Raw genomic sequence first — 71,678 nt, forward strand, 5'->3', positions numbered from 1 at the left:
GGTATTGAATCTCCCTTATGTGGTCAGCACTCAGCAACTTCTTCGTTTCTTCCTTGATGATCTACCGCCTCTCTTCATTGAACTTCCTTCTTCTCTGGCGGACGGGCCTGACCTTGGGGTCCATGGTGAGGCGGTGACACAGGAAATCTGGGCCTATACCTGGCATGTCCGAGGCGGACCAGGCGAAAGCGTCTGAGTGTCGTGCTATCACCCCAACGACCTGGTCTTGCTCCGCCCGGTCCAACGACTTACCAAGCTTAAACGTTCTACCCTCGATCTTTCTCTCCACGATGTCCCCTACTAGCTCGGGTTGCCTCTCCCGAGCGCTTTCTACGCGGGAGATCCCTGCGCGGGCATCCTTGTCTCTGCTAGGTGGGCGCTCTGTAACCATGAACACCCCTCTCTTGGTCTTGAGGCTGTTCTCGTAGCATTTCTTAGCCTTTTGTTGGTCCGACTTGATGGTTATCACCTTCCCACTCAAGTCTGGCAACTTCATCTTCATGTGGCATGTTGATGCTACCGCCCTTAGCTTATTCAAAGCTGGTCTCCCCAACAGAATATTATAGGCTGAGGAAGCATTAACCACCATGTACCTTATATTCTCCGTGCGGGAGGCAACGCCATCTGTAAAGGTGGTCCTTAGCTCCAAATGCCCCCGTACCTCCACCTGGTCTCCCGCAAAGCCATACAAGCACCCAGTGTAAGGCCTCAGCTGATCAGGAGATAGGTGCAGCTTATTAAAGGTGGACCAAAACATCACATCTCCCAAGCTGCCTTGGTCCACTAGCACTCGGTGCACCTTCCTCCCTGTGGTTACAACAGAAATCACCACAGGGTCGTTGTTATGAGGAACGACGTCTCGAAGATCAGCCTTCATGAAAGTAAGGTCGACGTCGAGCACGTCATTCACCGCTTGCACCTCTACTGACATCATTGATCGTGCATACCACTTGCGCTGAGATGCAGTGCACCCTCCACCTGAGAAATCCACCGAGATGGTGTGGATCTCCCCATTAACGGGCATTTCATGCCCCTGATCCTCTCTGGCTCCGCCAAGTAGTCATTTAGGAACCCACTCTTCACCGGCTCATCCAACTGGTGTCCCAACGCCAAGTAGTTGCGTATGGGGTGAATACCAACATTTCAAGTGGGTTCTCTCCATGGACAGGTCCTCCAACCAATAGGGCAGTGGGGCTGGCGTCATTTTGGACGGGCCAAATGGGTTACTGATTAAGCAGGCCCTACAGTTCGCCTTCAAAGCTAATAACAACCAAGCTTAATATGAGGCCTTTGTCACCGGAATGTTGCTAGCCAAGGAGATGGTTGCTAAAAGCCTACTAGCGAAAAGTAATTCATTGTCAGTAACGGGGCAGGTTACGGGTGAATACCATGCCAAGGACCCTCAGATGGTCGCATGCCTGGAGTATGTCAGGATCCTGAAAGAGGCTTTTGTGGTGTTTGAGTTGGTACACGTTCCCAGAGAGCAGAATGCCCGAACTGACTTGCTACCAAAGCTCGCCAGCTCAGGGAAGGGGAGCAGGCAAAGGACAGTCATACAGGAAACCTTGAAGACACCCCGATCCACCACAGATTGCACAGTAGAAGTCCAGCAGGTAAGCGTCTCAGAGGGCGAAAAAAGAGGTCATCGGTCGTTGACTCAGGAAATGTTGAAGGCACACAGGATAAGCGCATACGATTCATTAAGGAGAGAGTCATTGCACGTCAGCCTAGTCGACAAGAGTGAAACCTGGATGACACCCTATAGACGCTACCTAGCTGATGGTTTGCTCCCGCTGGAGCTAGCAAAAGCCAAGGTCGTCAAGAAAAATGCAAATAGGTATACCCTGGTTGATGGAAAGTTGTTCAGACATGGCTACACTCACCCTATCCTATCATGTGCGAGTGGTGAACAGTGCACGCGTATCATGGTGGAGCTCCACGAAGGTACATGTGGGAGTCACATCGGCAGTCGAGTTCTCTTGTCCAAAGCCATTCGGGCAGGGTACTACTGGCCGACCATGAAGGAGGACTGCACGAAGTACGTGCAACGATGCAAGCAGTGCCAACGGCACGCTGATTGGCCAAGTTGTCTCCCAAGGGTGGAGTATAAGCACAAGTCCAAGTTGAGACCTCGGCACTTCCATGTCGCCGACTTGGTAATGCGGAAGGTTCACCCTTACCAGCTGGAGAACAAGTTGTCTCCCAAGTGGACTGGTCCATTCCATGTGGTAGAGGCGCTCGACAATGGAGCGTACAAGCTTGAGACCTTGGAAGGTGGGACAATTCCCCGAACATGGAGTGGGACCAACTTTAAATTTTATTTCAGTTAGTTATATCATTGTATGCAGTTAAGGAGCCATTGTTTTTCCCTTATCAGGGTTTTTCGACGAGGTCACCCAATAAAAAAGTCAGTTGAAAAATATGTTGCGATGAATTATATATAAAGTGAGTGAACCTCTCCCTTGCCTTTATACGCCAAGGTCGAGAACAGCAAGTGAACCTCTCCCTTTCCTTTATACACCAAGGTCGAGAATAGTAAGGTTCCAAGTAAGACATCTCCCTTGCCTTTATAGGCCAAGGTCGAGAACAGCAAGTGAACCTCTCCCTTGCCTTTATACGCCAAGGTCGAGAATAGAAAGTGAACCTCTCCCTTGCCTTTATACACCAAGGTCGAGAAAGGTAAGTGAACCTCTACCTTGCCTTTACACGCCAAGGTCGAGAATAGTATGGTTCCAAATAAGACATCTCCCTTGCCTTTATACGCCAAGGTCGAGACCAGTAAAGTTTCGAGTAAGCTTCTCCTCCGCCTCTATGTGTTAAGGTCGAGAAAGGTGAGGATCGTGCAAAAGCAGGTTTGTAAAGGATCGTGCTACCTAGGTAGGGGTGATCATTGGCACATAGTTAGTCAGCAGAATCACGTCAAAACATGAGTTAGCCGAAGTAGACAATGTTAAGTTTTGATCCTGCCTGTTGACCGGAGCGCTGGAGAATGCCTCGTCAAAGGATCGACGTGCGCGCCGCTTCTCACTTCCGTTCCTCCTCTGGATCTATCTCAAGAACCTGCAAAGAAACGATACGGCGCCGCTGCGGCCGATCGCACTCCGACGCTCAAGTCAGTGACGGTATCACCAAATACTAAGAACTGGAACCGTGCAAATCTCTCTCACAAACAGCTCTGTCACTCGCAAGCGTAAAAGTGTATGAACTGAACGTGCGTACCTTGGAAAATCTGTTAGGAACTCTTATATACCTGGTGGTTTTCTCTCTCCTGGCAGTTACAGGCTTGGACACGTGACCTGCATCCAACCGTACACGTGCCATCATCTGGAGGCTCACTGACTTGGCGCTGCTTCTACTCCCATTTTGGCTAAGTTACCTATGCATGGTACTGCCCAGTGCATAGCTAACTCAGGAGTGCGATCTCTACTGAAACTGGCGAGGTAGGGCCTTCATACACCTTCCCTGTGGTCTCGCCGGCCGCCTTCATAATCTGCTTCTCCTTTAACTTCGGCGATGTGCTTGTTCTGGCGATCTCCGACTGTCTGGTCGCCTGAGTCCGCATCTGGCGACTTCATCCCCAAACTGGCGATCGCCTATTCTGGTACGCTGGAGACCGGAACACGCCAACTTAACTATCGGCGACTACACGTGCCTCCCAACTTCCTTCCCAACTGTCAACCTGGCGCCTATACTGTAGCAGGATGCCACGTCATCGCATCCGACCACCAGGGCGGTACAAGTTTGAAAGGGAAAAATTCTCATACATAAAAGTAAGATGATGGCAGGAGAATTCACCACCACTACTCAACATCCACCAATTACCCATCGGCAATGGTATTGTTCAGGCCAGTTTGAGAAAGGTCCATCCCCGAATGCACGCAGGCAACCTAGGCCATGGCATTCTCGAAACCCGTTGCGTAAGAGTCGGCGACATCGCTGGTGAGCTCATCTTTAGTTTGTTGGAAGAGTTCATCCTTGCGGACCATCTCCTCCTTCAGCCTGGCAACCTCCTCCTTCAGCTAAGTCGTCTCCTCGTCTCTGCTGGCAACATCTTTCTTCAGCTCATCCACCTTAGTGCGGAGGTTTCCGTTCCTGGCATATAACCTCAGGGTCTCTTGAGATTTCTCAAACAAGAGACCCTTGGTCTCTCGATCAGCCTTGTGAAGCTCCTCCACCTCCAGGGTAAGCCCAGTCACTCGGCGTTTAAGCTCAGCGACTTTGAGGACTTCTTGGTTAGCCAATTCCTTTGCCCTCCGCATCCTGGAAAGAAGAAGGTTGGTCCCAACTAGGGTTTCCCCTAATTGCCTTTATACATGTTCCAGTAGAGGGTCCTCATCCAAGCCCTCCAACCTCTCTTTAGTTCGGGTGGAGTGCAGCACCTTTTGGAGGAAGAAGGACAAGTCGGCAGAGGAGTCCCACTGGTCTCCTTCCGAAGCACTTTTTCCTCTGCCTTCACGCACTGTGATATCGCGAGGGGAGGAGGCGCTGGGAGGGCATTCCCTATATGAGCGGGTGCGACCATCCGAGTCTAATAGCACAGGAATAGCGGTGTTTGCTTTGCATTTCCTCTTAAAGACGAGACCTGAGCAGGTCTCATCGTCCTCAGAGGGAGCAACCTCAGCTACCCCTCCAAGCCTTTTTTCCTTAACAGAAGGGCCTGTAGCAGAAGGGCTTTGAGCAGAATGGCTTGGAGTATAGGGGCCTGGAGCGGTTTTATTTTACATGGCCACGATGACCAGATGTTTCCTCTTCTCAGTGTCAAGCACCATGCCTGCATAAGGGGGTGAAAGTACATAAGAATTTAAACAAGCAACACACACAGGCAAGAAAACACTAGTAGGAGTAGGGGGAAAGGGGGTACCAATGTAAGCCTTAAGAGATGTAGGGTTGTACTCATGTTTAATCAACTCGAAAGAGCTAAACACTACGCGAAGATTGGAGAGGAAGTCGCACACCTCTCGCTCCCGTGGGGGTAAGTCTTCAAGGACTCTGGCTTTCTTGAGCTCAGGTTTCCGACTCCAGTACAGTGGAAACCCATCCAAAAGGGTTGGGTCATTTTGGTTGCAACGGACCTTGAAGAACTTACCCTTGAAGCCCTTGTACGATTGTTGGAAGAGGGTCAGCAATACTCTCCCAGCGACCCCATTAAAGCTCACCCACAGCTTTTTACCCGGGCTCTTGGCTTTGAAGAAGTAGAGGAATACGTCCATTGACGGCAGATGGCCGAAATGGTAACATAGATGGAAAACGCCCTAACAAACGCCCAGTTGTTGGGATGTAGTTGAGCAGGGACAACATTGATCTCGATAAGTAGGGCTCGTTCAAAGCTGGCGAAGGGAGAGTTTCTTGAAGATGGTGGAGTAGATAAAGAAAAATGGTCCCTCCGAGTCCGAGGACTCATCATAGCAGACAGGTTCGCCTACCCTACAAGGCACAACCCTCACAAATTTGTCGTGCTCTCTTCCAAAGATACGAGATTTGTGGCAAATCTCGCTCTTCCTATATAAAACTATGCTCTCGTGGGTGGTGAACTCGGAGGTTTCCTCTAAGAGGTTATTGGGAGCCTAGGGGTATAGGGTTTTGTAGTTAGGGGTGGGAGAGTTTGGGGTTGATTGATCCATCTTACAGAGGAAAGCTAAAACAAGAGAAGAAAAACAAATGCAAAACTCATAAAAAGAAATGCATGTGTTTTGGTAAACAAAGCAAACAAGCAAAAAAACGAAGAGGAACGATCATAAGTGTGAAAAACATAAACAGTCCCATCGCAGTTATGAGCATATTAAGAGCATCAGAATGATAAGCCGATGGCAGTTACAGGATAAAAAACGTACCTTGAAGTGATTATGCTTTGAGGGGAATAGATGTTTGGGGGAAGAAAATAGAGCGTTTGAAAGCAGAAGCGTTCGAGAAATATGCGAAGAAGGAATGGAACATTGAAAGGAGCGTAAAATTGAAAGGTTAACATATAAGGGGAAGCGCAAGGGGGAACGCGCGCCGACCGTTGATCTGGCCACGTGTACGATGGGGAGGGAGTATGGTGAAACGTCACTTCGAGGCACTGTGCATGTCCTGTCACTCATTCGCCACGTAGGTCACCAGGGGCGAGCAGTTAGGCTCTTCGCTGAAACAAGTTCCAGCTCAAGCCTGGGGGGCTTGTGTACTGGACTAGACTTCGAACATCGGCGTCAGACATCAGCATTAGACATTAACATCGGACATCGACACCTGTGGAACAGGTCAGCTCGGTGGCCTGTGGCGATAGTGGGCCACGTGAGTGGACCCCGAGAGATGCGTGTGTTGGATGCATATATGAAAGGCCTAGTCAACGAGTAAAGTCCTACATGAGGGGTAGTACCTTCGAGTCTAGCGCAAGTAAATATTTTCTGAAGGCGCCAAGGCCCAAGAGCGCTAGGGTTTTCAGGGAAAGTTGCATGCATGGCGCGTAAAGAATTAGGGCATCTACAGAACAGATGGACCCCGCATCGTTGGTACATGAGTTGGTACCCTGGTGGCCATACTGTTAGATTCTGCACTCCAAAAAAGGAATATTTTATGCGGCTGTTATGCTAAGCTTGTGTAACAACATAACGAAATGTCCTCCCAGTAAACCTAATTTCACTAGAAACAAGGCGGCTACAATGAGATAACCTAAAAAGCAGCCTATAAAAGGAAGTTGAGATCCCTGGTAAAGGTACACCGTTTCTAAGCTTGAAACTTTTTTACTTACTCATTGTTTCTTAGCCTAGTATTGACTTGACCGTCAGAGTGCAATCAACAGGTAGGGTCCCCTCTGTTTCAACGAAGCCGCTCTCCAACACCCAAGAGGGAGCATAGAAACCGCCAGAAATAGGAGCAGCCACCATCTGCCTTTGAAGTCAACGACAGCTAGGTCAACCAGCGAGAACAAACCTGTTATTTCCTTTTTCAACCTGTTGTTTTCTTAACTATTTTCAAAATTGTTTTGGATTTTGGTTCAGTTTTATAGTCTATAAAAGGAAGGCTTATTTTTTGTCTTAGACATCTCTTCAATACATACGTTCTTACTGATTTTAAAAGCTTGAGAGTACTTTGAGTGAATTTGGTTTTTGGGTAGTTCTTTGAGACTTTTGTGAGTTCTTTGTGTTGTCATTTTCATCACTAGCTTGAGATCAAAGAATTCATAAAGGTGTTGCAGTTTGGAAGTCCCTGGTTGTGTCTTCTAAGTTTGCAAGAAAGGTGTATCCATTTCATTTTTTCTTATACTTTGTAAGGTTGTATTGATTTGCTTCTAAGATAGTGTTTCTTGAAGCATAAGCATTGTTATAATAGTGTTTTTCAGTGTGTACTTGTAGCTCTTGTAGGGTTCAAGAGTTGTTTTTTACCCCCTTCTTAAACTTAGACTCCTATAAAGTCAACAAAAATTTTAACAAACTAAAAGGTCAACTAAAAAGTGAAATAAAAATTGGTTTCGATAATATATAGAAAATGATAGTCTTTAATGTAAAGTGTTAGAAGTTAAGTATGATTACATAAAAGATAAGAAAAGGGATGATGACAAATTTAAAATTGATTTGATTGGGAAGTATACAAGTACAAAAAGTCTTACAAGTCTTACATATTATTTATTTTATAAAGCTACATGAAGGAATAAATGACATGTAGAAAAGAGATACTTATAAAACAAACAAGATGAAATTTGCATACATTCTATACACTAGCAAAAGGAGGCTAGAGACCCCAAAAAGATTATAAATAGAGTCCTTTATAAGTTATTTTGGAGTATAAATGTCTGATCAAATATTGTTCTCTTAGCTTGGAGGACGGTAAGGAAGAGAACCCAAATGAAAGATAACATGTTAAGAGGAACTTACAATTATATCTGATCCTGCCTGTTGACCGGGACGCAAGAACCTTGCCTCGTCAAACCTGGATCGACTTCTGCGCCGTGTTAGCCTCCGTCCTTCACCGTGATTCACCTCAAGAACCTGCAAAAGACAGAACGGCACCAAATACTAAGAGAAAACTCAAGAACTCTAAAGAACCGACGCCCAAGTCAGCGACTGAACCACCAAATACTAAGAGAAAACTCAAGAACTCTAAAGAACCGTGCAAAATTCTCTCTCTCAGCGTACTCAAGACTCGCAAGCGTAAAGAAGTAATCTAAACGTGCGTACCTCAGAAGTTCGTTAGAATCTCTTATATACCTACGCACTTTCTCTCTCCAGACAGTTACACATCTGGTCACGTGGCTCGCATCCAACTGTACACGTGTCACCATCTGGAGCATCCTTGACTTGGGCGCCACTTCTTACTCTCCAGGCTTTTGGCTAAGTTACTTATGCATGACACAACTCAGTGCATAGCTGCCTTGGAGCGTGATCTCTTCTGAGTGGCGAGTTCGGGTGCCTTCGTACACACCTTCCCTGTGGTCTCGCCGGCCGCCTTCATGATCTACTTTACTTGCTTCACCGTGTATGTTCAGGTAAGCTGTCTCCCGACCTCATCCTCTGGCTAGCTAGGAAATGACTATCTGGCTTCATCTTCGGCGATGTCCTTGTTTCGGCGATCTCTAACCACCATGTGGTCGCGAGTTCGCATCTGGCGACTTCATCTCAAACCCGGTGACCGTCGGTTTAGGTATGCTAGAGACCGGGGCACGCCAACTTAATAACTGGCGACCACATGAGCCCCCCGAGTTCCTTCCCTTCTGCCAGCTATGGGCCCTGCTCAACACGCCTACGTAATAGCTTGCTGCCACGTCATCACTTCCGACTACCAGGACGGTACACAAGCCCCCCAGTCTTAAGCGAAGACTTGTCCAGCGAAAAGACTAAAGAAGTCACGTCACTACTGATCTACGTGGCGCTGGCGCTGAATTCCAAACGCTCGTACTTTCTGCTTTTCTGACGCTCCACCAAACACTTTTCCAATCGCTCGACACGTGGCTTCATCAACGGTCATCTTTAGCTGTCGTTTACGCTTCCAAAAATCGTTTGAAAAACCCTTAAACCCATTTCATTTCTATTGTTCCATCATCTCTTTGCCTTCTCAAACGCTCTGAGTTTCCTCTGCAAACCCACGACGCTCTTCAACTCTCTCAATCCCCAACTCCCTTCAGCGTTTGTCTGATCATCGAAAGGTACTTCTTTTACTTCCTCTGTTGATATTTGCTGCATTTTAACCGATTCGCATCATCCATTAACTGTCTGGTGCATACGCTGTGGGCTGTTTCTTCTTCTTCCCCCTTTTCGTAACTTAGGGCTTCGTCTTCCATCACTTTCATCACAACGAACTTTCGTTCGTTCGTTTTTCATCCTTCGCTCACAATAAAGTCGACCTCTACAACCTTCGCTCACCTTTCTTTTCCTTTTTCCTTTGCAGTTCCCGCGATGGCTCGAACAAAGACCACCGCAAATCCTCCTCCTTCGTCACGAAACCCTCCATCCCAAGCGCATAACCCATCGCGAGCACCTGGTGCTCCCTCTTCCCAGGATGAGAGGCCTGCAACCTCTCGCCCCAACCTTGCTCAGGCTACTCCACCAGTCGCCGGAGGAGCCTCCATCCGTACTCCAGACTACAAGAATTTATACCCAAGGGCCAGTTCAACTTTGCTGAAGGAGACTTCTTCAGTGAACTCTGCACCGGCGGTGCTACGGCTGAAGAAAGGGGACAAGCCCAACCTTTCGTTCCACAAGGAGCACGACGACAAACTGATGGTGTTGCCTTGTCCTCCTGACGTGTCAATCTGTGCAGATGACAAGGGGAACAACGGCGAGTTGTTCTGCTTCATCTACACTACTTTCTTCAAGAAGGTGAAGCTCCGACTTCCCTTTACTCGTTTCGAGCGAGAACTACTAACCGAGCTCGACATCGCCGCTGCCCAGCTCCATCCCAACAGCTGGGCATTCGTGCGGGCGTTTCAGATCATGTGCGTGCACTTGGGACTACCGGCCTCGGTAGATGTCTTTCTTTTCCTGTTCGAGGCCAAGAATCCTGGAGATTGCCCCTGGGTGAGCCCGAACGGAATTGCTGGGAGGTCAATCCTCTCTATCTTCCAGCAGTCTTATAAAGATTGGAAGGGAAAGTTCGTCCAAGTGCGCCCAAACAATCAAGACCCTTCGCTGCTCGATGGCTTTCCCTTGTACTGGGTAAACAAGGGAAGTAAAGACTCCAAAGAAAGCTTTAGAAGGCCAAGAAGTCCTGACAACATGGGCGAGTTGGACAGGGACCTCTGCCTTTTCTGGAGGAGCGTAGCAGCCGCCAACATAACCTTTCCCACCTCCTCCATAATTTCCTTCGAGTTCTTCGAGGACCAACTCGAAGCTCACATAGGTTAGCACTTACTTCAACATCTGGGTTTTTTGTTTTGTGTTGCATCTCTGTTATCTGTTATTTGGGCGTTCTGCTTGCCGCGCACCAGACTCGGTTTTTATTTCCTGCACCATCTGTTTAACTCGTTTGCACATGTACTCATAAATTTTACTTTTGTCTTTGAGCTTACTTGTATACTTGTGCTGTGCAGATCTCATGCTGGGTAAGGGCAAGCTAGCTGAACTGAGGGCGCTCGCCCGAACCCACAAACTGGCATCGGGTTCTCAAACCGTGCCAAACTCTGTGGTGGACATCGCCGCCGCTCAGGGCAGGTCGCCCCCTCAAGGCCCAACTCCTCCCGAGGTACTGCCCGCCCCTCAACGAAAAAAACTCATCTTGAGGAAACCAAAGAGGAAAACTCCTCAAGTGGTCCAAGAAGATGAAGAAGAGGACGATGAGGCAACAGAGGATGGCCTTATCACCAAAAGGAGAAGGGTGGCACCTTCTTCACCACCTGCTCCATCCGCCCTTCCAACACCAACACCACCTTCTCCCCCAGCACCAACACCAACACCACCTTCTCCCCCAGCTCCAACACCGCCAGTCCAAGCAGTGCCCTTGGCGGCTGCACTTCCTGCGGTTGAGGCCAACGAGCCCAACTGCATGGAGAACCCTCCGAGCGCCTCCACGCCATTCGTATCCGCTGGAGAGGGTCCTCCTTCAACAGCCTCAATCGCCGAAGTTGCGCCAGGTGGGGATGAAGGCGCTCATAACTCGTCGATAATCATCATCGAATCCCCTACATCACCACCACGCCAAGAAGCCCAAACTCAACCAATCCAAGAGGGCGGTGGTGAGAGCCAGCACCAGGCTCCTTCAGCGCCTCCACCAACAGCGGTTGCAAGCCTTCCCCTCGCGGTTAAAGGGATCTGGGGACCCTTCACAGCCAAACTCAGAATGATGGCAGAGGACCTCCCCTCCATCATAACAAAAGCTGTGGAGAGCTCCAGCAAAAAACTTCAGGATGGCATCTCCGTGCTCCTAGAGGAGAATCGCCTAATAAGGATCGAGGCGGAGAAGTTGTCTTGCAACCTTATGATGGCAGAAATCGAGCATTCGAGAGTGGAGGACGCCATGAGCACTGAGCTGAGGGTGGCGCGTAAGGAGGCCACTGATCTGCGCCAGAAGGTGCACCTCCTAGCTCAAGAGAAAATTGAGCTGGAGAGCAAACTGGTTCCCTACCGTCTCAAGGTGGCTGACCTGGAGGCCTCGATCAAAGCAGATGCAGCCAAGGTAGAGAGCCTCGAGAAGAGGTCAGTAGATCGGGAGGTCCTCTTAGGAAAAGTTGAGAAAGAGAGGGATGACACCGTGGCTGAGCTCGCCGAAGCCAGAAAGGAGAATGAAAAGATCGCTGCAGAGCTGGCTCGGGCGCAGGAGGAAAACAAGAAGGTTGCTGAAGACCTCATTCAAGCTCGTGAGAAAACTGAAGAACTAAAGAAACGAGCTGATGAGCTAGAACGGCAAACCGAGGGGCTCAAAAAGAAAAATGAAGAGCTCGAGCTGAGCTCCGCCCAAGTCCTCGCTGCTGGGTTTGACGCCGCCCTGGAGCAATTTGCCTGCCAGTACCCTGATCTGGACCTATCCATGGTGTCACTAAATAACGAAGTGGTGGATGGGAAGATCGTTCCTTCTGAAGATTAGCTGCTTCCCTCCATCACTTATTCATCTGTTTTTCTCTTGCACAAACTTACTTGTAATAACTTTCCTTTTTTGTATATGTATTTCGAACTGATACCACTTTGTTATGAAGTTTTCTGCTTCTTCATATAATCTCTCTGTTAGCTTTATTTCTTCTTGTACAAATCGCTTAAACGAAATTGACTTAGCAATTCTGCGAGCGCAACTGTTCACTAACTGCTTCAAACTATCAACTTTCAAACGATAGCATTCTAATAACTTGTGAACTTAAGGCAATCGAGCTTCAGCGTGAAACTATTTACCAAACATGCCATAGTTCACCTAATCTGCTCCATCAAATGGGCCCTTTCTCATGCCATCGCCTAGACTTCTTCTGATCGCCAGAGGGTCTTGGCAATGTATGCTTCCTCCTGTCTTCACAATTTTGGCTATTGTTCCCTCATCTGGGGGTAGAGGCACCTTTCGGATCCTTCTCTACCTCCCTGAGCTTCAGAACGAGGAACCGGGTGGCTGGGCGTTCTCTTCGAACCTACCTTAGCCACCCTCTGAACTTCTTCCACCCTTTACACCATACCTGAACTCGTTCCGGACGAGAAGGATTTTATCTTGCCTGAACTCGCTCGACGGCGAGAAGGTCTTTAACTCGCCTGAACTTGCTCGACGGCGAGAAGGTCTTTAGCTCGCCTGAACTCGCTCGACGGCGAGAAGGTCTTTAGCTCGCCTGAACTTGCTCGACGGCGAGAAGGTCTTTAACTCGTGCCTCTACATTGCCCCAGGGGCTACATCTTCTCTCCCCTGGAGGCATTGAGGACTTTTTACTGGTGCCTCTACATTGCCCGGGGCTACATCTTCTCTCCCCTGAAGGCACTGAGGACTTTTCACTCTTTCTCGCCTCAGAACGCGCAGGGGCGTTGAGGTTTTTTAACTGGTGCCTCCGATCGCCGAAAGACGATGAGGACTTTTAAAACTTTAACTGATGCCGCTAATCGCCGAAAAGCGATAGGGACTTAAAACTTTTTAGAAAGCATGCAACATAACTTCAACTCGCCTTAAATCACATATAAGTGACAAGGTCTTTCTTCAAAACTTTCGGAAAAACAACAAGCATGCAATATAAAACACTTTAAACTTTGAAAACTCTTCTTTATTGGGTGGCCTCATTAAAAACCCTCCTTAGGGAAAAGAGAGTGCCCCCTTCAAACTGTTTTAACAGAAACATTGCAAAGCTCTTTGTCTTTGTTTTTACTTAAAAAGTTTTTAACTGTAATACAACTTGAGGTGCGTGGCGTTCCAAGTGCGAGGAATCGCCCCTCCTTCTAATGTCTCTAAGCGGTAGGCGCCGTTCCCGAGTGCCTCAGTTATCCTGAACGGTCCCGTCCACTTAGGCGACAACTTGTTCTCCATCTCGTACCGGTGGGCCTTCCTCATCACCAGGTCGCCTTCTTTAAACTGTCTTGGCATCACCTTCGAGTTATACCTTCGCTCGATCCTTCTTTTCACTGCCTCAGCCTTTACTCTCGCCTCCTCCCTGACCTCATCCAACAAATCCAGATTCAGCCTTCTTTCCTCGTTCGAGTCTTCCGCTACAAAATTCTGGAATCTCGGCGAGCTCTCCTGGATTTCCACTGGAATCATTGCGTCGCATCCATAGACCAGGCTAAACGGGGTCTCATGGGTTCCTGACTGCTCGGTGGTGTGGTACGCCCAAACTATACGGGGTACCTCCTCAGCCCACGATCCCTTGGCTTTCTCTAGCCTTCTCTTCAAACCTCTCAGCAATACCCGATTGGCTGACTTTTCTTGGCCATTTGTCTGAGGGTGCTCGACGGATGCAAATACTTGTTGAATTCCCACCCCTTCGCACAACTTCTTCAACAGGTGACTTGCAAACTGAGTCTCGTTATCTGACACCAGGCGCTTAGGCACACCAAACCGGCACACGAGGTTCTTCCACACAAAGCTCTCGATTTTGTGTGCGGTGATCTGGGCCACTGGTTCCGCTTCAATCCACTTGGTGAAATATTCAATTGCCACCAGCAAGTACTTCATCTGCCTGACCGCCAATGGGAAAGGTCCCAGAATGTCGATCCCCCATGTATGGAACGGCCAAGGGCTGTAAATCGACTTCAACTCCTCGGGAGGTGCCTTGTGCCAATCGGCGTGTTGCTGACATTGCTTGCAACACTGTGCATACTTCTTGCAGTCCTCCCTCATTGTAGGCCAATAGTAACCTGCACGGAGGGTTCTTGCGGCCAGAGCTCGACCCCCGACGTGACTTCCGCATATCCCCTCGTGAAGCTCGACCATGATTCTTGCACATTTCTCTTCGTGCACACATTCCAGGAGTGGGTGTGTGAACCCAAACCTATACAACTCGCCATCAATCATTGTGAACTTGCTAGAATTCTTCTTTATCTTCCTAGCCTCCGTCGGATCTAGCGGGAGGAAGCCATCCGCCAGGCATCGTTGGTACTGTGTTATCCACATGTCTGGCTCATGCGTAGCGCAGACCTGCGTCATGTTCACCCTCTCTCCCCGACATGCTCTTATTCTCGGCGATCTCAAGGTCTCCTGAGTCAGAGACCTGTGACTCCTTGCCGCTTTCTCCGCCGACTTGCTTATTTGGAGAACCAGGTGATCTGCCACAAATGCTCTAGGCGTCTTCAGAGTTTCTTGGATCACCGTCCTCTGCCTACCCCTTTTGCCCGAACTGGCTAGCTTAGCTAGCAAGTCAGCTCGGGCATTCTGCTCTCTGGGCACATGCACCACTTCAAAGGAGACAAAGGAACTCTTCAACTCCTGCACATACTCCAGGTAAGCCGCCATCTGTGGATCTTTGGCCTGGAACTCGCCTGTTACTTGTCCCATGACCAGCAGTGAGTCACTTTTAGCCATCAGCACCCTAGCTCCCATCTCCTTAGCCAGCAAGATTCCGGCGATCAGCGCCTCATACTCTGCTTGATTGTTGCTGGCTTTGAAGGCGAACCTCAGGGATTGCTCAATCAGCACACCGTTGGGCCCTTCCAAGATGACTCCAGCACCGCTACCCTGCTGGTTTGATGACCCGTCCACCGAGAGCACCCAACGGAAATCATCCCCCTCAATTCGTGCCGCTTCTGAAGAGAGTTCGACCACGAAGTCAGCGAAGATCTGCCCCTTGATCGGACCTCGGGGCTCATACTTGATATCGAACTCCGACAGCTCCACCGCCCACTTCACCATCCTCCCAGCTACATCGGGCTTCTTCAGAACCTTCTGGATGGGCAAGTCGGTCATCACCAGTATTGTAAAACTGTGAAAATAGTGACGCAACCTCCTCGCCGAAAATACCACAGCCAGCGCGGCTTTCTCCAAGGCCCGATACCTCACCTCCGGGCCCTGCAGCACCTTGTTGACGAAATAAATAGGCTTCTGAGCCTGGTCCTGGTCTTGGGCGAGCACCGCACTTACCACCCTCTCAATTACAGCAAAATACAACCTGAGGGGGGTTCCTGCCAGCGGTTTGCACAAAACCGGCGGGCTCGCCAGGTACTCTTTAAGCTTGACGAAGGCCTCTTGACACTCCTTCGTCCAGGCAAACTTGTTGTTTCGCCTTAAACACTGAAAATACGGATGGCCCTTCTCTCCGCTGGCCGATACGAAACGAGACAGGGCGGCCATCCGACCTGTAAGTTGCTACACTTCCTTCACGGTAGCCGGGCTCCTCATCGCGAAGATGGCAGCACACTTATCAGGATTGGCTTCTATCCCTCTTTCAGTCAAGAGAAATCCCAAGAACTTCCCCGCCTCCACGCCAAAAATGCACTTCTCGGGTTTCAGCTTCAATCTGAACTTAGCGATTGTGGTGAACAACTCCTCCAAGTCCGCGACGTGCTTGCTCTTCTCCAACGAGGTCACGACCATGTCATCTACGTACGCTTGCACATTCTTCCCCAGCATAGGTGCAAGTACTCGATCCATCAACCTCTGGTACGTGGCCCCCGCGTTCTTCAGCCCAAAGGGCATCACCTTGTAGCAGTAGCACGATCTCTCGGTCATGAAGGTGGTCTTCTCTTCATCCATGGGATGCATCTTTATCTGGTTGTACCCCGAGAAGGCGTCCAGGAAACTCAGCAACTTACACCCTGCAGCACTGTCCACCAAGGCGTCTATGCTTGGCAGAGGATACGAATCCTTTGGGCAAGCCTTGTTCAGGTCAGTGAAATCGACGCACATGCGCCACTTCCCATTGCTTTTCTTCACCAGCACGTCATTGGCTAGCCACTCAGGGTACTGGACTTCCCTGATATGGCCTGCAGCGAGGAGCTTCTGGGTTTCGTCCCTGATCGCCTGCCTTCTCTCCTCGTTGAACTTCCGTCTTCTTTGTCGCACCGGCCTGACCTGATCGTCCATTGCTAGATGGTGGCACAAGAAGTCGGGGTCAATTCCCGGCATGTCTGAAGCAGACCATGCGAAAGCATCCAGATGTCGCTCTATCACCTTGGCAATCTGGTCTTGGAGCTCAACCTCCAAGGATCTTCCCATCTTGAAGACCTTTCCCCCGATCTCCCTTTCGAGCCATTCCTCGACGGGTTTGGGTCTAGCTTCCCTGGCGATCACCGCCCTGGCGATCACCGCCCTGGCGATTCCCAGCTCCCTCGCTTCCTCTGGGCAGTTCCTCGCCTCTTCTTCCCGCTCAGCGTTCTCCCCCTCAGCATCGGCGTCCATCATGGCGACGTCGCCCCCGGTGGCCACCTCCATCGCCGCACCAACAACTCGCCATTCTGTTGGCTTGGGCTTCACACCGGGAGGCGGCGTCGTTGTGATGTAACTTACTGACCTCTTGTTTTTCAGGCTATTCTCATAGCACTTCTTCGCTTCCTTCTGGTCAGATTTGATGGTGATCACCACCCCTTCCATTGATGGCAACTTCACCTTCATGTGCCTGGTCGAAGGCACAGCTCCTATTCTGTTGAGTGTTGGCCTTCCCAACAGAATGTTATATGCTGAGGGAGCGTTCACGACGAGGTACTTGATTTTCTCCGTTCTCGAGCCCGCCTCCTCCGTGAAGGTAGTTCTTAACTCTATATACCCCCTGACCTCCACCTGATCGCCAGCGAAACCATACAAACACCCTCCATAGGGCCTCAGCTGGTCAAGGGGAAACTACAACTGTGTGAAAGTCGACCAGAACATCACATCTGTCGATCTTCCTTGGTCCACCAGAACCCTGTGGACCTTCCTTCCCGCCGTAACAAGCGAGATGACTATGGGATCGTTGTCATGAGGCACAACGTCCCTGAGATCTTCCCTTGTGAACGTGATGTCCATGTCTGGTGAGTGGTCCTCGAACATGTCCACCGTCATCACAGACCTCGCATACTTCTTCCTCTGTGACGCGGTGCATCCACCACCCGAGAAACCTCCTGCAATGGTGTGGATCTCTCCGTGAGTAGGCATCTCGTGTTGCTGAGCCTCACCACCTGCTGGCTGGGAGCTCGACGCGCCCCCCGTCCTTCTATCCAGCAAGTAATCATTTAGGAACCCGCTCTTGACCAGGTCGTCGAGCTGGTATCCTAATGCCAAACATGAGTCCACAGTGTGGCCAAAGCCCTGGTGGAATTCGCACCAGGCGTCTGGCTTTGGTCCCAACACCTTGTCGCCGACCTTCTCGGGTGCCTTAAGCCTGGCTGCTATATTGGGAATGGCGATCAGGTCCGCCAACCCCATGACAAACTTATGCTTCGGCGGGCGATTGTATTCCCGACGTGCCAGTTGAGGGCGCCCTGGGCCCCTGCCCTTGTTCTTCCTTGGATCATAAGGATGGCGAGTCCTTTGATCCCTCTTGGCTGCCGCTGTCTCCAGCACCCTCTGTGGCTGGATCCTGGTCTGTGCACGTGGCCTAGCGGGGCCACGCTTCCCCTCTTCTCGGCGACCTCACTTTCATCGGCGATGTGGGCCACCGCAAGTCGCCTAACCTCAGCAAACGTGGCGGGGTGAGCCCTGATCAGCGCCTCGCAGAAAGGTCCCGGCAGCACGCCCTTCTTGAAGGCGTAGACCAACATCTCTTCGTCCTTGGCCGGCGAGCGGACCATCTGCGCCCCAAAACGATTCAAGTAGTCCCTGAGGGACTCTCCCTGGTACTGCCTTATGTCGAACAGATCATAAGACACCCTAGGGGGCGCCTTGTTCACTATGTACTGCTCGACGAAAAGCTTTGAAAACTGCTAGAAATTGGTTATGTGACCTGTAGGCAGGCTCACAAACCATTCCAGTGTTGTTCCCTGGAGTGTGCTCACAAACATCTTGCAATACACAGCATCCGATCCTCCTGACAGCATCATCTGCGTGTGGAACATGGTGAGATGTGCCTCAGGATCCTCCACGCCGGTAAAAACAGCCTTCACGGGTACCACACTCGCAGGGATAGGCGTGTCCGTAATCGCCTGAGCGAAAGGCATGGGAAAAACGCGAGGCGGCGTCGACGGCGCGACCTCTTCAGCGACTGGGCGCCCTCGCTGCTCCTGAAGAGCTTGGCGCAATTCCTCAGTCACTCTGCTAAGCTCTTCGTTCCTGGCCTGAGAGGCGACCAGGTCCTCATGTATCTTTGCCTACTCTATGCGCAAGGCTTCCACGTTCGCCTGCAACGCACGCATGATCTCCACCATCTGTGTCATAGTCATGGCGCCTTCAGCAGCAACTGGCGCAACTGGACTTGAGCGGTTGCTTCTCATCTTTCTCATGAAAACTTAACAGATCACAATGAGCGACGAACAACACCTCCTTCAGCAACGATCGATTCAGCGATCAATCGGTCAGAGCTTCGCAAACTCCAAAGAACTTCAAGAACACAACCTCAACAGCGAACCTTCACAGAAACTCACAACTCCACCACAAATCACCGCTTCTTCCACGAAAATCCGAACGAACGGCGAAACTTAGATCTTCACCGATTAAAACTTGCGTAAGCAGCGAAAAACCTCACCTCACCGAACAAGAACTCAAACGAACGGTGGAAAACACAAAACTACCGAAGAAAGCTTAGATGAACAGCGGAAAATGGTTGCACCAGCACACAACCACACAAAACTGCAGAAACTTCCAAGAACTCACGCTGTGGATGGGGACAGGTTTTACACGGCCCCACGGTGGGCGCCTGATGATCCTGCCTATTGACCGGGACGCAAGAACCTTGCCTCGTCAAACCTGGATCGACTTCTGCGCCGTGTTAGCCTCCGTCATTCACCGTGATTCACCTCAAGAACCTGCAAAAGACAGAACGGCGCCGCTGCGGCCGATCACGCTCCGACGCCCAAGTCAGCGACTGAACCACCAAATACTAAGAGAAAACTCAAGAACTCTAAAGAACCGTGCAAAATTCTCTCTCTCAGCGTACTCAAGACTCGCAAGCGTAAAGAAGTAATCTAAACGTGCGTACCTCAGAAGTTCGTTAGAATCTCTTATATACCTACGCACTTTCTCTCTCCAGACAGTTACACATCTGGTCACGTGGCTCGCATCCAACTGTACACGTGCCACCATCTGGAGCATCCTTGACTTGGGCGCCACTTCTTACTATCCAGGCTTTTGGCTAAGTTACTTATGCATGACACAACTCAGTGCATAGCTACCTTGGAGCGTAATCTCTTCTGAGTGGCGAGTTCGGGTGCCTTCGTACACACCTTCCCTGTGGTCTCGTCGGCCGCCTTCATGATCTACTTTACTTGCTTCACCGTGTATGTTCAGGTAAGCTGTCTCCCGACCTCATCCTCTGGCTAGCTAGGAAATGACTATCTGACTTCATCTTCGGCGATGTCCTTGTTTCGGCGATCTCTAACCACCATGTGGTCGCGGGTTCGCATCTGGCGACTTCATCTCAAACCCGGTGACCGCCGGTTTAGGTATGCTAGAGACCGGGGCACGCCAACTTAATAACTGGCGACCACACGAGCCCCCCGACTTCCTTCCCTTCTGCCAGCCATGGGCCCTGCTCAACATGCATACATAATAGCTCGCTGCCACGTCATCACTTCCGACTACCAGGACGGTACAATATCAATTGAGAAATGTTTATGCCACTTTTTCAATCATGAAGATGAAACTGATAGTCACTTTATTTTTCATTATGGCTCTCCTATTATGGCTTGTCAGGTCTCCTGGATGATTTGCACAAGATAGCTTTCTACTGTTGTGTTTGCATCCTGATGAATATTGTTCACATGGATGGACTTCAAGGAGTCTTTATTGTTTGTATTCGTTCATTAGCGAAAAAATGCGAGTGTAGCAAAATGAGAAAAGTGAGGAAAGAATACATCGTGAGTGAGTGCATAAATGGTACGAAAGGCAAATGAACATGAGTGATAACATGAAATTATCCTTCATTTTGCATGCGTATAAATATTCATCTTCAAGTAAACAATAACAGAAATAATCGGTTACTACTTGCTTAATTGATTGTGCTTCAAAATGAAATATATTATGTACTCATTTTGAAGCATAATTAATTATACAAGCTATTAATCAATTATGTCTTATTTTATGTTTTTTTATAAGTAGTTGATTATATAAATATCAGCCAATCAATTATGTAAATATTATGTAAATCCTAAATATTATTCTACTTTTTTTATCACCGATTTAGAAACAAAATTTAAAAATTATGAATGAAGTTGAAATGTAGTTGAATTTATTATTAAAAATATTTTATAATATTTTTTTAAATATAGAAATTTATTTTAAAAAATATATTTAAATATTGAATTGATTTTAAAATACATTAACTTGCTTATTATCATTATTATTATTATTATAGTTAATTATATTACATATACAATCGATTATATATCATAAACGTAATGTATATTCCATTATATATAACATATAATTAATTATATAATATAATATAATAAAAATATAAAAATAGAAATATTAAATATTAAATAAAATCGTGTAATAAAAGTATTTAATAATAATATTAATAAAAATAATTAATAATAAAAATGATAAATATAATTATAATATTATAAAATAAATATAGTTATTTATAATAGAAAATTTATATAATAATAATATCAATATTAATTAAAATATATATATATAAATATAATATTATTATTTAAATTTGATATAAAATAAATAAATTAAATTTTTATAATCATAAGTATTTAAAAAAAAATATTTTTATATAACAATTTTTCATCTATCTCTAATGTTAGATAATTTATATTATTTTTAACGATATTCAATTACAGAGGGAATCATATTTTAATCCAAACGGATTTAGAATTGATACCCAGTAATTTATATTTACTTTTTAATTAATTTTTATAATAAGATAAAATTAATCATACATTTTTATCAATTAAAAAAAATAATCAACTACACCTATCACATCATACACAAATTTTTATTAATTTGGTCATCATTTACCTTTACTTTTTCTATTTTTTCCTTAATTCAAATAATTTATAGACACTTACTCCTCAAATTCATCCTCTCTCAAATCCATATATTGATGCAAATAAAATATAGACTTTTTACAGCACTATCATGACATAAAAGTTAGCAAAACTAAGACAACCTAGTGATTTGTGTGACTTACAGCAATTTAACTACACAAAAAACATCACCTCACCTTTATGGAGATGAGTCGAATAGCACTCTGTAAATCTTACTAGATTAATGGATTTAACTATAAAAAAAATGAAGATTTTTTTCTTTTTCAATCCTTTGATGACCAATAAAAAAGATATTTTCTAATTAACTATATATATTTATAATGAACACTAACACCTTTAAAAAAAGTCAACAACATCTTCCAAATATTTTAGGATCGATAAGAGAAATATCATTCATATATATTTTAAAATTAATATAAGATTTCAAACTTTTTTAAAAACACATTCAGAAACTAAAACCCATATTTATTCGTTAAGAAATACAATAATCTTTTAACAAGGACAGAAAAATATAACTTCCTCATTTTAAAAAAACTAAAATATATTTAAACCATAATATAAAAATTATGTTACCATGCCATATACATTTCAATTCAAATTTTAAATTATATATATTATTATTATTATTATTATTATTATTACCTACATATACCAATGAATAATTTAACAGTGCACAGTTTGCAATAGGAACTAGCTCTAAGGTCTAATTCATTGATAAAATCCTTTTAAGATTCTTATAAAAAGAGCCGACATCCACTAAAAAAGGGACAAATAATGAAAGACAACAAGGGAGAGCAAATATCTCAGTGCTCATAGTTTACTGTCATAATCATAACATGTTCCAAACTTCAACTAGGTATCGATATCTTTCTTCCTCATATGGCTTCCAAGAAAGCAGCAAGACTCACTGTCCATGCAATCTATTCAGTTAAACATCCACTGAAATCTGAATCGAGAAACTACCCACCCTAATGTCTCCCTTTTAACTGTCAGAACAGCTACAAAGTGTCCAGCCTAATTTGTCTCCTCCGTAACAGCACTGGTTTCTTCCATGCTGCTCTCACGTGTGTTTACAGCATTAGCAACTACATCATGATTGCGGCTATTTATTTCCATTGAAGCACCCATTTCTGACACGTTCTCCCCATTGTCAGTATTACCATCAGTAGGACTAGTACCTTCCACTATTTCAACAACATTCTCAGCAGCTGGTGAAGCTTTTGCTAATTTAACATCAGTGTCATGTATTGTATGCATTTTATCAGGATCCACATTCATGTCTTGACTGGGGCTAGAAGTAGACCCGTCTTGCACAATCTCTTCTTGCTGGTCAGCAGTTGCATCATGTGATGACTCAACTGTTACAGCTAGAGCATTTCCATCCTCTACTGAGTGAGGTACAACTTTATAACTCTCTGTATCCAGCACATCAGTTTCATCCGCCTTGCTCTCATTGGCCTCAGCATGAGCATTGTTTGCTTCAATTTCTTTTTGCTGCTGTGCTTTTAATCTGCATTGGTTAATGGTATTTTGCATCTTCTCCAGCTCTTCAACTAGACTCCCGTACCTGTTTTGCAAAGTTTTTTCAAGTTCCTTTTGCTTCTGTACTTCACTCCACAAATTGTTTATCCTTTGCGATGCTGCTAATTGCTCCTGCTTGTGCAAAGCTTTAAAGCATTCTAACTCGGTTGCAGCTATATCCATCTGCTTGAAAGTGGCCTCAATTTGCGGCCAGATACTTTTCTTTGCTCTCATCTGAAAAATGCAATAGCCAAATTATAATATATTCAAGGTTGAGTATGCAAACACTCAGGCAACATGTATCTAGAATTACATAAAAAAACATTTATTTTGTCCAATGCAAAACCAAAGCACAGAATCCGGCTTTCTTCATGTTTTCTCCCATTTCCCACCATTTCAAATGTAGGAGTATTCCTAACGAGTTGATTTCCAACTATCTTTATGAAACAACACTTTTCAGTTTGGTGCACAAAACACAAATGTGCAATTAAAAAACTAACTTTTCAGAGGGCATTAAAACCATAAAGATTCTCAAAAATTGGTGATACAATTAATACAGACTTCGAAAGCAACACTCGAGACTACATGCTTAAATGTAGCAACTCAGCAAGAAACAGAAACGTAGCATCACATACCTCGTAGCCTTGTGTGATAACGGTCACCTTCTTCTCAAGACGTACCATCTTCTCCTTATCATCATCCAACTTGTTTCTCGCATTCTCAAATTCATTCTGCAAAGCTGCTAGCTTTTCCATGTTCCCAGCAACACTGGAGAGACCATATGCATTACGCGTAGGAAAGTACGTAAGATCATGGAGGCAGGTTCGATGTGCTTCAATAAATTCATCAAGGGGTTCATTTTCATGTCCCATTGCTGCACAAAGATACTGAACTTCTTCCTTTATCAACTTATCAGCCTACCATACATAAACAGAAAGAAAAATAAATATTATCTCCAATGATATCATAATCATAATAACGAGGAGCAGGAAAATAAACAGCTCATTAGATATAGCCAATGCTTTATCAAAATAAACACAAAATGTTTTAAATTATAAATTAATCTTAGTGCCAATTGTGGTAAAATGCAAGGGCAGAACTTGGACAATTACAAATGACTAAATGAATCTGACAATATCTGAAAACATGAACAAAAATTCAGACAAAAACACATTCAATACAACTTAATTAAAGTAAGGATTGTAACAATATGTGAGCATTTGAGATCCAATTCACAAGCTATTTTCATATAACAATGACATTGAAGAATCAAAAAAGAATAAATTTACACAATTTTGTGAGTATAATATATAAAGCAATCGTGTGGAAGTGTGAGTCTCAAAATATTCATTGAGATTTCATAGTATTCCGTTTTCAAATACTATACCTTCCTTTATTACCAACTCAGTAATAATTATCATAATAAGAACAATTAAGACATAATAATTTATCAAAATGAAAATTTAAAAAGTGATATCCAAATTATTTCTATTTCATTAGTCAGTGCAATACTTTGGGAGGTTTATCATGGAAGGGGAAACATAATTAAAAAAATTGAGTAGTAAAAATATAAGGTCATTATAGTCTCTGAATCAATCTTGATAAAAAAAGGAGGTATTTCCAACATAGAAGTCAAGTCTTGTATGTAATAAAGAATGAGTTGACCATGTTACTTCCTATCAACTAAAGAAAATGAGATATCAAAAAGAGAAAGAAAAAAAGAACAAGTAAAGACATACATCTTTCATTTCATCTTCCTCGAAATCTTCTATCACAGGGACAGCAGACACGTCTGCCGAACGCTTGACTCCTTTCTTTTTCTCCTTATTCACTTTATCATCAAGCGGATACTTAGCATTGTCATGCTCCAGTAAAGTTAGAAGCTCCTTTCTAATCATCTCATCAGCCTGCTCAATAGAAGTTGGTGGAACAAAGGAACTCTTGTCCCCATCAGTTCTCATCAAGGAATTTCTTATAAGCTCCAATGACGCAGCTGGGGGCCTAGGAAGTTCCCGTTGAAGGACCTTTGATCGTTTTCTAAGTAGTGCCTGCTGTCTTGCCTCTTCTTCCGCTTTTTCTCTAGCTATTCTGTCAGACATATCCTCTTCAATCTTCTCCTCAGGCTCTTCGGCATCTTCTGTAACTGGTTCCATCACTATTTGGTACTCATTCGTGGGCTGTGGAAGGCTTCCTAAACCAGAACGCAGACTTCTTCTTATATCAGCCTGTCTCTGCAGTTCATGTTTAGTACTGTCATGCATATTCATGTCCTCATTAATATGTAGCTCATCCCTCAGAGGAGTTCCCTTTGGTGTCATGCTAAAAGAAAAACCATCTCTTGTTGGCGTCATACCAATTCTTGGAGTGATGCCTCCAGGAGTTGCAGAAGGAGTCAGCATTGGATTTGGAGTCTGAATGTCCTTTTTCTTAGGAGTGACACCAGAAAAATCTGAAGGATGCAACTCCGGATTCTCCCCTCCCAACAATGGTGTTTGAGACTCCCTTAACCTGGCAAGATTTTCAGCTTCCATCATAATAGCATCTCCTTTACCAGCTGGTGTTCTCTGAGGGGTTCGCAAAGGAGTCACTCCTTGTCCAGGTGTCTGTGCATAATTAGCCAGAAGAGCACGTGTAGCACCACTACCTTCAGCAAGTTCCTGACTCCCTGCGAGGTCACTAGCATAACCCAACTTAGCAATTTCATCCAATTCCTGATCAGATATCTGGGGTGGTGGAAGCATCAATTTTGACCTCTTTCTTACTGTTTCTGGATCATTCAATTTGTTGGCATGCAATATGGCAGACGGAGCATCTTGCCTTTGTGCAATTTTATTTTTTGCAATGTCCTGCTTTCTTAATTGTGCCTCAACATCAACCCTCCTTTTCCCTTCAAGTTCTTCAATTGTAGTAGGGAACTTTGGCTGTTCCACTGGTCTATCTTCATCTGCAACATCAAAAAACCCTGGAGGAGGCCTTTTCTCGAATGGAATTTCTGCATTGTAGTCTATTCCTTTCCTTTTTCTCTTCCGCTGCCTGATATCAATTCCAGCTGCCTTCAATTCTCTCTTCTTTTGTAAGGAAGCAAGCCTCCTCGCTTCCTCAAGCTGTTTCTCCCTAGCCTTCCTTTTTGCTTTCTTTCCCTTTGTGTTGGCTAACCGGGCTCGTGCTTCAGAAAGCATCTCCTTTTCGTCTTCATCCATATCAACAGGATCAGGTCGTGCAGGTTTTGACTCAGGGTTTGGATCAATCTCCCCAGGACGCAATTTTCGAGGATCATCACCAGGCTCATAGTTCTCATCTTTTACACAGGCTGCATCAAGAAGCTTCTCATACCGCTCAAGACACTGGGAAGGTGTACGACCTACAATTGGAGCAATTGTTCTCCACTGAGTAGGCATGAGCTTAGCAAGATGAAGTAACTTCTCGTCCTCTTCTCTTGTCCACTCAGTCTACGCAAAAAAGCATCCAATTGAAAAAATCACTGCTTATTAGCAAAATGTTAGACAGTAAAAACTAAAATGTGGAAGACAAAAGCTGTAGATGGAAAAAATCAATTAAAAAGAGGTTGTTGTAATTAATAACACAAAGGACAATTAGTAGGATGTAGGTTTCACCACATATAAGAAAGCTTAAAAGTATAAGAATAATACAACTGAGCAAACTATTACGACGTAATACCCATTTTGTACAGAGTAACAAAAAAGCATAAACTTGAATTAAACTTCTCCCTCAACTTAGGGTATAATATAAAACAAAGAAGTAGGAAATTGAGAAGAGAGATACCTTTTTTATGGAGGGATCAAGCCACTCATACCAGCGAGCTTTGCATTGCTTGGCAGATTTGCGAACAAGGAGCGAAGAGATTCGAGCCCACTGGTTCTTTCCATATTTCATAACAGCAGCTTTCAGGATTTCATCTTCGGTGTTTTTCCAAACACCGCCCTTTATCATAATCCTCATCTTTGCTTCAACTACAGACAATATAATCTATGAGTATAATTTGTACACTACAGATTATGCAATCTAGAATCTGTAACATTCATAAAGGCAACACATAATCCTTTATTCTTACATACTTTTTTTGTTATTTACAATCACACACTATATATTATTTCATTAACTCTCCCTGTCTCTTCCAATATATGCTACTTGATGGATGATAGCCATGCACACCAAACAAATTTTTTATTTTATCATGTGGTGGAGAATAAGAACAGATAGATATGCTCAAACAAGCAGCATTAGTGGTAGCTCGTAGCAAAACTTATTAATAAGCACATATAATAACTCATACATGGATCAAATTCTTCCAAAGAAGAAAAGAAAAAAGTGTATGAAATTACAGGTGCTTTGCTTTTATCCTAATATATGTTTCATTATGTTTTGAAGCTTCCCTTTATTATATACCCAGCTAAGCTTCAAATACATCACTCGCAAAAGATAAAAATCGAGTTACAATATAACTTGCTAAGTTAGAGGCGAAAGACTTGATATTTATAACCCTATATACGTAGCTGGACCTACAAAATTTGATTAACATGCATGTCCTAAATATGTGACTCTCATTTATAATACTTTATGCAGAATTATGATAAGCAAAAATAGTGTAAACAACTATCACGTTAGTCAAGTTTGACCAAATTTCTTTCCACAAAATGAGATATTACTATATTAGTCAACGATAAAGATAAGTCTAATCTTATCCCCAATTAATAAATAATCCCAGTAGAAGTGGTCCCAAATCCAAAGGTAAGTAAGTGAACAAGATAAGGACTCTTAGTCTAGTCCCCCCCCTTCTTAGAATCTCTCCACCGCTGGATAGAAGTTTTCTTCACCAAGGTTCTCCAATGACAGAAATTTTTTAATTTGATAAAGAGAAATAACAAATGTTTGGTTTTCCAGAATATAACCATGTGGAAAAAATGACGGAATAATATCATGATGTGATTTGAGTGACAGAATAGGTTTGGTTTGCATGTCTTTTGGAAAAATTTCATATTCATAAGACATGAATGAAGTATTCCGAACCACAAGTTCTAAACCGTGGTTTTCTGTGAAATTCAATCATGCATATTCAGAATTCTCCTAGTGGCACATGTTTTCTATTTAAAAAGCCTTTTCACGGCTAGGCTAATACTGAAGCAATATGATATGCATAATGCAATCCCTCAGTAGGTACAGAATATTAAATACTTCACAAAGAATTAATAAATGGTATTCAGTTTTCATGGCTCCAAACATACATCATGCTGTTTAGGTCCATGACTTCTCTAACTAACATGTTAAAAGAATCAGCTTATACATTTATTCCGTTACAAGCAGAATGGCATGATGGCTGGGGAAGCAACAGGATTTCGTGAAAACACCTATTTTGCTATCTCAAATCACTTTTTTTTTCACCAGAATGGAGTACCATACAAAGAAAAGGTTTCCAAGTCAAAATAGAAAATGATGCACTATTGCATCCCATGGCAGCACAATGTTAATAAAAAATAAAGCGAAATTCCAACTTGAAACAAAAATGAAACCCTAGATCCATGAAATCAATGAAATCGGATAACGAAATAAATAACGCGAGACAAAATAAGGAATCAAAAACTAAACCTAAACCGCAGAAATGAGAAACGAACCTGGTATAAACCACTTGGTTCAGACAGCGTTCTCCGCGAGAGAGAGAGAGCGAGAGAGAAGAGTGAGGAGCTAGTGTCAGAGCGAGAACGAGGGTTGTTACCTGAGAGAAAATAGAATTTCAAATTCACTATTTTTTAAATGAATTTCAAATTCTAACATTTTAATTATTTAAATTACCTTTTTCATTTTGTACATCATATTGTGAGTATTTTTGCAATTATATAAAAAAAAACATGCTCAAACATTTTACTTTTATTTTTTCCAAGGATATTTCTATATAAAAAGAATAAATTAAAATATATATATATATATATATATATATATTCAATAGAAAATTGTTTAACAATTGTAAAACTATACCTGGTTTAAAATTAAATGTATGCTACTTTATTATACAACATAGTTGAATTCAAATAATTTTATATGAAATTAGGATTAAGAATAAATATAACATTAAACAATTTATTTTTTAAACAATATGGTCTATCATTAGGCTTATAAGATATTATAAGTAGATTACAAGCATTAAAGAATAACTATTGTTATAATAAATGATATATTACAACCTGGATATAGAGAAACAACGTGTTACACTATAACTTTTAATAAATCTTACTTTACTGATATCTTTTAATTAACTCAATTATTTTAAAAAATCGTAAGTTAATTTTAAATAAATTCAGAAAACAAATATTTATATGAAGACAATATTATATAAAAAAAAACATAGATTATATATAAAAGCCTAATTCATGGATTGGCTTAAACTTTTGAAATTCAAAATTAAAGTTCAAGTATAAGTGAAAGGTTTAATATCACTTATGGTATAACATAAGTAAGTCAAAAATTAATTTCGTCTATCAATTTTTATTTGATTTAATTTGGTTCTAATTTTGTTTAAAAGGACTCGATGTGAATATTTTTCTTAAATAATTATGTTTTAATATTGTTAAGTGGGATGATGACTTGGCACACAAAGTCTGACACATGGGATTTCATTTAAAACAAGTGTAGTACAAAAATATTGGGTTGAGATTTGTCCATTTTATGTCCTTGTTTAGATCATTTGTTTTCCCTGTTTTAAGTGTGTTCTTCTTCTCTTTTGTTGGGTTGAAAAAATTGTTTCACTGCTCATCAATGTCTAGGTATCAATCTTCATCATCTTGTAGTTGTAATGGATGGGGTTAAAAAATTAGTGTAACTCCTATCATGGTAGTGGGAGTAGGAGTTTCTTCGTTGCATCCATTTGTCATTGTGGATATTTTGTTGACTCTTAAGAATGTTAGGAAACAAGATTGGGATTGTCCTAAGTGAAAGCTTAAACTTATGGAACTTTGTTTCGTTAAACTTACATTTGTTCTTTCTAACTACTTGATTATTTGTTTGGTTTTGTGGTTTTGTTAAAAAACAAAGTGGTAGGGGAGACATTACAAGAAATTATTTATTTACATATTAATTATTACATACGGATATTTACATACAGATTTAATTCAGTATGTAAATAGACGTTACATACATATTTTTCTTTATATAAGTCAAAAGTGATTACATACGGATTTAATCAGTATGTAATTTTAGTGTCACGAAGAGCGAAAATAATTACATATAAATTATATCTGTATATAAATTATTACATGTATAATTACAAAATTAGAATAATTAAAAAAATTAAGTGTTTTTCAGATACGTGAAAGTTCGTACATTTGAAGACATAAAATCGTGAACCCTATTTGGGAAATCGCACTGCACTATTTATTCTTGTTCAATCACTGAAATTATTACACACATTTTGATGGCATTGAGCTCTTCTCTTTTAGGGAAATTGAGGGAGGTTCGGCCAGCCCTCTTTGGAAGGTGAAAGGATTGAAGATTAAGACCTAAATCTTAGGCAAGGGAGTAAAGTATGGCTCAAGTTTGGCAGCATAACAATACTCAATTTAATCTTACAAAATGAGAGCCAAGTACCTCAATTTATAGTGTTTAGAGGGCTGGAAATTCAAAAGAAAGTGGAGGGAAATTCAAATGAATTCCCTCCCAAAAGTGGAGCCTAAATGAGCACATGGGGAGGGGTGTGTCTAGTTTGTATGCTCACCCCCTCCATGGGCTTTCTAGACCTACCTTGGTAAATTTAGAGGTTTTTTTAGAAACTCTAAGTTTACCTAGGTTGGTGTTTTAGGTGCCAAAATTAATTCTAAGAAAAATTACAAATAAAGTTCCTATGCTAATTTTGACAAGAAGTCTACTCTACACTAGAGTTTATGGCATTTGAACATGTAAAAGAACGTCTTATTGGATCCTCTTGGCCATAACTCTAGGGTTGGCCCAAATCTACCCTTTGGTGGGCTTGCATGTGGGCTTGTGCTTGGGCCTCTTCCATCATCCCCTCCCTCTTGAAAAGGATTTGTCCTCAAATCCAATGCTTCTTCTTCTTCAATGCTAGGGGGATGAATGTGGCTGGATGGTGTCCATCATCTCCTCCTTCTTGAGAAGATCTATCCTCAGATCTACAAGGTAGATCTCGAATAGCAGCCTCTTGCTTTGACAACTATGCTCGTCCTCCCGGATCAAACGTCCATCTATGGGAATCATCAAACAAAGCAAATGAGTTAGTTTGAGCAGTTGTATAAAAATCAATTTTATGAAGTTGCCATTTTTGTTTTTCTTTTGTTTTTGGCAACTTTTTACAATATTTCTCTTTTGGTCATTGTATGTGTTGAACAAGATGCTTTGATGTCTCCAAATCCAAAAGGAAAGCTTGAAGACCTTGCTGCTGGGTGTGTGTGTTGTCAAGTTCATTTGAATCTTTAACCTTTTGAAAAGATGTGTTTTCTAAAAAGCTGTAAAAAATTCAACAGGTTGTTTTACCTTAGCTGTTTTTGAAAAACTTGGTTGACTTTGCTGTCAAACCAAAACAATCGATTGTTTCGACAAAACAACTGATTGTTTTCCTGCAAACCTTAACAGAATTCTGTTAAACGATTTTAATATGTTTTAAATGATCCTAACTAACTTGGCTCCTTTATTAAATGCTTTTGACCACTTGGTGGGTCTATATAAAGGTGGTTTTACGCTCCTAATCTTGGAGTAACAGAAAGAGTTTATCAAAACAGTTTTTCCAAGATTTGAAAGAGCTTTGGATCATTCTTAAGTGTGCGGAATAGGATTGGGTTGTAATTCTGAACTTTAAGCTTTGTAATACCCAGGTGTATTCTATTCCCTTCTTCCTTGATTACTGTATTTCTGTAGTTGTGTTGCCAAGAAGTGTTGTGTGTTCTTGAGGTGTTCAAGATCAACATTCTTGGTGTGGTTTGCCAAAGGTAGTGTGTTTCTTGAGGGGTTCAAGGTCACTACTTTGGTGTGTGGTGTTTGTAATCTGGTTTTGATTGCATAGTGGAATACCCAGTGGTTTATGGGGACTGGATGTAGCTCTTGGAGTAAGAGTGAACCAGTATAAATTGCTTGTGTGCTTATCTCTTACCCTTAACTCTTTAAATTCTGTTTTTAAGTTGATTTTATAAACTGCTGATAAAAACAACCGATTGTTTCGATAAAACAACCGATTGTTTTTCTGATATCATCTTAAAACAGTTTTGGGTATTTGTTTTCTTGATTCTTTTCTCTGTAATTCAGCATTGATTTTCATTATACCTTCAAAGTTTGCGAAAATCTCTCTTAAACAATTCACCCCCCTCTCGTTTAAGACCATATATTCTAACAGTATGTGTTCTCTAATCTTCTTATGCATTTTAAAATTTTCAATTGTTTTTACTTTTTCCTTAGGCACAAATCCTTTAGGAAATGGTAACAACTCAAAAAGAGAAAGAGGACTAAGTCCACATACAACCTCAAATGTAGAAATATAGGTAGTTTTGTGAACTACTTTATTGTATGCATTCTCATCTCTAGAGTTGTGTTTGCCTTTTATGATTACTCTAGGCATAGTAGAAAGAGCTATGTTTTCAATTTCATTTTGACCATTCTTTTGAGGATGATAAGAATTTGAAGAGTACAACTTAGTTCCAAGTTTTTCTAAAAGTATCCTCAAAAAATGGTTTTCAAATTTTGGAGCTCTTTTCAATACTATGCTTGGAGATAAACTATGAAGTCCTATTACTTCTCTAGAGTTTGTCATTGCGCAACGAGTTTGGTCACTTTGTCTAAGGTGGATAGGTATTCTGTTTGTTCAGCACAAGGAAATTACAAAACACTTTGAAAGTTTTCATCTAGCCCACTTCTCCAACAAACAGAATCTGGTCTGGAAGGGAATATGGACTGCAATCATCCGGAGTATTTGGGATCAGAGAAATTTGATTGTGTTTAACCAAGGGGTGGTTGATGTTGAAGAAATATTGCATTCAGCCCAAATGTATGCGTGGTTATGTCTGAAGCACGGACCTTGTGCTTTTAGCTACTCTTTCACGGATTGGATCCTCAATCCTGGTCTCTGTCTGACAAATTAATGATAAGCTACAGAGCGTTTACTTGTGCAGGCTACGAGGAAGGATCTGTGGGTATTTTGATAAGCTGGAGATGATTTACCTCTTCAAAGCCACCTAAGAAAGAAGTAGGAGTGAGAGAGACAATGTACCACTCCACGTGCCAATCACCTAAGAATCATTTTAGATAAAATGCTGAAATTGTGCGTACGTAGTCGGTGGTCGCCAAAGTTGTGCACCATCGCCATCCTTGATGAACAGAAGGTCATTGGAACTGAGGGGCGATGTGGATGAGGACACATCGCCAGTCGATAAAGCGGCGATCTCCGTGTGTATGTAGTCAGTTGTTGCCGAATGAAGCGGCGATCTCCGTTCGTACGTAATCGGTGATCGCCAAAGTTGTGCATCATCGCCATCCTTGAAGAACAGAAGGTCATTGGAAGTGAGGGGCGATGTGGATGAGGACAAGCGGAAGGCCAATATAATCGCCAGTCGATAAAGCGGCGATCTCTGTGTGTATGTAGTCGGTTGTCGCCGAACGATGAAGCGGCGATCTCCGTTCGTACGTAGTCGGTGATCGCCGAAGTTGTGAATCATCGCCGTCCTTGAAGAACAGAAGGTCATTGGAAGTGAGGGGCGATGTGGATGAGGACACGTGGAAGGCCAATATGATCGCCAGTCGATAAAGCATTGCGTAGTCGGTGGTTGCCGAAGGTATGCATCATCATCGTGACCAACATGATCGTCGGTCGGTGAATAGGCGGTATCCGTGCGTGTGTAGTCGGGGATCGCCGAAGTTGTGCATCATTGTCGTCTTAGAAATGTAGTGGTGATCTCTGAGCGTGAGTAGAAAATAGGGTTTGGGTTGTGTAAAGGGTTGGGATACCCCTCTTGTATCCCCTTAATTTAAATTAATTCTTTGCTGATAAAAAAAAAACTTCTATAGAGAAGAGCTTATCCATAAAAATGGAATCAATACCTTTTGTTGTCCAAGGAAGCTCTAATATAAAATCTAGGCTTATGTCTTCCCATGGATCATTTGCAAAAGGTGAAGGAGTATAGAGTTCATGAGACATCGCCTTAGATGTATTTTTAAAACAAGGAATGTATCTAGGGTAATGTCTTTGAACATCTTTTCTCATGGGTGACAAGAATTTTCCTTTTAAAAGCTCTAGAATTTTATCAACTCTAATTTGGCTCATGAGTTCTCCTTCATGAAGAATTTCTTTTTTATGTGTGAAGGTAGTCTCGTTGATACAACCTTTGTGCATGAAAATTTTAATTCTTTGCAATGGTTGTCTCAATAAAACATGACAAGTTTCTTTAGGCACTACCTCACATAAAAATTTGTCTTTGTAGAGGCCTATAGATAACTTGACCTTCACTTGGTGAGATCTTAGCACATATGAAAATAATCTACTACATCTTTATCTATGCAAGCCTCTTTTAAGGATTCTTCTTTTTTTACCATGCTTGCAAGTGTTCCTTTACAAAAGGTAAGGCTAGGTTGTTCAACAAGAGGCATATTTTCAAAGGTATTTTCAACTTTTCCTTCTTGTTGAATGACCTTGTGGGAAGGAACACTCTTCTCCCACGCCTTTTGCTTCCCAAGGGTTTTCTCTTGCTTTTCTATTTTTACATTTTCATCACTCTCACTAGCTTCTCTTTCTTGGTTACTATTCTCATCTTTGTCCCTTAAGATCATAGATCCTTCATTGGAACATTGAGATGCTAAATGGCCCTTACCAAGACATTCTAAACATTGAATAGCTCTAGCTTGAGTGTGTGAGATATGCTCGGCTAGGTTTTGGGAAAGTTCTAGAGATGTTTCTTTTATATGCTCTTCCCCTCTAGGAAACTCATCCTTGTCATAAGATACATAGTATGAACTTTGTTCTTGACTTGATTGTTTTCTCAAAAATGCTAAGTTGAATCAAGTCATTTAAATCTCTATAAGGTAAAAGTTCAACTTTGTTTCTTATCTCAAGTTTGAGACCACTTAAAAACCTAGCTATGGTGGTATGGTTGTCTTCGTTAATCCTTGCCCTCTTAATATATGACATCATCTTTTACCAATATTCTTCTAAACTCATATTTCCTTGATGAAGTCTTTGGAGCTTGTCCATCAACTTCCTATTGTAAAGTGAGGGAATATGGCGACATCTCAAGGCTCCCCTAAGGTCATTCCAATATGTAATGGGAGGGTCCTTGTGGAAATGTCTCTCTCTTTTTAGGGCATTCCACCAATACATAGCATCACCTTGAAAACTTATGGTAGCTAAGGGTACTTTTTTTTTCTTTACTCACATGGTTGCAAGCAAACAATTGCTCTACCCTCATCTCCCAATATAGATATGTTTCTACATCTTCTTTGTCATAGAAATGAGGTAGCTCTACCTTAACCTCCTTTAGGTTTTCTTGTCTCTCTTTTCTAGCTCTCCTAGGGGATGGTTGATGATATTCATTTATCCTAAGACTTTCTTCCCCAAAAGAATCATAAACTTGAGAGCTATATGCATGAGAATGTAATTTTTTTGAAATTTGAGACTTCTCATCCTTTGCTTTAGCCAATTCATTAGTTTTGTCCTCATTCTCCAATTGTTTAGATGAAATTGATTGAATATCCTTGGAAAGTTGTTTTAAAAGAGATTTCAAGGATTTCACATCACTTTTAAGAGACTTAGAGTAGTGAGAAGACATGACTAAAACTTTGTGTTTAGAAGTGCTTTACTTTAAGAAGGAAGAGGAAAGTAATGTTAGAATGGATGGCTTTAAACTAGAGGGGGGGTGAATTGTTTAAAGAGAATTTTCGTAAACTTTTAAAACAAGAATGAATTTATCTTTGGAAACTATTGATAAGAAATTCAGTTTACCAAAAACAGCAAACAAAAACAACAATACTGGAAAAACAATCGGTTGTTTATACCAGCAAACAACAAATAAAACTGAATTTAAAGAGTTAGAGATAGAGAGATTGTACACAATTGTTTATACTGGTTCACTCCAAACCCATAGCTACATCCAGTCTTCTCAGAAACCTTGAGGAAATCCACTAAGCAATCACACCTTGATCACTTACACAACAACCAAGAGAATGACCTTGAACACCTCAATAAACACACTCTCCTTGGTCAACACACCTACACTAAGATTGCTGATCTTGATCCCCTCAAGAACACACAACCAATCTTAGCAAACACAGAAACGAAACTTGTTTTACAGAGAGTACAAGGATTACACTTATTACAGAAGATAATATGAAATCAATACAAGCAGAATCCTATTCCACAACTTTGATCAATCACACACTCTTAGCGATCTCAGCTCTTTGAAAAACTCAAAAACTCTTAGCAAAAACTTGTCAAAGATTGTTTGTCAAATCTGTTTTTCTGAATTTATTCTGTACCGTCCTGGTAGTCGGAAGTGATGACGTGGCAGCGAGCTATTATGCAGGCGTGTTGAGTAGGGCCCATGGCTGGCAGAAGGGAAGGAAGTCGGGGGGGCTCGTGTAGTCGCCAGTCCTTAAGTTGGCGTGCTCCGATCTCTAGCATACATAAACCGGCGGTCACCGGGTTTGAGATGAAGTCGCTAGATATGAACGCAGGCGACCAAGTGATTAGAGATCGCCGAAACAAGGACATCGCCGAAGATGAAGGCAGATAGTCATTTCCTAGCTAACCAGAGGATGAGGTCGGGAGACAGCTTACCTGAACATACACGGTGAAGCAAGTAAAGTAGATCATGAAGGCGGCCGGCGAGACCACAGGGAAGGTGTGTACGAAAGCACCCGAACTCGCCACCCAGAAGAGATCACGCTCCAAGGCAACTATGCACTGAGTTGTGTCATGCATAAGTAACTTAGCCGAAAAGCCAGAAGAGTAAGAAGTGGCGCCCAAGTCAAGGAAGCTCCAGATGGTGACACGTGTACAACTGGATGCGAGCCACGTGTCCAGATGTGTAACTGTCAGGAGAGAGAAAGTGCACAGGTATATAAGAGATTCTAACGAACTTCTGAGGTACGCATGTTTAGATTTACTTCTTTACGCTTGCGAGTTTTGAGTACGCTGAGAGAGAATTTTGCACGGTTCCTTAGAGTTCTCGAGTTTTCTCTTAGTAATTGGTGGTTCAGTCGCTGACTTGGGCGTCGGAGCGTGATCGGCCGCAGCGGCGCCGTTCTGTCTTTTGCAGGTTCTTGAGGTGGATCGCGGCGAAGGACGGAGGCTAACACGGCGCAGAAGTCGATCTAGAATTGACGAGGCAAGGCTCCAGCGTCTTGGTCAACAGGCAGGATCATCAGGCGCCCACCGTGGGGCCGTGTAAAACCTGTTCCCATCCACAGCGTGAGTTCTTGGAGGTTTCTGTAGTTTCTGTGTGGTCATGTGCTGGTGCAACCATTTTCCGCCGTTCATTTAAGTTTTGTTCGATAGTTTCGTGTTTTCCACCATTCGTTTGGGTTCTTGTTCGGTGAGGTGAGGTTTTTCGCTGCCTACGCAAGTTTTAATCGGTGAGATCTAAGTTTCGCCGCTCGTTCGGATTTTCGTGGAAGAAACGGTGATTTGTGGTTAAGTCGTGAGTTTCTACGAAGGTTTGCTGTTGAGGTTGTGTTCTTGAAGTTCTTCAGAGTTTTGCGAAGCTCTGACCGATTGATCGCTGAATCGATCATCGCTGAAGAAGGTGTTGTTCATCGCTCTTTGTGATCTGTCAAGTTTTCATGAGAAAGATGAGAAGCAACTGTTCAAGTCCAGTTGCGCCCGTTGCTGCTGAAGGCGCCATGACTATGGCGCAAATGGTGGAAATCATGCGTTCGCTGCAGGCGAATGTGGAAGCCTCGCGCATAGAGCAGGCAAAAATGCACGAGGACCTGGTCGCCTCTCAGGCCAGGAATGAAGAGCTTAGCAGAGTCACTGAAGAATTGCATCAAGCTCTCCAGGAGCAACAGGGGCGCCCAGTCGCTGAAGAGGTCGCGCCGTCCACGCCGCCTCGCGTTTTCCCCATGCCTTTCGCTCAGGCGATTACGGACACGCCTATCCCTGCGAGTGTAGTACCCGTGAAAGTTGTTTTTACCGGCGTGGAGGATCCTGAGGCACATCTCACCACGTTTCACACGCAGATGATGCTGTCAGGAGGGTCGGATGTTGTGTATTGCAAGATGTTTGTGAGCACACTCCAGGGGACGGCGCTGGAATGGTTTGTGAGCCTGCCTACAGGTCACATAACCAATTTCCAGCAATTTTCGAAGATCTTCGTCGAGTAGTACATAGTGAATAAGGCGCCGCCTAGGGTGTCTTACGATCTGTTCGACATAAGGCAGTACCAGGGAGAGTCCCTCAGGGACTACTTGAATCGTTTTGGGGCGCAGATGGTCCGCTCGCCGGCCAAGGACGAAGAGATGTTGGTCTACGCATTCGAGAAGGGCGTGCTACCGGGACCCTTCTGCGAGGCGTTGATTAGGGCTCACCCCGCCACGTTTGCTGAGGTTAGGCGACTTGCGATGGCCCACATCGCCGATGAAAGTGAGGTCGCCAAGAAGAGGGGAAGCGTGGCCCCCGCTAGGCCACGTGCCCAGACCAGGATCCAGCCACAGAGGGTGCTGGAGACAGCGGCGGCCAAGAGGGATCAGAGGACTCGCCATCCTTATGATCCAAGGAAGAACAAGGGCAGGGGCCCAGGGCGCCCTCAACTAGCACGTCGGGAGTACAATCGCCCGCCGAAGCATAAGTTTGTCATGGGGTTGGCGGACCTGATCGCCATTCCCAATATAGCAGCCAGGCTGAAGGCGCCCGAGAAGGTGGGCGACAAGGTGTTGGGACCAAAGCCAGACGCCTGGTGCGAATTCCACCAGGGCTTTGGCCACACCGTGGACTCATGTTTGGCTTTAGGATACCAGCTCGACGACCTGGTCAAGAGCGGGTTCCTAAACGATTACTTGCTGGATAGAAGGACTGGGGGCGCGTCGAGCTCCCATCCAGCGGGTGGTGAGGCTCAGCAGCACGAGATGCCTACTCACGGGGAAATCCACACCATTGCAGGAGGTTTTTCGGGTGGTGGATGCACCGCGTCACAGAGGAAGAAGTATGCGAGGTCTGTGATGACGGTGGACATGTTCGAGGACCACTCACCAGACGTGGACATCACGTTCACAAGGGCAGATCTCAGGGACGTTGTGCCTCATGACAACGATCCAATAGTCATCTCGCTTGTTACGGCGGGGAGGAAGGTCCACAGAGTATTGGTGGACCAAGGAAGCTCGGTAGATGTGATGTTCTGGCCGACTTTCACACAGTTGCAATTGCCCCTTGACCAGCTGAGGCCCTATGGAGGGTGTTTGTATGGTTTCGCTGGCGATCAGGTGGAGGTCAGGGGGTATATAGAGTTGAGAACTACCTTCACGGATGAGGCGGGCTCAAGAACGGAGAAAATCAAGTACCTCGTCGTGAACGCCCCCTCAGCATATAACATTCTGTTGGGAAGACCAACACTCAACAGAATAGGAGCTGTGCCCTCGACCAGGCACATGAAGGTGAAGTTGCCATCGATGGAAGGGGTGGTGATCACCATCAAATCTGACCAGAAGGAAGCAAAGAAGTGCTATGAGAATAGCCTGAAGAACAAGAGGTCAGTGAGTTACATCACAACGACGCCGCCTCCCGGTGTGAAGCCCAAGCCAACAGAGTGGCGGGTTGTTGGTGCAGCGATGGAGGTGGTCGCCGGGGAAGATGTCGCCATGATGGATGCTGAGGGTGAGGGCGAGAACGTCGAGCGGGAAGAAGAGGCGAGGAATCGCCCTGAGGAAGCGAGGGAGCTGGGAATCGCTAGGGCAGTGATCGCCAGGGAAGCTAGACCAAAACCTGTCGAGGAATGGCTCGAAAGGGAGATCGGGGGAAAGGTCTTCAAGTTGGGAAGATCCTTGGAGGCTGAGCTCCAAGACCAGATTGCCAAGGTGATAGAGCGGCATCTGGATGCTTTTGCATGGTCTGCTTCAGACATGCCGGGGATTGACCCCGACTTCTTGTGCCATCATCTCGCAATGGACAACCAGGTCAGACCAGTGCGACAGAGAAGAAGGAAATTCAACGAGGAGAGAAGGCAGGCGATCAGGGATGAAACCCAGAAGCTCCTCGCTGTAGGCCATATCAGGGAGGTCCAGTACCCTGAGTGGCTAGCAAATGTCGTGCTGGTGAAGAAGAGCAATGGCAAATGGCGCATGTGCGTCGATTTCACTGATCTGAACAAGGCTTGCCCAAAGGATTCGTATCCTTTGCCAAGCATAGACGCCCTGGTTGACAGTGCTGCAGGGTGTAAGTTGCTGAGTTTCCTGGATGCCTATAACCAGATAAAGATGCATCCCATGGATGAAGAGAAGACCGCCTTCATGACCGAGAGATCGTGCTACTGCTACAAGGTGATGCCTTTTGGTCTGAAGAACGCCGGGGCCACGTACCAGAGGTTGATGGATCGGGTACTTGCACCAATGCTGGGAAGGAATGTGCAAGCCTACGTGGATGACATGGTCGTGACCTCGCCAGAGAAGAGCAAGCACGTTGCGGACTTGGAGGAGTTGTTCACTACGATCGCCAAGTTCAGGTTAAAGCTGAATCCCGAGAAGTGCATCTTTGGCGTGGAGGCGGGGAAGTTCTTGGGATTTCTCTTGACTGAAAGAGGGATAGAAGCCAATCTTGATAAGTGTGCTGCCATCTTGGTGATGAGGAGCCCGGCTACCGTGAAGGAAGTGCAGCAACTTACAGGTCGGATGGCCGCCCTGTCTCGTTTCGTGTCAGCCAGCGGGGAGAAGGGCCATCCGTATTTTCAGTGTTTAAGGCAAAACAACAAATTTGCCTGGACGAAGGAGTGTGAAGAAGCCTACGTCAAGCTTAAAGAGTACCTGGCGAGCCCGCCGGTTTTGTGCAAACTGCTGATGGGGACCCCTCTCAGGTTGTATTTTGCTGTGACTGAGAGGGCGGTGAGTGCGGTGCTCGCCCAAGACCAAGATTAGGCCCAAAAGCCTATTTATTTTGTCAGTAAGGTGTTGCAGGGCCCCGAGATGAGATATCAGGCCCTGGAGAAAGCTGCACTAGCAGTGGTTTTTTCGGCGAGAAGGTTACGCCACTATTTCCACAGCTTCACAATACTGGTGATGACCGACTTGCCCATCCAGAAGGTTATGAAGAAGCCCGATGTAGCTGGGAGGATGGTGAAGTGGGCGGTGGAACTGTCGGAGTTCGACATCAAGTATGAGCCCCGAGGTCCGATTAAGGGGCAGATTTTCGCAGATTTCGTGGTCGAGCTCTCGTCAGAAGCCACATGAGTTGAGAGGGATGACTTTCGTTGGGTGCTTTCGGTGGACGGATCGTCGAACCAGCAGGGCAGCGGTGCTGGAGTCATCTTGGAAGGGCCCAACGGTGTGCTGATTGAGCAGTCCCTGAGGTTTGCCTTCAAGGCCAACAATAACCAAGTAGAGTATGAGGCGCTGATCGCCAGAATCTTGCTGGCCAAGGAGATGGGAGCTAGGGTGCTAATGGCTAAGAGCGACTCGCTGTTAGTCACGGGAGAAGTAACAGGCGAGTTCCAGGCTAAAGATCCACAAATGGCGGCTTACCTGGAGTATGTACAGGAGTTGAAGAGTTCCTTTGCCTCCTTTGAAGTGGTGCATGTGCCCAGAGAGCAGAATGCCCGAGCTGACTTGCTAGCTAAGCTCGCCAGTTCAGGCAAGGGGGGTAGGCAGAGGACGGTGATCCAAGAAACTCTGAAGACACCCAAAGCATTTGTGGCAGATCACCTGGTTCTTCAGATAAGCAAATCGACGGAGAAAGCGGCGAGGAGTCACAGGTCTTTGACCCAGGAGACCTTGAGATCGCCGAGAATAAGGGTGTGTCGGGAGGAGAAGGTAAACGTGGCGCAGGTCTGTGCTACCCATGAGCCAGACACCTGGGTAACATAGTACAAGCGATGCCTGGCGGACGGCCTTCTCCCGCTGGATCCGACGGAGGCCAGGAAGATAAAGAAGAACTCTAGCAAGTTCACGATGATTGATGGCGAGTTGTATAGGTTTGGGTTCACACACCCACTCCTGGAATGTGTGCACGGAGAGAAATGTACGAGAATCATGGCCGAGCTCCATGAAGGGATCTGCGGAAGTCACGTCGGGGGTCGAGCTCTGGCTGCAAGGACTCTCCGTGCAGGTTACTATTGGCCCACAGTGAGGGAAGACTGCAAGAAGTATGCACAGTGTTGCAAGCAATGTCAGCAGCACGCCGATTGGCACAAGGCGCCTCCCGAGGAGTTGAAGTCGATTTACAGCCCTTGGCCGTTTCATACATGGGGAATCGATATTCTGGGACCTTTTCCATTGGCGATCAGGCAGATGAAGTACTAGGTGGTGGCAATTGAATATTTCACCAAGTGGATCGAAGCAGAACCAGTGGCCCAGATCACCGCGCACAAAATCGAGAGCTTCGTGTGGAAGAACATCGTGTGCCGGTTTGGTGTGCCCAAATGCCTGGTGTCGGATAACGGAACTCAGTTCGCAAGTCACCTGTTGAAGAAGCTGTGCGAAGAGGTGGGAATTCAGCAAGTATTTGCATCCGTCGAGCACCCTCAGACGAACGGTCAAGTAGAGTTAGCCAATCGGGTATTGCTGAGAGGTTTGAAGAGAAGGCTAGAGAAAGCCAAAGGAAGTTGGGCTGAGGAGGTACCCCGTATAGTTTGGGCGTACCACACCACCGAGCAGTCAGGAACCCATGAGACCCTGTTCAGCCTGGTCTATGGATGCGACGCGATGATTCCAGTGGAAATCCAAGAGAGCTCGCCGAGATTCCAGAACTTTGTAGCGGAAGACTCGAATGAGGAGAGAAGACTGAATCTGGATTTGCTGGATGAGGTCAGGGAGAAGGCGAGAGTGAAGGCTGAGGCAGTGAAAAGAAGGATTGAACGAAGGTATAACTCGAAGGTGATGCCAAGGCAGTTTAAAGAAGGCGACCTGGTGATGAGGAAGGCCCACCAGTACGAGATGGAAAACAAGTTGTCGACGGGACCGTTCAGGATAACCGAGGCGCTCGGGAACGGCGCCTACCGCTTAGAAACGTTGGAAGGAGGGGCGATTCCTCGCACCTGGAACGCCACGCACCTCAAGTTATATTACAGTTAAAAGCTTTGTAAGTAAAAACAAACACGAAGAGTTTGGAAGCTTTCTGTTAAAACAGTTTAAAAGGGGGCACTCTTTTTTCCCTAAGGAGGGTTTTTAATGAGGCCACCCAATAAAGAAGAGTTTTCGAAGTTTAAAGTGTTTTAGATTGCATGCTTGTTGTTATTGCAAGAGTTTTGAAAAAAGAAAGACCTTGTCACCCAAAAGTGATTTAAGGCGAGTTTTGAAGTTATGTCGCATGCTTTCTAAAAAGTTTCTAAGTCCCCATCGTTTTTCGGCGATTGGCGACATCAGTTAAAGTTTAAAGTCCTCATCGTCTTTCGGCGATCGGAGGCACCAGTTAAAAGACCTCAACGCCCTCGCGCGTCCTGAGGCGAGAAAGAGATAAAGACCTCCTCGCCGTCGAGCGAGTGCAGCCGAGAAAGAGTAAAAAAAAAAAGTCCTCAGTGCTTCCAGGGGAGAGAAGATGTAGCCTCTGGGGCAATGTAGAGGCACCGGTAAAAAGTCCTCAGTGCTTCCAGGGGAGAGAAGATGTAGCCTCTGGGGCAATGTAGAGGCACCAGCAAAAGTCCTCAGTGTTTCCAGGGGAGAGAAGATGTAGCCCCTGGGGCAATGTAGAGGCACGAGTTAAAGACCTTCTCACCGACGAGCGAGTTCAGGCGAGTTAAAGACCTTCTCGCCGATGAGCGAGTTCAGGCGAGTTAAAGACCTTCTCGCCGATGAGCGAGTTCAGGCAAGATAAAATCCTTCTCGTCTCGAACGAGTTCAGGTGCGGTGTGGAGGGTGGAAGAAGTTTAAAAGATAGCTAAGGTAGGTTTGAAGAGAACACTTAGCTATCCGGCTTGCTGTTCTGAAAGTCAGGGAAGGTAGAGAAGGATTCGAAAGGCGCCTCTACCCCCCAGATGAGGGAACAATGGCCAAGTTATGAAGGCAAGAGGAAGCTGGTATCGCCAAGACTCTTTGGCGATCAGAAGAAATTCAAGCGATGGCAAGAGTTAAGGCCCGTTTCAATGGAGCAGATCGGGTGAGCTATGCCTTAAACTATCAGTTGAGTTAAAACGTGCTTTTAGCAAATAAGGTTTACGCTGAAGCTCGACTGCCTTAAAGTTCACAAGTTATTAGAATGATATCGTCCGAAAGTTGATAGTTTAAAGCAGTTAGTAAACAGTTGCGCTCGCAGAATTGCTAAGTCAATTTCGTTTAAGTGGTTTATACAAGAAGAAATAAAGTTGACAGAGAAATTGTATAAAGAAGCAGAAAACTTCATAATACAGTGGTATCAGTTCAAAATACATGTACCAAAGAGGGAAAAATTATTACAAGTAAGTTGTGCAAGAAAAGAACAAAGGAATAAGCGATGGAGGGAAACAGCTAATCTTCAGAAGGAACGATCTTCCCATCCACCACTTCATTGTTTAGCGACACCATGGAGAGGTCCAAATCAGGGTACTGACAGGCAAATTGCTCCAGGGCGGCGTCAAACCCAGCAGCGAGGATTTGGGCGGAGCTCAGCTCGAGCTCTTCAGTTTGCTTTTTGAGCCCCTCGGTCTGCTGTTCCAACTCATCAGCTCGTTTCTTTAGTTCTTCAGTTGTCTCACGAGCTTGAAGGAGGTCTTCAGTAACCTTCTTGTTCCCCGCCTGCGCCTGGGCCAGCTCTGCGGCGATCCTTTCATTCTCCTTTTTGGCCTCGGCGAGCTTGGCCACAGTGTCATCTCTCTCTTTTTCAACTTTGCCCAAGAGGACCTCCCGGTCTACTGACCTCTTCTCAAGGCTTTCTACCTTGGCTGCATCTGCTTTGATCGATGCCTCCAGGCCAGCCACCTTGAGACGGTAGGGGACCAGTTTGCTCTCCAGCTCAATTTTCTCTTGAGCTAAGAGGTGCACCCTGTGGCGTAGATCGGTGGCCTCCTTGCGTGCCACCCTCAGCTCAGTGCTCATGGCGTCCTCCACTCTCGAATGGTCGATCTCTGCCAGCATAAGGTTGCAAGACAACTTCTCCGCCTCGATCCTTATTAGGCGATTCTCCTCTTGGAGCACGGAGATGTCGTCCTGAAGTTTCTTGCTGGAACTCTCCACAGCTTTTGATATGATGGAGGGGAGGTCCTCTGCCATCATCCTGAGTTTGGCTGTGAAAGGTTCCCAGATCCCCTTAACCGCAAGGGGTAGGTTTGCAACCGCTGTTTGTGGAGGCGCTGAAGGAGCCCGGTGCTGGCTCTCATCACCGCCCTCTTGGATTGGTTGTTGGGTTGGAGCTTCTTGGCGTGGTGGTGACGAGGGGGACTCAGTGATGATGATTGGCGAGTTGTGAGCACCTTCATCCCCACCTGGCGCGGCTTCGGCGATCGAGGCAGTTGAAGGAGGACCCTCTCCAGCGGATATGAATGGCGTGGAGGCGCTCGGAGGGTTCTCCATGAAATTGGGCTCAGTAGCCTCAACCACGGGAAATGCAGCCGCCAAAGGTACTGCTTGAACTGGCGGTGTTGCAGCTGGGGGAGAAGGCGGTGTGGGAATTGGCGCTGGTAGAGAAGACGGTGTTGGTGTTGGAAGAGGAGGTGGAGCAGGTGGTGAAGAAGGTGCCACCCTTCTCCTTTTGGTGATAAGGCCATCCTCGGTTACCTTATCGTCCTCTTCTTCATCCTCGTGGACCACCTGAGGAGCTTTTCTCTTTGGCTTCCTTAGGATGAGTTTCTTGCGTTGTTGGGCGGGCAAGGCTTCTGTTGGAGCTGGGCCTTGAGGGGGTGATCTGCCCTGAGCGGCGGCGATCTCCACCACTGAGTTGGGCACAGTTTGGGAGCCCGACGCCAACCCGTGGGCCCGGGCGAGCGCCCTCAACTCAGCTAGCTTGGCTTTACCCAGCATGAGATTTGCATAGTGCAAAGTATACAGGTGAGCTCAAAGACAAAAGTAAAACACATGAGTAGGTACGCAAATAAGACAAACAAGTGGTGCGTGAAATAAAGACCAAGTCTAGTGCGCAACAGACAGGACGCCCAGTAATGGATAACAGAGATGCAGCACAGGGCAAAAATGATAATGTTAAGGTAAGCACTAACCTATGCGAGCCTCGAGTTGGCCCTCGAAGAACTCGAAGGAGATGATCGCAGAGGTGAGAAAGGTGATGTTAGCGTCTGCCACTCTCTTCCAGAAGAGGCACAGGTCCTTATCCAAATCGCCCATGTTGTCGGGGCTTCTTGGCTTTCTAAAGCTTCCCTTGGAGTCTTTACCCTTGTTTACCCAGTACAAGGGAAAGCCGTCGAGCAGCGAAGTGTCCCGATCATTCTGGCGCACTTGGACGAATTTACCTTTCCAATCCTTGTAAGATTGCTGGAAGATAGAGACGATCGACCTCCCAGCAATTCCATTCAGGCTTACCCAAAGACGGTCTCCAGGGTTCTTGTCCTCGAACAAGAAGAGGAAGACGTCTACCGAGGCCGGTAGTCCCAAATGTGCGCACACAATTTGAAACGCCCGCACGAATGCCCAGCTGTTGGGATGAAGCTGGGCGGCGACGATGTCGAGCTCGGTCAGTAGTTCCCGTTCGAAACGGGTAAGGGGGAACCTAAGTCTCACCTTCTTGAATAAGGTGGTGTACACAAAGCAGAACAACTCGTCGTTGTTCCCTTTGTCATCTGCGCAGACCGGCACGTCGGGGGGGCAAGGCAGCACCGTCAGCTTGTCATCGTGCTCCTTGTGGAACGAAAGGTTGGGCTCGTCCCCTTTCTTCAATCGAAGCACTTCCACAACAGAGTTTACTGAGGAGGTCTCCTTCAGCAAAGTTGAGGTGGCCCAGGGGTATAGCTTCTTGTAGTCTGGAGAGGCGATGGAGGCTCCTCCAGCGACTGGTGGAGTAGCCTGAGCGGGGTTGGGGCGAGAGGTTGCAGGCCTCTCAGCCTGGGAAGAGAGAGCACCAGGTGCTCGCGGTGGGTTATGAGCTTGAGGTGGAGGGTTTCGCGACGAGGGAGGAGGATTCGCGGTGGTCTTTGTTCGAGCCATCGTAGAAACTGCAAAGAAAAAAGGAAAAGAAAGGTGAGCGAAGGTTGCAAAGGTCGACTTAATGGTGAATGAAGGATGAAAAACGAACGAACGAAGGTTCGTTGTGTTGAAAGAAATGGAAGGTGAAGCCCTAAGTTACGAAAGGGGAGAAGAAGAAACAACCCACAGCGTATGCACCAGACAGTTAATGGATGATGCGAATCGGTTAAAATGCAGCAAACATCAACAAAAGAAGTAAAAGGGGTACCTTTCGATGATCAGTTGAACGCTGAAAGGAGTTGGGGATTGAGAGGAGTTAAAGAGCATCGTGGGTTTGCAAAGGGAGTTCAGAACGTTTGAGAAGGCAAAGAGGTGATGGAACAGTAGAAATGAAATGGGTTTAAGGGTTTTTCAAATGATTTTTGGAAGCGTAAACGACAACTAAAGATAACCGTTGATAAAGCCACGTGTCGGGCGATTGGAAAGGTGTTTGGTGGAGCGTCAGGAAAGCAGAAAGTACGAACGTTTGGAATTCTGCGCCAACGCCACGTAGATTGGTAGTGACGTGACTCCTTTAGTCTTTTCGCTGGACAAGTCTTCGCTTAAGACTGGGGGGCTTGTGTACCGTCCTGGTAGTCGGAAGTGATGACGTGGTAGCGAGCTATTATGCAGGCGTGTTGAGTAGGGCCCATGGCTGGCAGAAGGGAAGGAAGTCGGGGGGCTTGTGTAGTCACCAGTCCTTAAGTTGGCGTGCTCCGATCTCTAGCATACATAAACCGGCGGTCACCGGGTTTGAGATGAAGTCACCAGATATGAACCCAGGCGACCAAGTGATTAGAGATCGCCGAAACAAGGACATCGCCGAAGATGAAGGCAGATAGTCATTTCCTAGCTAACCAGAGGATGAGGTCGGGAGACAACTTACCTGAACATACATGGTGAAGCAAGTAAAGTAGATCATGAAGGCGGCCGGCGAGACCACAGGGAAGGTGTGTACGAAAGCACCCGAACTCGCCACCCAAAAGAGATCACGCTCCAAGGCAACTATGCACTGAGTCGTGTCATGCATAAGTAACTTAGCCGAAAAGCCTGAAGAGTAAGAAGTGGCGCCCAAGTCAAGGAAGCTCCAGATGGTGACACGTGTACAGCTGGATGCGAGCCACGTGTCCAGATGTGTAACTGTCAGGAGAGAGAAAGTGCACAGCTATATAAGAGATTCTAACGAACTACTGAGGTACGCATGTTTAGATTTACTTCTTTACGCTTGCGAGTTTTGAGTACGCTGAGAGAGAATTTTGCACGGTTCCTTAGAGTTCTCGAGTTTTCTCTTAGTAATTGGTGGTTCAGTCGCTGACTTGGGCGTCGGAGTGTGATTGGCCGCAGCGGCGCCGTTCTGTCTTTTGCAGGTTCTTGAGGTGGATCACGGCGAAGGACGGAGGCTAACACGGCGCAGAAGTCGATCTAGATTTGACGAGGCAAGGCTCCAGCGTCTTGGTCAACAGGCAGGAAAGATGTAGTTTGTTATCAAATCTTAACAAACTCTTAAATTGCTTTAAAAGATTGGTCAAAGCATTTAATGACTGGAGCGTAAGCAGTGAAAACGTTTAAAGCTCACTAAAAAATAAAACATTTTTTCTGTTATGGTCCCAAAACAAACAATCGGTTGTTTCCTCGAATCAATCAGTTGTTTTGGTTCTTAACAGTTCAACCATTTTAAAAATAGTTTTCAATCTTTTTCTCAAAACACCTAAGTATAAACAATCGGTTGTTTCGACAAAACAATCGGTTGTTTTAACTTAGTTTGAAAACATTTTACTTTCACAAAGATTGAGATGCTTATGCTTTAGATTTAATTAAAGGGTGGATTACAAGATTCAAACTACCCCAGATCTAAGGTAAACCAGCACAGCAACATCAAGCACAACAGATGCTTCAACATCCTTCAAAGGATTTGGATTCTTCAAAGCTTGAACACCACTTGGTTCAACAATCTCCCCCTATTTGATGAAGACAAATCCCTAATGCTTGTGTTGTACCTGATTAAATCTGAAGCAGTTCCTGCAAGATATAGTTTTGAACAAAGCATAGAACTTCTGATATTTGGTTAGCACAGATAAACAGTAATAAAGTTCAGAACTAAATATCAGAAAAATATTACTCATCCCAAACTGTTTTAACAACAATAAAAAGAAACTTAAACACAACAGAAACACAGCATATATCTCGCCCTATTTGTCTTCACAAATAGACAAAGAGAAGAGATAAAACAAGATATTGTTTTGATTACATCAGAATTAAAGCAGTAACAACAGAAAGAAATAAATTTAAAAAACCAGATATAACAACCAAAAACAATCGATTGTTTCGATAACCAATCGGTTGTTTTTCCTTCATTCTTCTTCATCAGCAAACTGAAGATCAAAGATTTGGTTCTGGACAACTTCAATTTGTTCATCTAGAGTCATGAATCTTGCATCCATGTTGTCAAACCTGATGTCAATCCTTTGGAAATTGCTAACACAGAGATCATGGAGGCTCTTTTGATTTTCAGCAAAGCTATCAAGCCTATTCACCATGAGTCTTTCAAAAGAAGACATGGTTTGCATCCTTTCTCCTTGATTTTCAGCACCAACACTTGGTTCAGCATGTGGATCTTCATGTTGAACATCCATATCAGCAGGTTCATCTTGTTCAAGATTAGCAGCACCACTAGATGAGGCACCATGATCACCATCCTTGCTTATCCATTTTCCACCTACTTTTGTAAAACCCATTTTGCTTAGTGATCCATTGTTCAATTCTTGAGTTGACTTGACCAACTCAGATGTTTCATCTTCAAGGTTTACTTCAAAATAGAGTACAAATTTAGATACCAAAACAACATATGGATAATGATAATCACCTAACCTCATGGCTTTTTGCATGTGCTCTTTGATGATGTGGATCCAATTGATTTTGATTTTCTTGGTGATGCAGAAGATATATACCAGATCTTATTCAGTTAGAACAGAATGATTACTCCCCTTGGAGTTAGAATCCAAGTCATAATGAGAGCAAGCAATCTCTCATCAAGCTTTAGACCTCCAACCGAGCATGTACGTACTTGAGCATGTTGATTCTTCAAGCAACTCTTGTAGAATTGGATTTTGTTAAAATCCTCCACCACTCCAAGGTTTCCCTTGTTGATTCTAAGACCAGAGAACTTGAGACCAACAACATTAGTCCATACTTCATGAGTTATCTCCATTTGTACACCCTTCACATGAGAAACTAGATTGTTTCCCTCAAACTTTAGGTTTGTGTAGAACACCCTCACCAAATCTGGATATATGTTTCCCATCTCCAGGAACTTTCTGAGAGATAGATCCTTGAGCAGCCATCTCACATTATCAAGCTTTTGACTTTTCAGCCAATCAAAGCATACAACCTTGGGGTTGTTTATCTTCTTGATACTTGTTTCATACCTATACTTCTCAATAAGATCATTGTCTCCAGAAAACCAGCCTTTTAGCCTTCCTCCAGACCTTACAACCCTGGTTTTGACTCTTTTTGAGGTGGGAGGAGTTGATTCCATGATGGCAGAGAAGAAAACAGAGAAGAACTCACTTCACAGATTTTTGCAAGAGATGTTGCAAGAGATGTTGCAATTCGTTGTTCTTGTGGAAGAGATCAACTGCACCAGTTTTTATAGCAGAAAAAAGAATCAATTAGCATTCAATTTTATTTAGTGGGTACCTGATATTCAGAGAGAGAGGACTTGACTCTGCTCTGCACTGAAAATGTTAGAAAAAGCTGAGAATCACATGGTCTTCACATGTGATCTTTGACTAGTCATTAAGGCTCTTGAATTTCCAAGATTTTGGAATATTTTCCTTTATGACTGTTGTAACTTCTCTCTAAACATGATCAACTTTCAACACAGATTCTTTGACCAAGATTCTCTCTTTGAATTGATCTGCAACAGATAGAAATTTAAAATAGAAATTAAAACAATTTCTTCATAATGCTGTTAGACCCAAAACAATCGGTTGTTTTTCTGCAGCAGTTAAAACTGTTTTTGAATTTTAACCATGAGCAGAAGGATTTCAAAGCAGATGACATTGAGCAATATAAAAAGATTGTTTAACCATGAGAAAGAACTTTGAAACAGAAATTAAAAACAAATAAAGGAAAGTCTTATCCTTATTTTAATTCTTCAATGAGTCATGTGCTTTATGGTCAAGAAGCCTCTTTTCACTGTAGAGGTCCTTTGCATATCATTGATTCAGCTTCAATGACTGTCTTTTTCTTCAAAAAACTTGATCAGATGACTCAGTCCCTCCTTTTTCTTTAGTTTTCTTGCATAAAAGATTTCAAGCAGCAAGATTTGGTCCCCTTACAAATTTGGGTTCGTTTGACTTTTCTTTGCAGTTAGAAACTTCACATCCCTTATGAATCCATTTCATAAAACCTCTTGGAACAAAATATTTCCTTATTTTACAGAACCTAACAGAGTGGCCTTTCTTCATGCAGTAAAAGCATGTAACAACCGGTTGTTTCATCTTAACAATCGGTTGTTTTTCTGATTTTCTTGAAAAACTTTTTGAAAACTTATCTTGCTTGTTCTGTGGATTAAAGCCTAAACCAGCCTTTCCAAAAACACAACTTTGAGATGCCAAGACATTCTCAAAGTTAGATTTCCCCTTTGAAAGCTTTTTCACAGTTTCAACAAGATAGTGAACCTTTTTCTCATGATTTTCACAATTTTCGCAAATGAGAGTATCACACTTGCAAGAAGCATTTTTGAAATGGTTTTCCAATTTTTCAAAATCACTTTTTGCTTTTTCCAGATCCTCTTCAAGTGATTTAACTCTCTTTTCAAGCCAACTGTTAAGATCTTTCAATCGGTTGTTTGAAAGAACCAATCTATTAGCTTCATCATGTGTTTCTTGAAAAGCTTCAAGTAATTCACTGTAATTTTGTTCATTTAAGGAAGCACATGAACTTACCTCACTTGAGCTGCAAGATTCATCATCATTTTCAGCTACCAAGCATATGTTTGCTTTCTCATCTTCACTTGATGAAGAACTTGATGATGACACCTCATTTTCATCCCAAGCTATGTAGGCTCTTTTTGTCTTGCCTTTCTTCTCCTTGTAGCTAGACTTCTTCTCTTTGCTCTTGTTTGGACAATCTGCCTTTATATGACCTTGCTCACCACAACCAAAACAAGTATAGTTATTTGAATTGAAATCATTGGATTTCTTGTTTCCATACCTATCTTTGTTGTTGTCTTTGTTGCGGTTTCTCTTTAGGAATTTGCTGGACTTTCTTGACAGCAAGCTAAGGTTTTCCTCATCACTATCATCACTGGAATCTTGCTTTCCCTTGTGCTTGGATGCTTTTAAGGCTATGCTCCTTGTGTGCTTATCTTCACTCTCTTGAACATTGAGTCTATTAATCTCTAGCTCATGTTCCCTAAGCTTTCCAAACAAAGAAGCAACACTTAATGATGTTAGATCTTTAGATTCGGAAATAGCAGTTACCTTTGGTTGCCATGCTCTATCAAGACATTTCAAGATCTTGATGTTCAGCTCTTCTTTATCAAAGGTCTTGTCAAGGCTCATAAGGTGATTGATGATGTGCGTGAATCTTTTCTGCACCTCAGAAATTGTTTCTCCTTTAAGCATTCTAAACATCTCATACTCTTGGATTAGAGCATGCTTTCTAGCTCTATTCACCTCATTTTTTCCTTCATGGGTGACTTCCAAGGTGTCCCACATTTCTTTTGATGATTTGCATTGCGAGACCCTGAAAAACTCATCAGAATTTAAAGCAGAGGTTATAATATTTTTGGCAATGCAATCGAATTTGGCCTTTTTGCTTTCTGCATCAGTCCATTGAGACCATGGTTTCTCAATGACAGATCCATCCTTTTCAAACTTTGGGACAAAAGGACCATTTTCAATTGAATCCCAAATTCCTTTGTCAAGAGATTACATAAATATTTTCATTCTTACTTTCCAAAATTGGTAGTCCAAACTACAAAACAGAGGTGGTCTGCTAATTGAAGCACCTTCCCCAAAAGGTAGTCTATCAGCCATTAAAAAAGATTTTTAGGATCAACTTGAATAACTTTCAAGAACCAAGCTCTTGATGCCAATTGTTACAATGGATGGCTTTAAACTAGAGGGGGGGGGGGGTGTGAATTATTTAAAGAGAATTTTCGTAAACTTTTAAAACAAGAATGAATTTATCTCTGGAAACTATTGATAAGAAATTCAGTTTACCAAAAACAGCAATACTGGAAAAACAATCTGTTGTTTTACCCAAACAATCGGTTGTTTATACCAGTAAACAAAAAATAAAACTGAATTTAAAGAGTTAGAGATAGAGAGATTGTACACAGTTGTTTATACTGGTTCACTCCAAACCCATAACTACATCCAGTCTTCTCAGAAACCCTAAGGAAATCCACTAAGCAATCACACCTTGATCACTTACACAACAACCAAGAGAATGACCTTGAACACCTCAAGAAACACACTCTCCTTGATTAACACACCTACACTAAGATTGCTGATCTTGATCCCCTCAAGAACACACAACCAATCTTAGCAAACACAGAAACGAAACTTGTTTTACAGAGAGTACAAGGATTACACTTGTTACAAAAGATAATATGAAATCAATACAAGCAGAATCCTATTCCATAACTTTGATCAATCACACACTCTTAGCAATCTCAGCTCTTTGAAAAACTCAAAAACTCTTAGCAAAAAGATTGATTGTCAAATCTGTTTTTCTGAATTTATTCAAAGATGTAGTTTGTTATCAAATCTTAACAAACTCTTAAATTGCATTAAAAGATTAGTCAAAACATTTAATGACTGGAGCGTAAGCAGTTAAAACATTTAAAGCTCAGTAAAAAATAAAACAGTTTTTCTGTTATGGTCCCAAAACAAACAATTGGTTGTTTCCTCGAATCAATCGGTTGTTTTGGTTCTTAACAGTTCAACCATTTTAAAAACAGTTTTCAATCTTTTTCTCAAAACACCTAAGTATAAACAATCGGTTGTTTCGACAAAACAATCGGTTGTTTTAACTTAGTTTGAAAACATTTTACTTTCATAAAGATTGAGATGCTTATGCCTTAGATTTAATCAAAGGGTGGATTACAACATTCAAACTACCCCAGAACTAAGCTAAACCAGCACAACAACATCAAGCACAGCAGAGGCTTCAACATCCTTCAAAGGATTTGGATTCTTCAAAGCTTGAACACCACTTGGTTCAACAAGTTAATGAAGGTAGTTTTCCAGGTAAGAGAAGTGAGTCACAAAGGACTACTTAAATACCAAGTCTTGCCTTAGTCAAAAACTATCCCTCAAAATCTTCACACAATTCTTTCTTTAGGTAAATCACTTAGAACACAATGAGGATGTAGAAATCAAATTTTATGCAAGAAAACAATGCAAAGCTATCTAACAACTAAAGCAATTTATCAAAGCTTTAAACAAAGATAAGCATAAGGAAATTAAAGCAAGATTAAACAAATATTGACGTAAGGAAAACTAGCTAAAACAATTAACAAAGGCTAATCTACAAAGCTTAAACTAGTCGTTTCCTAGGTGAGGCTTCTTAGACACTTTGAGCCTTTGAAGACACACTCACCGTCTAATTCGTGATTAATCCACTAATTAACAAGAGTAAAGTGTAATTACAACTTAAGAAATGCAAAGAAATTAAATTGCACAAATTAAATTTCAGCAATGCACTCCTTTGTCTTGTTACTTTCTTTGTTGTGCCCTTCAAAGTGTATGGTGTATTTTGGTATTTGTGTTTGTTGCTGCCCCTTGCCCTGATCCTCTTATGATTTAAGCAATTAAATTCTTCAAAACAGTACCTACCAAGTAGAGCTAGACTCTCCTCAAGTCAAATCCCACTCAACAAGCACCAATTGGTATTTATCCACCAACAATTTTAGAGGTCAAGAGAAGAAAGCAAGAAACAATTAAAATTTAAAAAACAACACCACTGCAATTGGATTTAATAATGTGACACAACTAGAAGGAGTTCAGAATGAATTGGACAAGCAAATAAAAAATAGGCACTCAAATAATGGATGGCACACAAAAGGAACCTAAAGATTGGCACTAGAATTGATTTGAAAAACCAAAACAGCACCATTGAAAAATATTGTGGTCCAGAAAGCGTGACTTTAAAGATTTATGTTGAGCTAGCTATTTTGTATTTGTTTCTGAAAGTTTAAACACAATCAATTCAGTTTCTTAACAAACTTTTGGCGTTGGTTTCACTCCAATCACATGTGCCAATTAATTATGATAAGTTTTTCAAAAATAGTGTCCAATTACCGCCAGGTGTAGCGCCATAATGCACACTTCTTTTGTATGATTTATCTTTTTTTTTCTATTTTGTTTCTTCAACTGATTCTTTTTTTCTTTTTGTGCTAACACCTCAAACTATTGAAATCCAGAGGCTCATAATTTTCTTATGACGTATTTAATTTTCATAAAGCAAAACAGCCAGAACAGATTTGTGAAAATAGAGGATTCTGAAATCTGGAATCAAAACAGAAAGATATACTTCAAAAACACAATGGAATTAATGTGATGGAATTTGTGTGGATCTAGCACACAAATATGAACTCAAACTAAAAAGAAAAATACACCAAAGGATCAAATCAAAACAGAATTCAGATTAAACACTCAAATAAAAAAAAAGAAACAAATGAATCAAGAAAAGTAATACTAAGATTTGTTGACAAATTTGGAATCACATGACTAGAAAAAACTTATAGATTCAGAAAATAAAATGACTCAAACACATCATATGAACCAAATAGAAATTCAAGCAAGACTCAAATATCCTAAAATAAAAACAACAACACAATTCACCATGGAATCCTACACAAAAATTGCAAATAAGATGCTCAAGCACAAATTGAACAATTCTACCGATTGAAATGCTTAGAAGAGCATCCAACTCAAATTAAAAATGTAAAACAGCAAGACAACTTGAATAAAAAGATGAACAACTTGAAGATAAGAAGAACTCAAGCAGAAAAATGAAAAGAGATACTTATCTCTTAAAGACCATAGCTCTAGATACCAAATGATGGCATTGAGCTCTTCTCTTTTGTGAATTTTGGGTGGTTTGCGGATGCTTAGTGGTTTGTTGATGGATCAAGGCCCTCCTAGGAGGTGTGGTTGCCTTGGAGGTGCATGAGAGTAGGGAAATTAAGGGAGGTTCGGTCAGTCCCCTTTGGAAGGTGAAAGGATTGAAGATTAAGACCTAAATCTTAGGCAAGGGAGTAAAGTATGGCTCAAGTTTGGCAGCATAACAATACTCAATTTAATCTTACAAAATGAGAGCCAAGCACCTCAATTTATAGTGTTTAGAGGGCTGGAAATTCAAAAGAAAGTGGAGGGAAATTCAAATGAATTCCCTCCCAAAAGTGGAGCCTAAATGAGCACATGGGGAGGGGTGTGTCTAGTTTGTATGCTCACCCCCTCCATGGGCTTTCTAGACCGGCCTTGGTAAATTTAGAGGTTTTTTTTAGAAACTTTAAGTTTACCTAGGTTGCTGTTTTAGGTGCCAAAATTAATTCTAAGAAAAATTACAAATAAAGTTCCTATGCTAATTTTGATAAGAAATTAAAGTCTACTCTACACTAGAGTTTATGACATTTGAACATGTAAAAGAACGTCTTCTTGGATCCTCTTGGCCATAACTCTAGGGTTGGTCCAAATCTACCTTTTGGTGGGCTTGCATATGGGCTTGTGCTTGGGCCTTTTCCATCACATTTGGCTGGAAATTAGTATTGGGTTTCAACGTTGTTTTGGGAAAGGAAACAACAATAAGTTTGGCTTATGAATCTACTGCATTAACCTAATCTATTATTTCACTTTTATAATGTCTTTTAATTCTAGATTCACTTTTGAATTTTCTACAAATTTGGCTTATGAATAGTTTTTGAATATTTGATTAGTAGGTGTAATTTATAGTAAAATTGACTTCATATTCATAATGAGCTAATTAATGGCTATAATGACATAATAGTGTTAATTATCAATTTAAGTCATTATTTAATTATATATTGTATATTAAAAATCATTAAGGCTATAAAATTTTTTTCAAATTTTATTCCAGAATATATATCGTTCAAAATAATTAAGAATAAGGTTTGCGCACATTGCAAGAATTTAGGTGCACACATTGCAAGAATTTAGGTGCACTTATTTGGAAATTTTAGTTAACATGTATATAGACATACTCAATTAATTATCTTTCCTTTAACTGAATTTTATTTTCAAATTTTTATTCTCCTTTTCCATTTATTAATGTCTTGCTTTGTGTCTATTGTTGACATTTTGGTGTTTAAGATCCTCTCTAAGTTGTCACCATCATTTTGTTTGATAATTAATCATAATTCCTAATATAGAATTTTCTTATTAGGAATGATTATTATCTTTTTGGTAATCTATAATTTTGTAGTCATAATCACGAATAAAAAAAAATAGATTTGTTATTTAAGAAGAGGTCTGGTTGGTGGTATTATCACTACAAGGAAATCACGAAATAGATACCAATTTTTAGAAATAAAAAATAATTAGTTGCTATAGTGATTAAATTAGAGACTGTTCCGCCCAGTCCTCGGACTTGGGCGTCGACCACAGCCATGGTGGATCCCCGAAGATTGGGTCCCACGAGGAGGCATGGGCTAGTGTCTCGTGAAGCTCATGAACCAAGTTGTCCGAGGTGTGCTCGGCGACGGGGTGAAGGGCGAGGAGGCCTTGGACATCGGTAACCCGAACAGTAAAGATGAGCTGAAAAAGGTGGTTTCCAAGCCACATTCCAGTTATCAGTAAGGGGAAGCCTAGATCACGAGGGGTTCGTGCATGGGGTGTAGGGGACACGGTAGTACGCACCACCATGAAAGAGCCACTGGGAAAGAGACGACTCGTAAGGGTCACGTCCCAGGGGTGATCTGCATGCATGGCACGAGAATAGTTAATGGCACTCCTAGAGCGGATGGCCCGGAGGTTGGGTGCATGAGTTGGCACCCAAATGGTCATTCCGCGCCAGTTGTGCTTCGGCAGGGGAGTCTTATGCACTAGATGGCCCTAAGATTGGGTGATAGTGTCACTAAGACACACCTACAGTAAGCTTAAGTCACAGTTAGCAAGAGGGGCAGAAACACTGAAAGGTATATAAAGGGAAACAACTAGCATAACAAGGTATGCAATTCTAATGCAAAAATACACACAGTTATACAGAGCTCTTAGAGTTTAGAATTTTTGGTGTTTCTTTGCCCAGTGTTTGACTTGAGTGTCGGAGTGAAAACGACCGTGAGGGCGCCCTTTGTCTCTTGTGTTTTTAGTTGATTCCGTCAGGGGAAAGACACGTAAGGAGGAGGGATTCTTGGACGCACAACTGTCGTAGACGCACGAAGACGCCTTAGGTCAACCGGCGGGAATATTTGGCGCCCACCGTGGGGCACAATCTAAAACGATTGTCCCAACCACAAGAATTGAGAAAGATTTATCAAGAATCGACCAAGATGAGGAATACGAGGTAAGGATTTGTTGTGCCAGTCGGTGGCGAAGGTCTTACCTTGCAACAGGTTATGGAGTTGATGCAGGGCCTTCAAGAAGCAATGGCAGCAACAAGAACTGATCAAGAATGCATCCAAATTGATCTAGCTGCGTCGCAAGCAAGGAACAAAGGGTTACCCGAACCAATGAGGAGTTGCGGCGTGAGTTGCGGAATCAGGCAGGGGATCGTGAAGTGGAGGAGCAAGAGGGTGCTACGCCTCCTAGAGAATTCCTTAGGCCTTTTTCGGAAGCGATTATGGATGTTGTGATACCAGCTACGTTCGTGGGACCGAAAGCCACGTTCACTGGGATGGAGGATCCAGAGGCTCATCTCACAGCTTTCCATACGCAGATGATGCTGGTTGTTGGTTCTGATGCAGTAAGGTGCAAATTGTTCATGAACACGTTGGTAGGGACAACGATGGATTGGTTCATCAGCCTCTCTGATGGCCATGTGACGTCATTTTCCCAGTTGTCAAAGTTGTTCAAGGAGCAGTACATTGCGAATCGCGCTCCCCCACCCAATTCTTACGATCTCTTCGACGTAAGGCGGTAGTAGGGTGAGTCGCTGAAGGATTTTGTTAACTGTTTTGGGGTGCAGGTGGTGAAGGTCAACACCAAGGACGAGACGATGATGGTTCACACGTTCAGAAAGGGGATTTGTCCAGGGCCTTTCAGTGAATCACTCATCAGAAACCGCCTCAAAACCTTCGCTGAGATTAGGTGTCGTGCAGTGGCTTACGTTGCAGCAGAAGGGGAGGTGAATGAAAAGCGCGTGTGTATTGTCCCTACACGCCCGCGAGCGCCAGCACGTGCGCAGCCTATGAGGCTGCAACAAAGAAGAGGAATCCTGGGAAAAAGCAACCCAACGAGCCTAGAAAGCCTCGGGCTAGGGGGCGTGCAAGGGAGAATAAGCCTGTGAGGCATAATTTTGTGGTAGAGTTGAAAGATCTGATAGTCGTGTCCAACATAGCAAAGAGGTTGAGGATGCCGCCCAAGACTGACAAGAAGCTAGGACCTCACAAGGAGGCTTGGTGTGAGTTTCACCAAGCGTTTGGTCACCCAATACGCAATTGCTTGGCGTTAGGACACTAGTTGGATGAGCTGGTGAAGAGTGGGTTCCTAAATGACTACTTGGCAGAGCCAGAGAGGATTGAGACCCCAACAACGTTAGGAGAGGATCAGGGGCATGAAATGCCCGTTCATGGGGAGATCCACACCATCTCGGGGGGTTTCTCAGGTGGAGGGTGCACTGCCTCTCAGCGCAAGAGGTATGCACGATCGGTGATGTCAGTAGAGGCCCAAGCGATGAATGACATGCTCGACGTCGACCTTACTTTCACGAAGGCCGATCTTTGAGACGTTGTTTCTCATGACAACAACCCTGTGGTGATTTCTGTTGTAACCGCGGGGAGGAAGGTGCACCGAGTGCTAGTGCACCAAGGCAGCTCGACAGATGTGATGTTTTGGTCCACCTTTAATAAGTTGCAGCTGTCTCCCGATACTGGGTGCTTGTATGGCTGCGCGGGAGACCAGGTGTTGGTACGGGGGCATTTGGAGTTGAGGACCACCTTTACAGATGGCGTTGCCTCTCGCACGGAGAATATAAGGTACTTGGTGGTTAACGCTTCCTCAACCTATAATATTTTGTTGGGGAGACCAACTTTGAATAGGCTAAGGGCGGTAGCATCAACACGCCACATGAAGATGAAGTTGTCGGACTTGAGCGGGAAGGTGATAACTATCAAGTCGGACCAGCAAGAGGCTAAGAAGTGCTACGAGAACAGCCTCAAGACCAAGAGGGGGGTGTTCATGGTTACAGAGCGCCCACCTAGCAGAGACGGGGACACCCGCGCAGGGATCTCCCGCACAGAAAAGCGTTCGGGAGAGGCGACTCGAGCCAGCATGGGACATCATGGAGAGACAGATCGGGGGTAGAACGTTTAAGCTTGGTAAGTCGCTGGACCGGGCGGAGCAAGACCAGGTCGCTAGGGTGATAGCATGGCACCGGGACGCTTTCGCCTGGTCCACCTCACCATGGACCCCAAGGTCATGCCGGTCCGCCAGAGAAGAAGGAAGTTCAATGAAGAGAGGCGACAAGTCATCAAGGAAGAAACGAAGAAGTTGCTGAGTGCCGACCACATAAGGGAGATTCAATACCCTGAGTGGTTGGCAAATGTGGTCTTGGTGAAGAAGGCCAATGGGAAGTGGAGAATGTGTGTGGACTTCACCGACCTCAACAAGGCATGCCCGAAGGATTCGTACCCCTTACCAAGCATCGACGCCTTGGTGGACAGCGCCTTGGGCTGTAAGATGCTTAGTTTCTTAGATGCTTTCTCCAGAGACGAGTGCAAACCGGCGTTTATGACCGAGACGTCTTGTTACTGCTACACGGTGATGCCCTTCGGGCTGAAGAATGCGGGCGCCACCTACCAGAGGCTGATGGATAGGGTCTTGCAGGAATATGCAGGCCTACATGGATGACATGGTAGTGACCTCGCAGGCGAGGGGTCAACATGTGTTTGATCTGGAAGAGCTATTTGTGACAATAGCTAGGTATCGGTTGAAGCTAAACCCTGAGAAGTGTGTGTTCGGGGTTGAGGCGAGTAAGTTCTTGGGTTTCCTACTCACTGAGCGTGGGATAGAGGCGAACCTGGAGAAGTGTGCGACAATCCTTGCCATTAGAAGCCCGACCTCAGTGAAGGAGGTGCAACAGTTGGCCGGGCGGATGGTCGCCCTGTCCAAATTTGTGTCAGCTGGAGGGGAAAAAGGACACCTCTACTTCTAGTGTTTAAGGAGGAATAACCGGTTTGTGTGGACTAAAGAGTGCGAGGAGGCGTTCCTTAAGTTAAAGGAGTATCTATGTACCCCTCCCGTGTTGTGCAAGCCGCAGTTGGGCACTCCGCTCCAATTATACTTTGTTGTAACAAAGCGGGCGATTAGCTCGGTCCTCACGCAAGAGCAGGACTAAGTGCAGAAACCCATATACTTTGTGAGCAAAGTATTTCAAGGACCAGAGGTGAGATACCAAGCCCTAGAGAAGGCGGCCCTGGCCGTGGTGTTCTCGGCTAGGAGGCTTCGTCATTACTTCCAAAGTTTCACAGTGGTGGTGATGATGGACTTACCTATCCGAAAGGTGTTGCAGAAGCCGGACGTGGTAGGAAGGATGGTACGCTGGGCAGTGGAGCTCTTGGAGTTTGATGTTCAGTACGAGCCCCGAGGCCCCATTAAAGGCCAGATGTATGCAGATTTTGTAGTAGAGCTCTCCCCGACAGATTCACGGCAAGAGGAGGAGGCCAGCTTCAGATGGGTGCTCTTAGTGGATGGATCATCCAACCAGCAGGGTAGTGGAGCTGACGTGATCTTGGAAGGACCGCACGGGCTGTTGATTGAGCAGACCCTAAGGTTCGCTTTCAAGGCCAAAAACAATCAGGCAGAGTATGAAGCTCTCATCACCGGCATGCTCTTAGCTAAGGAGATGGGAGCGCAACGCTTATTAGCAAAGAGTGATTCCCTTTTAGTCACAAGTCAGGTGACTGGGGAATATCAAGCTAAGGACCCACAGATGGTTGCGTAGTTGGGGTATGTCCAAGTCTTGAAGAGTTCGTTCGCGGTGTTTGAGCTGGTGCACGTCCCGAGAGAGCGGAATGCCCGAGCTGACTTGCTAGCCAAGCTCGCCAGTTTGGGCATGGGGGGAAGGCAGAGGATAGTGATACAAGAAACCTTCAAAGCACCACGAACATTCGTCGCTCATAATATGGTGGGCGTGCATCAGGTCAGTACGACTAGGGGAGGGGTGAGGAGTCATCGGTCGTTGACTCAGGAGACGCTGAGAACGCCCATTGTAAGCGCTTACCCGGTCTCACAGGGGGACGCTATGCAGGTATGTGCAGTTAAGGAATGGGACACATGGATGACACCCTATAGGTGCTACCTAGCCGATGGGATACTCCCATTGGAACCCACGGAGGGCAAGAAGATAAAGAGGAACTCCACCAAGTACACCCTTGTGGATGGGGAACTGTTCAGACATGGGTTCACCCACCCAATCTTGGTATGTGTAAGCCGATACCAGTGTACATGAGTAATTGCTATGCTCCACGAGGGAATTTGTGGTAGCCATGTCGGTGGTAGGTCCCTGACATCGAAGGTCGTTCGTGCATGGTATTATTGGCCAACAGTAAGAGAAGATTGTATGAGGTACGCCCAGCGGTGCAAGCAGTGTCAACAGCACGTCGACTGGCACAAGGCGCCACCAGAAGAGCTGAGGTCAATTTACAGCCCGTGGCCATTTCACACATGGGGAATCGACATTCTGGGGCCCTTTCCTTTGGCGGTAAGACATATGAAGTATCTTGTAGTGGCCATACAATACTTCACGAAGTGGAAAGAGGCTAAGCCAGTAGCGCAAATCATAGCTCACAAGATCCAACACTTCGTGTGGAAGAATATAATGTGCCGCTTTGGTGTGCCGAGGCGTCTAGTTTCCAACAATGGCACACAGTTTGCGTACCAGCAGTTGGGCAAGCTGTGCACAGAGGTCGAAATAAAGCAGGTGTTCGCATCGGTTGAGCATCCCCAAATAAATGGGCAGGTTGAGTCTGCCAACAGAATCCTACTCAGGGGTCTGAAGAGAAGACTCGAGAAGGCTAAAGGAGCCTGGGCAGAGCAGGTTCCTAGGATAGTGTGGGCTTACCACACCACGCCTCAATCCACCACCAAAGAGACACCCTTCAGCTTGGTGTACAGGTCAGACGCAATGATTCCGATAGAGATTCAGGAGAGCTCGCCACGTTTTCAAAGTTTCGTGGCTGAAGAGTCTAACAAAGAGAGAAAGGTGAACCTGGATCTGCTAGATGAGGTCAGGGAGGAGGCGAGGATCAAAGCTGAAGCATTGAAGAGAAGGGTGGAGCATAAGCAGAGTTCCAAGCTAAGGCCTAGACAGTTTCAAGTTGCTGACCTGGTAATGCGAAAGGTTCACCCATATCAGCTGGAGAACAAGCTGTCCCCCAAGTGAACTGGTCCTTTTAGGGTGACGGAAGTCCTCGGCAACGGGGCGTACAGGCTTGAGACTCTGGAAGGAGGCGCAATTCCTCGTACATGGAATGTGGCCAATCTCAAGTTTTATTTCAGTTGAACTCTAGCATTGTACACAGTTTAAGGGGACGCTCTTTTTCCCTTTTTAAGGGTTTTTTAATGAGGTCACCAAATAAAGTTACGATTGAAGTATACATATTCTCGAATTTTCGTACAATACAGGGGCGAGCCTGTTGCCTTGGTGTTTAGACACCTCGAGAGGGAGTGGCAACTTTCTTTAGGACGCCTCCCCCTCGAGTGTGGGCGCAAGCGCGAACAACAAGGTTCATTCAATCACGAACCTATCGTCGTGGTGTTTAGACACCTCGAGAGGGAGTGGCAGCTTCCTTTAGGACGCCTCCCCCTCAAGCGTGGGTGCCAAGTACGAACAACAAGGTTCAGTCAGGGGCGAACCTGTCGCCTTGGTGTTTAGACACCTCGAGAGGGAGTGACAGCTTCCTTTAGGACGCCTCCCCCACGAGCGTGGGCGCCAAGTACGAACAACAAGGTTCGACCAAGCTAAGTCCTCATTTGCCTGTGAGCAAAGGCGAGGCTAGATGAACGCCTTGAGGCTAGAAACCTCAAGAGGGAGTGGCAGCTCCCGCGTAGGACGCCTCCTCTCAAGTGTCGATGCCAAGGCTAAGCGAAAGGATTCCTAGTTAAGTCTTCTGTTGCCTTAGGGGCAAAGATGAGGCCAGTTAGTATATCTCCCCTGACCACAAAGAGGCAGAGGGAGGATCAGTAAAGGATGTTTCCCTTGTCCGAACGAGAGATAAGGCGAGACCAGTTAAAGGTTCGCACATGCCCGCCCTCCATCACAGGTGGCCAAACAGTCGAAGCAAAGAGAAACGAATGGCAAGGGAGCGTGCTACCTAAGGTTCAGTTTTTTCGAAGCTATCGTATGTTAAAGTTATTAACATTAAAGCATTGTGAGCAATTTAACAGTTAAAAGCAGAATGGCTAGATGCAACAAAGCAAGTAGGGGAAGTACAAATTGTATTAAATTACAAAGTTTGGGGGCGGGGGGGGGGGGGGGGCATAGTTTTAAAGGCCAGAATTAAACAAGCTTCTTCTGAGGACGCCTAGGCACGGTCTGCCCATCCACTATGTGGTTCGATGTTGCGAAGGGGGAGACGTCCATCTCAGGATGCTTGCAAGCAACTTGAGCAAGAGCGTCCTCAAACCCCGCTGCGTAGGCGTCGGCGGCATCATCGATGAGCTCCGCCTTGGCTCTCCCAAAGGCTTCATCTTGCATGGTGAGCTCAGCCTCCACCTTCCCCAGTTTTACCTCCCGATCCGTGGCCCGTTCTTCAAGTCTGGCCATCTTAGCCTTGTTGGCCTCAACTTCTTCTTGGAGTCCCACCATCTGGGTACGTAGTGGCACAACCTTGCCCAGCAGGGTGGTGTACTCTTGGCCCTTGTCGTGGAGTTTCTTGTTGGCTTCCAGCTCAGCCTGTCGGAGGGCACTTATTTCCTAGTTCAGTGTAGTCTCACGGTTGAAGAAGACCTGAGCCTATTGCGCAAGTTGTTCCTTCACCAGAGCTAGTTCTTCAGCCAAAGCCAGTTGCTCCTTTGCCTTTGACTCTACCTCATGGGAGAAGGCGTTAGCTTGGGCAAAAAATTCACCAAAGTTGAGGGCCAAGCTCTCCCGCACAGCCTTTTCGTTGGAGCTTCCCATGGCCCATTTCGGATAGCCCTTGAGGATTTGTTGAAGGATTAGGGGAAGCTAAGGAGCAGGTGCAAGAGTAGGCTCAGGGATGCTCTCACCCCCACCCTCGAGCGTGAAGAGGCTTTGGGGGGGTGATCTCTGAGCGAGGCAGGGTGCCTAGCAGAAGAAGAGCGTGAAATGGCCGCTACCGCCACCCTACGTTTCTTGAAGACAAGGTCGTCCGTAGTGTCTGCCTCATCATCAGACGCTATCGCCACCACCCTCTTAAGGGGGGCTGGGGTAGAGGAGGCCCTAGTAGTAGCTAGGGGCACAACATCAAGAGGGGTTGGAGTGGGAGAAGCCCCAGCGGTAGTCAAGGGCACAACGTTGAGAGGGGCTGAGGGAGCAGGAGAAGGTGCAGCTGGTGCAATGTTTAGAGCAAGGGTTGAGGCACCTGCACCAGCGACCACCTCTTCATAAAGGGCTAGAACCTCAACCAGCCTTGCCTGCTTTTCTTTGTTCAGCACCATGCCTACACCCAGAAGGAGGAGAAATGAGAACTTGGTAAGACAAAATTAAGTAAGAAATTAGCACAGGTATAAGTAAGAGTAAAGCAGAGTAGAATTGAGAGAAAGGTCATGAGCAGGTTTCTATACCGATGTAGCCAACAAGTCCTGTTGGGCTGTACTTATTCTTAATGAGTTCAGCAGTGTTGAAGATTACCCCAAGACTAGCTAGCACCTGGCATACCTCACGGTCAGCAGAGGATAGCTCATTGAGGGTCTTGGCCTTCTTAAGGGTCAATTTCCCCACCCAGTACAAGGGGAATCCGCCCAGAGCGGTGCGGTCGCGCTCAGAGCAGCATACCCTGAAGAATTTCCCCTTGAAACCTTTGTAGGATTGCTGGAAAAGGGTGAGGATGAATCTTCCTGTCACCCCACTGAAGCTTACCCAGAGGTTCTTCCCAGGGCTTTTGGCTTTGAAGAAATGAAGAAAAACATCTATAGTGGGTGGATGACCAAAATGGTTGTAGAGGATGGAGAAGGCCCTCACAAAGGCCCAGTTGTTGGGATGCAGCTAGGCAGGGGCAACGTTTACTTCGGTCAACAACTCCCTCTCGAAGCTGGTAAAAGGTAGGCGTTGCCTAATACGCTTAAAGACCGTTTGATAGAAGAAGAAGAAGAAGGGTTCTCCCTTGTTGGCATGGTTGTCTACGCACATGGGTTCGGCCTCTGCGCATGGGCGAACCGAGATATAGGCGTCGCTCTCTCTCCCAAATGCCCTACCCTTGAACTCAAGCTCGCTATCTAGGTGCGCCCTCCAATCCGCGATCGACGTAAGGGTGGAGGTTTCAGCAAGGAGTTCATTGGATGTCCAAGGGTACATGGTCTTGTAGTTGGCATTGGGTGGAGGGTTAGAGGTGGTCTTCGTTTGTGCCGTGACGAAGGGAGCTAAAAAGGAAAGAAGAAGGTAAGGGTTCAGCAAGGGGGGCTACGGTTTAAAAAGGAAGAAAAACCCAGAAAAACCCTACGCTCGAAGAAAACCCAGAAAAACAGGGGAACAAAGAATAAATGCAGAAGAAAACCTAAACGCGAAAGTTTAAACAGGCCCAGGCAGTTATCAATGCGTGAAGTCAGAAAATAAAGAGCAATCAATGGTGAAAAATCATACCTTTGATTGTTGATGAGCGAAAGTCCTGATTTTTGTGAAGTAGGAAACCAGAGTGTTCGAAGAGGAAGGCAAAGAGTGAAATAGAAAGTTGTAAGTGATGGAATAGTGCATGAAGCGCGCACTTTTGAAAGACTTAACGTAAACTTGGAAAGCGCAAGCGACGTTAAGTCCCAGCCATTTGATTAAGACACGTGTGCGCTGATCAAGGCATGAACAGGAAAGCGTCACTTCGGTACACTATGCACGTCCTGTCACTTGAAGCAACGTAGGTCGACAGGGCGAGGACTTAGTCTCTTCGCTGAACAAGTTGACAGCTCGAGACTGGGGGGTTTGTGTACCGCCCAGTCCTCGGACTTGGGTGTCGACCACAACAATGATGGACCCCCGAAGATTGGGTCCCACGAGGAGGCATGGGCTAGTGTCTCGCGAAGCTCGTGAACCAAGTTGTCCGAGGTGTGCTCGGCGTCGGGGTGAAGGGCGAGGAGGCCTCGGACATCGGTAACCCGAATAGTAAAGATGAGCCGAAAAAGGTGGTTTCCAAGCCACATTCCAGTTATCAGTAAGGGGAAGCCTAGATCACGAGGGGTCCGTGCATGGGGTGTAGGGGACGCGGTAGTACGCACCACCATCAAAGAGCCATTGGGAAAGAGACGACTCGTAAGGGTCACGTCCCAAGGGTGATCTGCATGCATGACACGTGAATAGTTAAGGGTACTCCTAGAGCGGATGGCCCGGAAGTTGGGTGCATGAGTTGGCACCTAAGTGGTCATCCCGCGCTAGTTGCGCTTCGGCAGGGGAGTCTTACGTACTAGATGGCCCTAAGACTGGGTGATAGTGTCGCTAAGACACACCTACAGTAAGCTTAAGTCACAGTTAGCAAAAGGGGCAGAGACACTGAATGGTATATAAAGGGAAACAATTAGCATAACAAGGTACGCAATTCTAATGAAAAAACACACAGTTACACAGAGCTCTCAGAGTTTAGAGTTTTTGGTGTTTCTTTGCCCGGTGTTTGTCTTGAGCGTCGGAGTGCAAACGGCTGCGAGGGCGCCCTTTGTCTCTTTTGTTTTCAGGTGATTACGTCAGGGGAAAGGAACGTAAGGAGGAGGGATTCTTGGATGCACAACTGTCGTAGACGTTCAAAGACGCCTTAGGTCAACCGGCAGGAACAGAGACTATTTGAGAGACTAAAAAAATTTGGGTTTCTAAATTAGTTTATATTATTTTTAAATGGTTTCTAAAAGGATATCTAATTTGTAACCAAGGTTTTTGCTACCAAATTTAGAAACTAAATAACTGGTAGTTAAAACCTTGGTAGCTAATTAGATACCAATTTAGAAATAGAAACTAATTTAGAAACCAGTGTTTTTTTAGTTTCTAAAATGGTCTCTAATTTAGTTACTATAGCAACTAATTATTTTTTGTTTCTAAATTGGTTTCTATTTCATGTTTTTCTTGTAGTGTATGCTCTTGGTGGTTCTTTTATAGACTGCTTCCAACATATTGTGAGTTTTAGTTGAAGTTTTCATTGAATACCTAAAATTGTTTTTCATTCAACACCTGACATGAAAAGAAAAAGACTTTTGGGATATTCTAGCAAATGGGGCATTGTAAATGAATACCAAAGTTAATAATTTGTTAAGTATGAAGAATAATATAGAACATGATCTTATGATTCAATATCTATTGCCTGAAGCATTAGTGGCTGCACAACATAATTTTCAGCAACCAAATACTCAAGAGAATCAGATGCAAGATAATGATTAAGTGCAACATGACAGTAATCATGATGAGCAACACAATTCTCCTCCTCAAGATTATAATCATTGTTCTCGCCGGTTGACCTAGCCGCCGTTGACTCAAAGGGTGGATGGTGGCTCCTCCGTCTCCTGGTGGTATTTGCGCTCTCCTATGGGTGGTAGAGAGTGGCTCCGTCGCCTGTTGATTGCACTCCGACGGTCAAGTCAGTACTGGGCTAAGAAACAATAAGTATGTAAAACAGTTTCAGTCTTAGAAACAACGTACCTTTCTAGGGTTCTTACCACCCTTTTTATAGGTTGTATCTAGGTCAACTTCCTTGTCCCACGAGGATCTTTCCTAAAGGGGTATTAGAGTTACTGGAAACTCATGGACCAGCTCTGCGGGGCCATCTGTTCTATAGGTGCCCTAATTATTCCCGTGACATGCATGCAGTCTTTCCCTGGAAACCCTAACCCTTATGGGCCTTAGCGCCTCCTAGGAATACTTACTTGTGCTAGACCTGAACGTACTATACACACCACATGCATGAACCCTCCCGTGATTTAGGTCTTTCTTATATCTGGATGATAGCTCATTATTATTTCTGGGACCCACCTACGTGACCCATCTGTTGGGTTCAATAGTGTCAAAGTTCAAGAGGGGGGTGAATTGAGCTTTTAAAACTTTCGCACAGATTTAGATTTATCACAGGTCAGAGAAAAATAAATTGATTTATTTGACAACGAACAAATTTATTTTTATACTGTTTATGTAGTAAGACAGTTATATCAGTTAAGTGATTTTTTATTTTAAGCAGATTGATTGGCAAGCTACAATCACATTGATTTTTAGAGAGAAAATAGTGAGAGCAGAATCAGTAAACCTCAATTTTTAAAGCAAGTGATCAACGTTCAATTAAAGGCTTGACAATTAATTGTGTAAACTTCTACAAATCAGTGAGATCCAATTATTTTCAACAATTCATACACTTTTAAAGAGATCAAATAGCTTTTCCATAAAACAAGAACAGAATGAACAAGCTCAGAAAGAACAAATTTATTTTTGATTGAACAGATTCAATTTCTGACAGTTTAACAGATAAAACAGTAAATGAGTGCAGGGATGAAGAGAGATTGAACACCAAGCGATTATACTGGTTCACTCAAATGAGCTATATCCAGTCTCACCTAATTCAAGGTGAAATCCACTAACAAACGAATCAAAACACTTACACAACCACTGTTCTTGAACCCTACAAGAATTTGATACACCTTGCTGAAAAACACTATTCCAGCACACACAACTCTTCAAGAAACCCTATCAAGAAGAGTCTTACAATCACACTTTACAAAGAATTAAAAGATGAAATGAATACACCTGGTATGAGAATGCAGAAAATTGTCTTAGACCAGCAGAACAGTTTGCACACAATGACAACACCTCCAACCAAGCCTTAGAACCAAGCAAGAACAAGCATAGTTTTTGGTTTTGACAAACTTTTAAGAACTCGTGCTTATTCAATGAAAAACTCCTCAATCTCTGTTGTAAAACTTGTTTTCTCAACCTTCATTTTAAGTCAGAAACAACTCTCCTTTTATAAGAAACATTTTATAACAGACTTTAAAAAAACAGTTAAAGCAGTTATAAAAAGAACAGATTGAAAATAAAATGAACAGATTTATTTTCGAGAGTAGTGAGAGATTTATTAGTTGTATGAGACTTAGTCAAACTCCTTGGTGCAAAGATAAAGCTGTGAAAAACCTTTTAAGAAACATGGCACCAGACTAAAAAAGAATTTATTCATTTAAGGAAGAACAAATTTATTTTCAAAACGATAACTAGAACTTTTGAACAAATGAAACTCAGTCGTTTTGATATACTGAAGATTGAGTCAAGATACTTGATGCATAAAACATGAAACACTTAATCAAGACACCAGTTTAAGAAAGAATCTATTCCTATAGAAAATAACAAATTCATTTTCTATACAATAAAGGATATTTATACAAAACATGTGAAAAACATTTTCAGAAAACTTGTGCTTGCTCTTATCACATGGTCTAGGGTTAAGAGGTGGGTCTAACAAAAAGCCCACTTTAAAAACCTCTAGTCTATACCTAAGACATCCTTAAAGCAAATACAAACACTAAGGGAAAATACACATTTGGCTTTATCAAACACTTTGTCTTGAAGGGGCAACATCCATCTTCAACAATCTCCCCTTGTTTGATGGAGACAAATCCCCATAGCTCAGTTTCTTTGAGAAGAGAACAACACCTGTAATGCACCAAACACCAAACTACAAAAGTTGAAACTAATCATAACATAAACCAGTTTTAAGGCGCAAAGTGTAACTTCCTGTATCACCTAGCTTTACCTAGCATGGTGAGCTATTTTTCTCCCCCTTTTGATTCATCAAACAACATGGAGAAATATAATTCCAGATAACAATCAAACATAACAGTCCATAAAACATTACAAATTGTTCAACAGAAACAGAATGCAAAAACATAAACTAGGAGAAAGATAAGCATAGAAACAAGGCACTTCTAATCCTTGTAATACAGTTCTGCCAACTGCAACTGAACACCCTCAATCTGATCATCAAGATGATGGAACCTGGCTTGAGTTGTCTCGAAATAAACTTTATGTTCCTTTGACATGACATCAAGACGATACAGAACCTGCCTCTCAAACATGGACATGGGTTCACCTCTGTATTATGGAGCTTGATAGGCAACAAGAGCATTGTGGGGAGTTGCAGCAGCATCTTCATTCATTGACTGTGGTGCAGGTGAATCTCCTCTGAATTCTGTAGAT

The 71,678-nt window shown here is 44.1% G+C and overlaps 3 protein-coding genes across 3 annotated transcripts; 1 reads left to right on the top strand and 2 right to left on the bottom strand.

The window, feature by feature from the left end:
• Nucleotides 1–22,116: 22,116 nt before the first annotated feature.
• On the bottom strand, nt 22,117–28,717 carry LOC137837367 (cell division cycle 5-like protein). Its single transcript, XM_068646346.1, has 5 exons — nt 28,577–28,717; nt 26,730–26,917; nt 24,686–26,395; nt 23,582–23,863; nt 22,117–23,180 (listed from the first exon to the last, which is right to left on the bottom strand). The coding sequence occupies exons 2-5, from the start codon at nt 26,904–26,906 to the stop codon at nt 22,440–22,442; spliced, it is 2,910 nt and encodes a 969-aa protein (XP_068502447.1). The 5' UTR covers nt 26,907–26,917; nt 28,577–28,717; the 3' UTR covers nt 22,117–22,439.
• Nucleotides 28,718–44,525: 15,808 nt separating this feature from the next.
• Nucleotides 44,526–46,013, bottom strand: LOC137838371 (uncharacterized). The gene is made up of 2 exons (XM_068647614.1): nt 45,231–46,013; nt 44,526–44,975 (listed from the first exon to the last, which is right to left on the bottom strand). The coding sequence occupies exons 1-2, from the start codon at nt 46,011–46,013 to the stop codon at nt 44,526–44,528; spliced, it is 1,233 nt and encodes a 410-aa protein (XP_068503715.1).
• Nucleotides 46,014–61,838: 15,825 nt separating this feature from the next.
• On the top strand, nt 61,839–62,300 carry LOC137838372 (uncharacterized). Its single transcript, XM_068647616.1, has one exon. The coding sequence runs from the start codon at nt 61,839–61,841 to the stop codon at nt 62,298–62,300; it is 462 nt and encodes a 153-aa protein (XP_068503717.1).
• The last annotated feature ends 9,378 nt before the right edge of the window (nt 62,301–71,678 follow it).

This window comes from Phaseolus vulgaris, chromosome 4 (genome assembly GCF_000499845.2).
Source record: "Phaseolus vulgaris cultivar G19833 chromosome 4, P. vulgaris v2.0, whole genome shotgun sequence".
NCBI lineage: Eukaryota > Viridiplantae > Streptophyta > Magnoliopsida > Fabales > Fabaceae > Phaseolus > Phaseolus vulgaris.

Coding starts and splice junctions, on each gene's coding strand:
- LOC137838371 (XM_068647614.1), bottom strand. CDS start 46,013: ATGCTGGGTAAAGCCAAGCTAGCTGAGTTGAGGGCGCTCGCCCGGGCC. Junction 44,976..45,230: donor CCTCCATCATATCAAAAGCT/GTGGAGAGTTCC, acceptor TACCGTCTCAAG/GTGGCTGGCCTGGAGGCATC.
- LOC137837367 (XM_068646346.1), bottom strand. CDS start 26,906: ATGAGGATTATGATAAAGGGCGGTGTTTGGAAAAACACCGAAGATGAA. Junction 26,396..26,729: donor TTGATCCCTCCATAAAAAAG/GTATCTCTCTTC, acceptor TTTTTTGCGTAG/ACTGAGTGGACAAGAGAAGA. Junction 23,181..23,581: donor TTATCACACAAGGCTACGAG/GTATGTGATGCT, acceptor TGCATTTTTCAG/ATGAGAGCAAAGAAAAGTAT.
- LOC137838372 (XM_068647616.1), top strand. CDS start 61,839: ATGGACTTACCTATCCGAAAGGTGTTGCAGAAGCCGGACGTGGTAGGA.